Source organism: Gastrolobium bilobum, unplaced genomic scaffold, assembly GCF_033153095.1.
Source record: "Gastrolobium bilobum isolate Gb01-03AN ecotype WA unplaced genomic scaffold, APGP_CSIRO_Gbil_v1 utg10825, whole genome shotgun sequence".
NCBI classification, from domain to species: domain Eukaryota; kingdom Viridiplantae; phylum Streptophyta; class Magnoliopsida; order Fabales; family Fabaceae; genus Gastrolobium; species Gastrolobium bilobum.
The window spans coordinates 20187-92275 of NW_026898293.1; the positions used below are offsets into that span (position 1 = coordinate 20187).

Here is a 72089-nt window from a genome sequence, read left to right on the forward strand (position 1 = left end):
TGGTCTAATGTAAGAAGTTAATGCAAACATCCCACCAGTCCTCGTTTTGTATCAGCAATGGTTTAGAGATCAATGTAAATTATGGGAAAAACGAATGCGGTTATTCATCATTTTTCCATATTATTCCAGCTGAGATTCAATTTATATCACTTCAAGAACAACAATCACTGCTAGTGCACTTAAGATCACCTATTCAACTGATCAATTAGTTAAATACCAAACTGATTTATCTTTTGCCGCCAGGGGCTGGTATTTCAAAGAATATAAATCTACTACAGTCAGCAACAAACACATACACCGTCTATGGCGAGTAAATATCAATGAATTGAATTACCTTTATAGAAGAAAGTGTTTTAGATGAAAACGGAGGAATAAGCATGCTACAAATGTAATCATCACGAAGTCAATGGAGAGACTTCAGGTGGAATATCTGGCATTTTGGAACGTATGAACTCTTTGTCGAAGCCTGCTCAAACTTCTTGGAAGCAGCATCATTCTCCTCTAAGTTAATCTGAAGGAAATACCGTACCCACCACGATGGACTCCTCATCTTAGCCTGAAGCAAGACAAATCTGTTGATTATTTTTTCTTTCTCAATTTTGTTTATGAACCAAATATATAGACAGATAGATATATAAGATACCCTTTGCTTCATAAAAGTTGAGGGTCAAGGATCATGGGCCTTCTAAACATTCTTCCAAGATCAATAGTTGACCATGAAGCAACAACAAAAATAAAAATATTATTACCGCATAAAATGTACTTACTGCTCTTCCAAATTTAGAAACATCTGCAACCTTAGCTGCCTTTTGATTGCCTGGTAAACCTACATTTATAGATAATATTATCAGATGCCAATTTGCTAGAGAAAGGTCCAAAAGATTACTGATTGCTGCTAAGATAATCTTTTAGGCTACCAGCACAATAAAAAGCTCAAAATCTTAGTAACAAATAAAAATTTCAACAAAAGAAAGCATTGGATCCTTTCAAGTACAATAAGAGAGAATTGCAGTATACGGTTCACATAAGCTAAAAAAAACACACCATTTCTGCTTTGTAAACAAATATTATACTGGATGCCAGTCCCAATTCAACATTTGAAAAAGTTGAATAACATAGCTTGTGAAGCAAAGTAATCCTGGAAATATATATACTACTTTCACTTCCCCATTATAGGTTCGTAATTCTAGTAGAGATAAGTGAATTAATGCTAGCTTTAGATTACAGGAATCTCCTTTGACAGAAAAGAAATTCTATTTATAGACGGGAAAAGGCACTACTTTAAGTGCATTACCAGTAAATATCACTATTCCATCAGATGATACCCTTGCTAAATCCGGAAGAGTTTTGTTGAGGTATCTGGGAGACAAGAAATCAAGGGTATCTGAAACAATTACAAGAGAGAAAGATTTTGCCCTGTATGGAAGAGGAAACTTGATATCAGCCATACGCACAATGCCTTTGCGGATAAGTGCTTTGCAGTTACTATCAGCATCCTCTACATCATATGGTTCTACTCCCCAGGCTTCAGTTTCCTCTTCCTTTAGCAATTTAGAGACCACATAACAAGTATCAGGACCAACATGCAAAACTTTATGTAAGCTATCTCCATATGCTTTCTGCAAAATGGGAATTGCTCTTTGGACCTCTCCAGTACACAAATAATCACCTGCATTTTGAAGTCCTGCATGTTATTACAATATATCTGGAAGGTGAAAAATGCCAAGCTAAATATGTGTCTGTTCAAATAAACAAAAATATTTATAATGGAGAATGCTACTGAGTTATAGCTTTTAGGTGAGAGCAAGATCACAACTTCTTAAACAACTCAGAAAACTGAACCCTATTTCCAACATTTATCATGATTTCTGGATATTGCAAACAAACCCGAGAAATCAGAGTAGCAAGCAAATATTACTCAAACAATCTGCACAGGAGAAGTATCATGAAAATTATTCAGTTTAGCACTGGGTCCTTCCTTACAGAACAACATCATTAGCATAAAACTAGGCTGCTAAAAAGACAAGATGCAAATCACTGAAGCAACCCAGTGGATAGCACAGTAGGATAAATATATAGAGCACTCATTTTACATGAGATCCAGACAAGGTTAGCATCAGCAAAAGTCAGAAGATGGTAATTATAAGTCATAATGCACAGCCAGCATAAAACCAACTAGAATTGTCTCAGTTGCAAGTTAAAGGATGATAATAAAGGCACAAAACATGGTAGGATATTGCCATCCTGAAACAAGAAAAGATAAAACAACTAACTAAATTCAGAAAACACTAATAGCCAGAAGAACGGGCCAGGATTGTTCTTTTGCTATTCATTTCAGCCATACCCTTCAAGCACAATACATTTGTCATAAGGATGACCTTATGAAAATGACAACAGAAAATGTATTTTGGAGAAAGGAATGTGATTTTTTTATAAGAAGACAGACACTTGCACTGTTATTTAACTTAACAAAAGTTCTTCAAGTGCGTCACAAAACATCTCCAGGAACAGGAAGTAACCTTATGTGGTCCTTATTTAGTAAAATAAAAATGTGCAGTTTTTCATAAAAGGTAATGATCAATTAAAAAAATATACACATATGTCGTATGCGGCATAATTAATGCAATACAAAACAAAATGACACCATCATTCGCTGAAAAAAGAAAAAAAAAAGTAGGTGTTGTAGCATATGACAATCTAGAACTAGGAAGAAAGAAAGTTAAAATTACCTTCAACCCTGCTGACAGACTCTAAACGGCTGCCAAATCCTCCTATAAAATAAATCAGAGAGGAAAAGAAATGTAGGTTACTCACTGTACTAAGCATGTAAAATAAAAAATAAAAATCAATCCAAAAACTATAGAAACCATTTTAGACAAACCTGAGCCCTTGTACATAAAGGCAACGAGAAACAGCCCTCCCTATAAAAGTTGGGAACCTAAAGTGATTAGAATCTCCTCCACAGAAAACACAGTATTCGATAATCAGCAAAAGTAAGCTTCGTGTGTTAAACTAAATCTATCCTTTACCACGATAATGAGCCCAACCGACAAAATTGGCGACGACCTTGATTTCGAAGAAGAAAACAATCCACCTCCGCTGTCCCCGAATCGCCGAGACGGATTCACAGGTCTCCGCGACATCTCTTTTCGATTCAATTGTTTATCACCACAAAGATTTTATATATGTTCTGTAACATTAGTCAGCATAAATATCAATAAATGGATCAAGAAGACACATGCAATAGCTTGATGATAAGTAACTACACTATCGCACAGACATAATTCACCTAGATCATTCAGACCCACAAGGCCATTGGAGCTGCTTATTAGAATTAATCTATTGAAAGCGTGGCAGCTATATCAAAATAATTAAAAAAGAGAGTAAATTATACAAAAACATTGAAGGTTGCGCCACAGCTATAGGAAACAAATCATTCCACATGATACGTACAATGTTCTCTGCTTAGTGCTTACCAATAAACAGTGTTATAGAACCTGCATTATGCAAATCCTGTCAGAGGCTAGATCTGAATTTTGCGCGTTTTGTCTGTCCTCCACAACACACATGGGAAAAAAAAACAAGATAGAGAATAAAGACCGGGTTCGTGGGAATGTAACTAATGTTCCTGTTGCTATGCTTTACCAACTAAAAAATGGAGCGCACATATCATGGTTTGTAAAGACTTGATTTGATTCAAGTGTCGGTTGGTGGGGACAACAATATCCAACGGTGCCCAACCGATGGGTACGAAATGGGCTTCCTACGGGCCTTCTTGCTTTTATTCGTTAATGTATTCATTTCGGCCCAATATAAGAATGTTCATAGTTTGTTGTGCCCAAAGAGAGCAAAAGATCAAGCCTTCTATCTATATATTTAATTCTGAGATATTTTTTTTAGGGAGGATACATTCAAATTTATTATGTACTTTCCTAGGTTATACTATGTACTTTTAGGAGTATATAGTGTAATTTGTAAAAATTTGTAAACGAATCTTTTACCTATTTTTTAAAGATAACTTAATTTTTTAATATTTTTAAGTGAGGAAGGTTATATTTATAACCTATTTTCGTTTACCATCTCTTACAATTATATCTTAATCGTTGATTTCCTTCAATGGTTGTTATTTTCGCAAATCAAATTCATTAATTAATTATTAATTCATAATAAATGATAACTATTGATTGAAAGAAATCAAGTTGGAAACAAAAATAAATTATAAGTATACCTTATTATTTATTGATTGAAAGCAATAAATATGAATATTTTCCTTACAAAAATTTAAATATGACATCAATTTAAAAAATAAGATTATATGTATAATCTATTTTCATTTAAAAAAATTAATAATTACATTTTAATTGTTAATTTTCGTCAATTATTATTTTTATAAATTAGATTTATTAATTAATTATTAATTTATAATAAATAAATGGAGTTTGCATCTATTATGTCACGTGACACAAAAATTTTGTCTACACACACAATATTTTGTGGAGTCCTTATTTTTTAAAGCAAAAATAAAAAATAAAAAACTAAGACACGCAAAACGAATCTCTATAACATTACACAATCAATTTTCTTAGAAGATAACTCTTATAAAACCCTAAATAATAACTACGAAACGGTTAAGATATTTTAAACTGTTGATTTTTTATTTTCACTAATAAACAAAAGAAAAAGTGTTTGTCATATTAAGAGAGATAGACACAAAATAAATTTTTTATTTAAAATTTAAATTAAAAAACCACTCATTTTCTATCTTTCGTAATTTTTATTATTTGTGTTTAGGTGGATAATCTATACATAATTTATATTATTTAAGATCACAAACACCGAACTCATAAACGAGATTGTATATACAATCAAGGAGAATCGAGAAACTCAGAAGGTTGGTAAATTGAAACTTTGAATTGTCGATACTCGATAAATAAACGCGAAGATAGGATAAGTGGAGCAAAAGCATCTAAATGCGTTTGGGTTGTGGAATTGGTGATCGAAATTGGTAACTTTGTTTAAGAACGAGGAGAAATGAAGGAGGAAGAAGAGAAAGATAAAAGCGAAGACCCGAAGCTTTGGGGAGTTTTCCTCTTCGGCCTGATTGGCGCCACCGCCACTACATTTGCGGTGAGCCTCTCCGCATTCTTTTTTGTTCAATTGTTCTGTAACTGTGTGCCTAGGTTTTCTCTTTTCTCAATCGATCTTAGCCTTAGGGTTTTTATTTATTGCTGAGCGTTTGGATTACATTTGCATACGAATTTGCAGGTCGGTCAGCTGCGGAGGACTTTTGATTGGTTCTATGTTCAGGTACTTACCTGTTTGTATTCCGTTACTGGAGTGAATTCAAATATGTTACGAACTAAAGGCATTGAAATCTTACCAGAGCGATTAACGAATCTATTTGTGTTTTCTGCATCATAAAAACGTTTTTTATCTTATATTATATGAAAATATGCTTTTCTGTCTTGTGCTTTTTATATGATTTGCTAGTATATAGACTCACTTGAAGAGTCTAGGTTTTTCGTTTCTCAATTATCTTTGAACTACAACAAAGTGATCCAAAGTGAAACTGATGGTGCGTGCTTTTGAACACTTTTGTTGTAGCTGACCAGGTCGCAGTCATCATGGAAAGGAGGGAGTGGTGGTTCTTTCCGATCATCTTTTCAGGAAGAGGCATGGAGGAGGCACAATAAGCGACTGCAAGAGGAGTACGAGGAGGAGATGGAGAGAGTGGTGAGTTTTTTCTCTTCTACTTGTGTACTCCTTTTATTATTATTATTATCCCTATGAACTTTACCTTGCATTTGAAGAATTTGAGATTGGTAGATGTGCTCTGCTGTATTTTTTTCAGAAGGCTGAATCGCGATATTTTGGGAAGAAATCATATATATTTCCTGCTTCGCTGTAAGGCAAAAAGAAATGCACTTTTTAGCTTGCTTGAATGCTTGATTGGCTGGATATCGTAGGCTGATACAATAAAACCTAGAGTACTCAAAGTGGTGAGCTGTGAGCCTAGAACAGTGGTAAAATTACTCCTTGGTGATTGATGGAACCCAAATTAATAATACTAAATTTATTGAATCAATGAAGGCATAGCTTCTTTTTACAAAGACTAATACAAGAACAAGACACCAAAAGACCCCAACTCACCCTTAGAACCAACTACCCTAGGCTCTAAGAGATCCCCAAATTCCCATTTTCACTCAATACATGCATACCTCACTCCACACATTCCCCCCTTTTATCCTATCCTCTAAGAATTTTCTAGAAGAATTCTCTAACTTACTAACTCACTCACCACTTTCAGACCCATCACTGACCAAGAGGATCACGAGTTTTAATCCTGGAAATAGCCTCTTTGTAACGATACAAGAATAAAGCTTTGTACAAGAATTTCCCTCACCCTTATCCTCACTAGTCAAGATTTTCATGGGTAGTGGTTTTTTACTCATTTAGGGCAGAGTAATCCTCTGGTTCATATACTCTACGAGGAAAAAAGGAAATCTCAATATTATAATTATGCAGAAAGGTCCGAAGAACATAAGGCAGCTAAAGGATATTTATAACTAAGATAATAAAAATTCTAGAGAAATCCTAATCAAATATTAATTTCAAAAATATGAAATACTAATTCAATCAAAATAAACAGGAAACCTTGACATGATAATATTTTCTGAGAACATATAATTTATTAAGATAAAACATCTAAAAATTATGAAAGATCTCTTAAGAGAGCAAACCTAGAGCAGTGGTAAATATGCTCCTTTGAGACTGAAAGGTCACGAGTTCGAATCTGGGAAATTGCCTCTTAGCAAATATGAAAGTAAGTTATGTATAAGCATTGTCCTCACTCTTACCCTTACTGGTCGGGATTTAATGAGGAGTAATTTTTTATGAAAGATCTCTTAAATAAGAGGAAATTCTAAAATTTCTAATAATAACATGATAGTTCCTAAATATCACAATAATCCTCAAATATGCTTCTCCATTCTGCATCACTAAATGAGTTTCCATCTGCTCTTTGCAGGAACGAATAAGGCGAATGCAAAGTGTGTTTAACAGAGAAAGGAATAAGTTCAAAAGAAGCTACGAAAGCTGGAGGGAAAATAGTTCTGGCGCATATCATCAGCATTTCCAGAGAGAAGATTGGTATTGGAAGGCTGATACCTCCTTCAGAGACAGGAGGACTAATTACCGTGAAACTCCAAGAGAGAGTGGAAGCTATGCATTATCACATCACTACTCAGTTTTGGGTCTTGACAGGTATTCACAGGAATCTAAAATAATGGTCCATCTAATATGTGGTTTTGTAGGAAATGTAAGGTGTTTACTTATATTACTTGATGAAATACAATATAGCTGTGCATATTATAGAAAAGAAAACAAATGAGAATAGTGTCGAGAGGAAGAAAATGCCTGATATTGTGAATATTATATGGATAGGGTACATCCTTATATGATAGATTCAGAGCAGCAATGACTGATCTCATTTTAAGCAGTATGTGATTAGAGTTACACAAGTATGTGATTTTGATATATACTGATAGTTGTAACATGCAACTTGCAAGATCAGTATATGTGAATGGAGTTTACATATTTTTGCTTGAATGTAATTGTAACTTTGTAAATACTTGGAGACCTGTACATGAATGTGTCCTATCTGCATAGAAGGTAGCATGCTTGCTTTGCATTCATGGTCAGCTGTTAAATTTAATTTTCTTTTGTTGGACCTCAGGTTTAGAAAAACGCCATATTCAGATACTGAGATTAAGGTAACTTCTCTTTTTGTCATAATGCCTTGCAATTGCATATTACTGTCAGTGTTTTGCTAGATTTTATGTACCAATTACAATATGCATCACACTCTTGATAAAAAAAAGTGTTGCATCTTATTTTCCTTTCAGCTTTTATGATATGTAACATATGACTAGAAGCTTCTTTTATACTAGAAATAGATGGTGGGTTTGAGAACCATTCTTGAACTACTAGTTTCATAATTATTCTGTTGGAAATTAGTGAAACCATGTGAAATGATGTGGGATTTGAGCTCAACGAAAATTACGAGTCTGCTATAATTTATGAACATTTTACCAACTATTGGCCTTTGAAGAAAAGATGCTGTTCTATCTTATTCACATATGGCATTCTCGTGACATCAGTCCTGATTTGATTTCCTGTTGTGTGTTTTCCCTTCATATTTTTGTTAAATATTGATGTTGCTGATACTATTGCTTACTGCTCTCAGTGTTATGTACATTACCTTGTTATGTCTTAATTTCATTTATAAATTATTCTCTCATCTTTGCAGACAGCATTTAGGACAAAGGCAAAGGAGTATCATCCTGATCAGAACCAGAATAATACAGGTAGGTCTTGACTTATTATTAGTGTATAAGGTCTTGTAAACTCAAAACCATGGCATTATTAATCACAGATACGTGTATGTGGAAATGTTACAGAGGCTGCTGAGGCTAAATTCAAAGAAGTAATGACTTCATACGAGGCCATAAAACAGGAAAGGAACCAGAATCTGTAACTGCCTAACTGTAACAATCCTGGGACCTGAAAGGATGCGAGGTATTCCAAATATATTAATAAAGTTCCTCAGTTCTCCTTGGAATTATCATCCAGCTAAAATATGGTTCTGCTGCGAGTAAATTTTATACTGTTATTAGTGAATTAGATCATGATATTTTTGTTTTTGTTATTTTTGAAATTCATCAGATTTAAGGTATGTATTTAATTAATTAGAATTCCAACCACATGTTCAATGTCCCTGTAATGTGGTTTCTGAGGATTCCATGAGGTTGTGTTCGCACAATAATTCACTTCCTGTACACAGTTGGAGCCTGTCAAAATGGGCAAACTATTTTCTCTCACGATATATGTGCATATTATTACTACTACATATAATGTTAGAAACACTTTGCTCGCTTTCTTTCTGTCAACCACTATATGTATCACGCCTCACACACTTGGTTTGACCCAATCATTATCCGATTTTTACAAGGTCAGGTTTTACCATAAGCGCAATGTAGGCATTTTCACTTTGGAGTTTGGACTTTAATTGCCAACTCTGTGTGGTTTGTTTTTTAAATTAATTATTAATTAGACAAACTTACTGAATACAGATTAGGTGGAGTAAGGATGGAAAAATAATATCTTTGGCGGTAATAAAGTTAAAGGGATACAAGTCTCATTTGTTTATTATTTTCTTTCATGCCTTTTTTTGGATGGAAGCTGGATTATATCTGTGTGGCTTAAAAAGAGTTGGAATTTTAGTTTTATGCATATTATTATACTGATGATAGCAGTTCAATTCTGTTTTGCCTTCATTAATTAGAATTTGTGACCCTTGTATAACAAACAGACTTGCGTAACTCGTTTGAGTTGTATAAAGAAAATCTGGTAATTAAATATTTAATTGTAGACCGCATGACTTCATTGAGCGGCGATCTCTTTGCCATGCGTGGAACACTGGCCGGACTATAAGAGGTTGAATATGGAAGCCTTAGAAAGACAGGCACTTGCACCCAAATTATTTCCAAAGGTTGACATTGTACCGCAGCTTATAAATTTGCATTTAAGAAATGGTTATATTCTTAATTTTTCTTCCATTATTTCTTAATATGTTTATTTAGTGTTTATTTTATTTGAATTTATATTAGTTTTTAAATTTTTTTGCAGCGCTATCTTACATTGTCCCGTAGGTTATTATTGTGCATTGCAGAAATGTTTATGTTCTTAGTTTCTCTTCCACTATTTGTTTAGATGTTTATCTAGTGTTTCTGTATATTCTTTTAACTTTAATTATTTTTTAAATTTTTTAATGCTTTCTTATAATTACTAAGATTTTATTTTGGTCTTTCCCTAATATGTTGGTTTTCAACGTAGTTTCTTAATTAGCGTTTGGTTCGTGAATAGAATGAAATATAATAGTTCTGGTGTTCTGTTCTCCTTGGTTTCGCTCTTTTTAGTGGAATTAAAATTCATTATTTTTTAACCTTATGTCATATTCTGTTATATTATAAAAATGTCTTGGATTTTATTAAAACTCCGCATTTAAGCTTGTTTGGGCGAGAGTAGAGTACTAGAAGGGGTGACCTCATGGGAAGTTTTTGTGTTGCACCTCTTTTACATTCATGCACTCATTCACTAAAAAAAAAATGCACCAATTGAGAATATAATCTATTTGTTATGTTTTTTCTCATTCTATCGCATCTGTTAAACGCTACCTTAGCGATTAAAGTTTGTGTCAACAGGCAGTGTATGAGGTGAATTTTGGTTTAAAAAAAGAACTAAAATATGATCGAATTTGATGAATAATGAGATTCAACATCAACAACACCTTTATACCAAATTAATTGGGGTCGGTGGTAGATGAACCCACATAAAAGATACAAAACGATTGAAAAAAAATACAAAAAGCAAAAAATAAATAAATAAATAAATAAAAATAAACAAATAGAATAAAAAAATAAAATAAAATAAAATAAAAATAAAAATATATGTATATATAAATAAATAAAAGTAAAAAAGAAAGGGACAAGAAGAAGTGGGGGAAATGAAGGGGAAAAGGACTAAAAAGGGACCATCTGGAACATAGGAATAACAGCGGGTCTAACCCTCCACCATACTTATAGCTTTTCTCCATTCTGTTCTAAGGCATACTGTCCGCCAATCTATATCTCACTCCATTAAATCTTGTTTTACTACCTTCCCCCAAGTAAGCTTCGGCCTACCTCTGCCTCTTTTTGTGTTTAGCTCTTGGTAACAAACTTCTGTTCTTACAGGAGCATCCATGGGTCTTCTCATCACGTGCCCAAACCACTTCAATCTATGTTCTCTAATCTTCTCGGCTACCGGTACTACTCCGACCTTTCGCCGAATATCTTCATTTCTTATCTTATCCATCCTTGTGTAACCACACATCCACCTTAACATCCCCATCTCTGCTACTATCATCTTATGCTCATGTTGCCTATGTGCTGGCCAGCATTCCGCTCCATATAGCATTGCCGGTCTTACTGTCGTTTTATAGAATTTTCCTTTTAACTTCAGGGGGATTTTGCGGTCACACAAAAATGCAGATGCACTACGCCATTTCATCCACCTGCTTTGATGAATAATGAGATTAGGTTGTAAAAATTAATCTGGGAGCTAAATTGTGAAAGAAGAATTTAATGAGGGACCAAAATAAGGTATCTTTAGTTTTTTATTCTTACATATTTTTTTTTTACGGTTATGCTTTGATGCAAGTTGTGTCAGACATAAGGCATAATTCTTCTTTCATAGCTATGCCAAATAAAGTTTTTCTATTAAGAACTGTCGGATTAAAGAAGATTGTTACGCTGCTTAAGATTTCGACTTTCGCATCTTGCAAGAAATTATTGGTATTAAGTTTTCAATTAAATTTGGAGACAAGTTACCAGCCGATAAAATATATTCCCTCTTGTAAATTCCGGAGGATCCATGAGCCATTTTATGACTCGCCCAAGCACTTCAAAGCAAAACATTAAAAACTAAGGCGTACCTCAAATTACAAAATAAAAAAATAAATCAAACATGCAATTAAATATTGACACTGAAGAATCCGCACTAAAGCCAGAATGTTTACAGACATCTGAACTGAATCCTTCCAATTTCCGAAGAATGGAAAGCAGTGTTAGCTCATCTTTAAAACACCTTGACTATTCAGGGTACTAACAGATAGACTTCTACGCAGCCGGGGGAGTTCTGTAATAAGCAGGAACAGTTGCAGGGAAGAACATTTGACGGATTCCTTCTGCCTTAATTATGGGCAAGATGATTCCTGATGCACTCTGACAAAAGATAAATTTGGTTTTCGCAATTAGAGAAAAAGAGGGTTTCCCAGCTATTTATTTATCCAGATGAAAAAATAATGAATCCAGAAAGTTTCCTACTTACAGAGATTAATCGGACTCCAGTCCATATCCGTTTGGGGGAAGGAAATGGTAGCAGTAAACGGCCAACGCCATATATTGCAACAGCAAAGAAATGGAGAACCAAGCTCAAGGGCCGAGGGTTTAATCCTGAAAGCAAAGAGACTGGCCCTTCGGAGAATAGACCTCCGAGACTCAGATAATCGAAGCAAGCTTGGCGCATTTCCTTCCTTGCCGGATCGGGTGATGCGCAAAAAACCTTGTGAAGGGCTCCTGCCAACGTATTTATGGTGGATGCTACAGGCTGCAAATTTAAAGATTTAAGATAGCTTATGTAACAAGCAGAGCTAATAGCTTCATGAAAGCTTATTCATATTTTATTTTAGTTCAAACGAAAAAATTGGGGTGAAGAAGTGGTTGTCTCAGTTCAATGTCATCAGAGAGCATATTACCTTACGCAACGTATAAAAGGATTCAAGGTATTTGCAAAGTTTGGGTGCATCATTAAGGTCGCACAAAGGCCTGAGAAGATTTCGCAGCACTACTATATCAGATAATGCCACAGTCATCCCGCCCCCTGTTAGAGGATGACGCATGTTAAATGCATCGCCCATCAGAAGGGCTCCAGGAGTAGGATAAGGAGCTGCTGGCATGCTTCTGTTTGGCATTGTCCTTATGTTGCCTTTGTCCACTGCAGCTATGAAAGCATCATAAAGCTCGGGTGGAATCTGCAATAATTTTACCCTCGTCATCATCTAACACTATCAATTGAGAATGTGATATAAAATCCTACTCTCAATGAAAGAGAGGTAATCACGTGCATAAATGGGTACCTGTGGAGCTATCACTGTCTTCAAATACTTTTCCATTTCACCATTGGAAATAGATGGAACCTTCTGACCAGGAACATCAACCAGACAGCGAACTTCTGTACTACTTATAGGATAGAATAGAACTGGCGAAGGATCTCCCAGTATAACGTGGCCATGATTTGCACATGGAAGTTCACAATTCTCCAAAACTAAGCCAACAAAACAAGATGGAACATCTACCTGCAAATAAAGCATTATAAAATACCAGTGACCTAGAATTCTACAGACTACTCGTTTTTACAAGCATGACTAACAAAAACATTTAGCCAGGACAAAAAGCACTCCAAATCAAAATGTTAATTCATTGTATGGATGCCTGTTACTCCATAGAAAGAAACTGAACAATTTTACTTGACTGTGGAAACTAACTCACATATTTAAGCTGAAAAGTTTCTCACCTGAGGATTACAAAGAGAACGGCGCAAGTTTGAGAAACAGCCGTCACAAACAATGGTAAGAGGTGCACATGCTGATAATTCCTGACCATCTTTAGTTTTGTACTGCACGCCTTTAATTGTCCCCTTCTCTTCAAGCAGGGAAGTAACTGTTCCTTGCTCCAATCGTACACTGTAGAATATTAAAAAAGCAAAAACACATAAATATTTGTGTGAACAAGAAAATATCTCTAGTTCAAGGGAAGAATGATAGGTCTATTTAAACTTCTCAAATATCAATTCTGAATTGTATTGACTTATGAGCTTTTATGGCTCATGACTGTGTACGATCAGATACAAGGACACAGAACCTAATTGCATAAATAACTTCCAACCAAATGAAATTGGTTTTAAACAACATGATTAAAATATGGAGAAAGTAATTCTTATGTGACTGCAGAAGAGAAAAAGTGTAGCAACACAAAATACGCGTCCGAATCTTGGTTTTTTTTTTATAGAATCCGCACGTGTATCCTAGGATCCGCACGTGTATCCTAGTGTTAAAAATTTGCTACAACTTTTCTCATCAGCAGTCACATGAGAAGCTACGGACCCTTAAAATATCTATCCGAATCAGCTCAAAAGACATCCATATGAAAAATTGAATATGAGGTAAAATGATACGTTTCTTAAAAATGAAATCCTGCGCGTAGAATCGTAGGCAGGTGCAACACCGTAGCAAGTCAATCTTTACATAAAACAAACAAGGACTAAATACAGAAAGAGATCAGTACTCAGGAAGGGAGGCAGCCTTCTCTCTCATCCTCTGAATAAAACGCCCATTGTGAAAGCTTCTGCCAGCAATATCTGAGTGAAACTTATCCAAGGGATAAGAAAGTCGTGTGTGTTTCCCATCCTTGAAAAGAGCATAACCAAACACTTGCTGAGCATCAATTTTCTGCACACAATCTGCAGTAAAAGACAAGCTACGATCATTCTCCATTTTGAGCTAACCGAAGTTTAAAAGACAAATATTTATACGTATTTCGAGCATTCACGATCAGCCTCAATCTATAAGTACAAAAAATGATATGCTGTCGTAAATAGTTAAGTTTGTACTACCTTCAAGTCCCAGCTCAATTAATTTGAGATAACCCCCAGGTTGTAGCAACTCTCCCACAATTCGGTCAGGTTCATTCAGATCTCTTTCAATGACAAGTACACGACGTCCATCCTGCATTAAGATATTAGTTACGCGGTCACGTCAATACTTAATTAATAGTGAATCTGTATTACAAAACATAATTAAAAACTCACAAAATATGTCTCAAATTAAATTTATCAACAGCACAACACAACAAAACCAGCTGGACCGCATAACCTAAACTCCCAAAGTAAAACACAAAGCCATAGTTTCCCCTTTTCTACGCACAACCAAAAGAGAAAAAATACCAGCGGTCATTTTTCAAAATTAATGCATCACCTAATAGCATATACAGACAACTAACAATCAAGCCATATAAATTTTTTTTGCAAATTTACAAACTACACTATGTCTTACAGGTAAGACTTCACTTAAGACTATCTTACCGACAAGACATAATATAGTTTGTAAAAATTTATAAATAAAAAATTTGTAAATATGAATTTTCCTATGTTAAAATAGATGTTAAGAATGCTAACATAATCCTCGAGTGTATATAAAGAATCTTCATCAGTATAACTGAAATTTGTTGGGATTACTTTTATATTGGACCCGGGACGTATTAAGTAATATTAAAAATCAAACTGATTATTTCTCGCTATCTGTAAATCCCTGTAATGACATTCAAGAAAATAACCAACTGGTTTAGATTAGAAGCAAAGATTTTATGCAGCACCAATGGTGTCACATGATCTTAAAAGTAAAAACAACAAAATTTTCCACCACATATATGTGTCTATTCTATCCTTTTATAACTGAAAGGTCATGTGTTAGAGTGCAGTAAACAGCCTCTTTGCAATTATGCAAGGATAAGACTGTGTATAAGAATTGTCTCCACCCTACACTCGCTAGTCGGGTTTAACGGGGAGTGATTTTTTTTTTTCTATTTTATATATGTGCCTGTCCTTGAATATTTTCTTAAAGACGGTACCTAACATAAACAGACATATTACATCTTCAGCTGCTTAGAAGAAAAAACAAAAATTCAAACTCCATATTGTTTCACTGTCATAGTCTTCAATTAAATAACTACATATTGTACATCAACACTGTAAGTGCAGGATCCCTTCCCTGCCAACGGTGTATTGTAATTAACTTTTCTTCAACACATATGGTTAACAATAAAATCAGAGACAAGAGTAATGTTCTTAATTGCTGAAGCAATGAAGAAAAGCTATATTCGTAAGATTTTTCTCCCGAATCTCAACAGAATAAGAAAAGTAATAAGCTCTCCCAGAGCAACTTTCTATAAACACTAACAGTGTGCTTGCCTGGTTGACCTTGCTCTAATAATCTCTGTTTCTATAATGCTACAAGCAAGCGAAGCTTAATCTCGCTCGCAAATAAACGATAAATCAAAAAGAACATCCATTATTATGAACCAATCGCAATTCCATTAACGACGAAACGAAACCACGTTTTTCGTAAGGATTCGGAAAAAATGCAAGAGGAAGGAAGGCATTAACATTCAACAACGGCGAAATAGGAATCGAGATCAAAATACCTTGCCGAGCGTGTGAGCGAGAGCGGAGCCGGCGACACCAGCTCCGACAATGATGATGTCAACGTCGCCGTTGCGGTTCAAGGATCTGCATTCTCCGGTGGCGGTGGTTATATTCTCCGAGCACTGAGCCGCGGCCTCCGATGAAGCGCAACGGTTCTTCGGTGCGAAAACTAACTTGTATAGCGCAACGAGGCTCAGCGCAGTGCATATGATCCATCCAGGCACGTACGGGTCCACCATTTCGATGAACCTCTCGGCCACGGAGACGATGGTGCTCTCTCTCTCTCTCTCACTCACTCTCGCTCTAGTTTCTCTCTCTGCTTCGCTGGCCGCAATGTGAAATTTGAGAGGTTGTGTTTTATGTGGTGATGCGTGGCTTAACAGAACTCGAGAAATCTCAGGAGGGGCCTCCATTTTATATGCAGACGAGGCTGGCCGGTTAACAAGGCCATCGAACAGCTCATTTAGCTGTGGCTAAATATAATAATAAATAAAAAGAAAGAAAGAAAAACTCCGGAAAAGCCTTTCACTCTAAATTTGCGCACATGGCGATTGGCATTGGACAATGATGCAAATCTCAATCACGCGTGTCACTTTCGTATGAATGGTCACATGTAATTTTTTAAATTACTTTTTTTTTTCGGTAAATAAAAAATAATTACTTTACCATTTAGGGAGAAGTAAGATTTTTTTTTTGGAGCGGGGCAAAATAACAATTGTATTTGTTATTTTAAATGATATAATTTTATATTATTTATAATGAAATTATATTATTTTTGTATGTATTTGCATTCTCTCTCTTTCATTTTCTTTTCTTTTTTAATTTTATAAAAAAGAAAAAATGTAAAAAAAATTTAAAAACACATCAAAATGATATAATTTTATTAAAAATGACACAAAGTTATATATTTAAAATGTAATATTCCCTTACAGAATATAATTTTTGCTAGAGATAAAAGGATAAAGAGAGAAACCATAAAAGAATGAGAGAGAAAAAATGATGAAGGCTACTTTTTTTATGTCTTAGTGGTAGATAAATTTATCTGCTTCAAAAGCAAAAATCATACTTCATTAATATAAAATAAATTAATTTAAATACTTATGTGTAGGTTAAAAATCTAAAATAGAACCTATTATATAAAATTATTATTAAATATTTAATTTTTTAAATATATAAGTATTTATATATGAGATATTGAGAAAAATAAAATCATAAAACAATATTAAATAAAAAAAAATAGGTTTTTTATTCTTCCAATATATAATTTAATAAATCTAATATTTTGTCTACCAAAAAAAAAATCTAATATTTTTTATGGATAATTTAAGATATTTTTAACATATATTAAAAAGGCATACATTTCTTAATTAATTCTGTTTAATTATTTTATATCAGTTTTTTAGTTGGAGCCTGTCTATCAATTGGATTAGGTAAAATGATCAATACAGTATAATTTTTTTAAAAAAAATAGCAATATGTTATGGCATAATAACTATTTATTAAAGTAGTATAATTTGATCACTATTAATTATGTGGGACTCGTAAAGGTGGCACGTGTTCCTACTTCGAATGTGAGGTTTGTGGGATCCATGTGATAAAAATAATTCAGTTATGTTATTTTGATAAATAATTTAATTATATAAATCATTAAAAATTTTAACAAATTATATTATTTTTATAAATATGTCATTGAATTACTTGAAAAAGTATATTTTTTGTATACATTGAAAAAGTATATCTTATTAATAGTTTAAACATGACTTTTATGGGGGGAAATGTGTATCGAGTTATTTTAATATTAACCAAAAGTGGGTTAAGCTAGCTAGCCTAATTTTATAATAACTGAAATCGATATTATATTTTGACCCAGAACTTTAAGGTATGAAGTGTATAAATCTTTCACTTATATAACTTTCAATAGTATAGAAAGTCATTGTTGACAACCTTTATTCCTTGTTTGGTGTTTGATTTTTCGTTTATTTTTATTAAAAAAAAAGCTATATATGAAACAAATAAATTAAGTATATTATATTAGCGATTATTAATATTTATTTAACTTTTTAGGTATGTTATTACGGTAAAAGATATAGTGTTTCAAACTTAAATAATTCGCTTTTGATTGGTGTGGTTGAATTTGGATTGATTTGAAAATTTTACAAAACGGGGACTGAAATTTAATTAATTAGTTTGGAAATGAATTCTTTTATGTCTCACTTTAATATAAATGTATTATGTAGAAAAAAAATAGCAACTCATTGGTTAATGAATCAATAGTTAAATTATTATTTTTTTTGTTTTATAAACTTTGTTATTAAAATTGTGGTTATTAATCTTTTCATGAATGACTAGAATTTCTCTTATGATATAATTGTATTAGGGGTGTTCATCAACCGATCCAAACCGATTCAAACCGCGGTGACCGAACCGAAAAACCGATAACCGAATAAACTGAAAACCGAAAAATCGAAAACCGATTAAAAACCGAAAATTTTAATTGGATTGGATCGGTTTTTGGATGGGTTGATGAAAATCAATCCAATCCAAACCGATCCAATATATTAATTTTTCTCTACCTACTTGAGTCTTTCCCTAATTATAGCGTAAAAATTTCTAAACTCAAGACCTATTAACCCATCAACTAGCTAAACCCAAAAAAAAATCTAGTCACATCTCATCAACAAAATTTTATCTTTGTAGAGCTTCATATCTCATTGCTAAAAAAAAAACTATATTATAGTTTACTAATGCTTTTGTATTTCAAAAAAAATAAAATTACAAAGCCAATATATACAAAAGATGTTATTTGCACAATAATCATGAAATAAATTTTAGGATTTTCAAAAAACCGAAAACCAATCCAATCCCAACCGAAAAAAATTGGATCGGATCGGATCGAATTTGAAAAAAAAATCAAAACCGAATGGATGATTATATGATCAAACCAAAAAAATTGGATCGGATGATTTTTGCTTCCAAAACCGATCCGATCCAGACCGCGAACACCTTTAAATTGTATTAAAGTGGGATACGATAGAATCAGTCTCATGCAATTATATCCTTTGGTGTAAAAAAAATAGATAAATAAACATACCATGTGAATTATAGACAAATTAAATAAAAATTAGCTATGTACTAAAATAAGAAATAAAAACTAACTACATGTTTAGCTGACTACATGATAAACGTAAATAGACTGAGTAGCATGTCAGGGCCAAGGCTTGCCTTGCTTTAAGGTTGGCTTGTTCTAAATTGTTTAATAAATAGAATGGGCTCAAGCTTTAAAAGAAACTTGTTTAGCAAACAAGTCCAAGCACAATTTAATGAGGCTTGACTTGAAAGTCCGGGAGCTAGCCTAATATATTATTGTAATAAATAATATATTTTTATGTCACAGAATCATTAATCCTATTTTTTTAGGGTTGTCTACTGACATTCTCTCACGGTCACAAACAAGCTCTCTGACTATCAGTTTCTTCTTTCCTCCCTCGATCACTCGCCTTTTTACGACTTTACCCCAACCTTTTGCTTAGCACAACTCTCGTAACTCATAACCATCTTTAACTCCATAAGCAAGCAACTAACCAAACACATATACTCTTTTCCAATTCCTCTTTCTTTGATATCAGATTATCAGTAGATGTCTAACAAACTAATTGCATTTCTTTAAAATCCCTTTTAAATTTTAATTATATTCCTTCTTCTTTACTTTTCTCGATTTATTATATAGTATTTATAAATTCTGATGTATTCTCACAAAAAACCAAAAAGAACTGCAAGAGGATTTACTTTGTGCTTTTGCTTTTTGTCTTCCTAAATCACCCATCTTGTAAAATTCGGGATAAAATTATCTAGGCAGTCTAACCGATCAGTAATTGATTTTTCTTCTCTCTTTTTTTTTTGTCTTCTAATTTGATTCTTTCTTTCTTTTTCAGGGATAGACCGCATTGTGTATCCTTTTCTTCCTATACTGAAGTTTGCGTTTATTTCATAATGTGGGTTTTAGGTTTGATGCATTTATAGTCTCAACATTTGAATATATATGAGTTTGTAAAAAAAAAAAAAAATTATTATTATAAATGAGTCAAGCCAAGTCTTTAATTTTTCATAATACAAATCAAATCAAGTCTAGAATTTAGCTCATATCAAACTAATTGACCAAGACAACTTCAAAATATTTTTCATAATTTTGACTCATTGAAGTTGAAGCTTGGGTCGGCCAAGCTAATTTACATCGCTAATAACACCCTTTGCTGCATGAATAGAATGAAATTCAATATTCTACGAGTATATTTGTTATTTCTTAATCCCAACACCTTGAGTATATGCGGCACATGATAGAGACTATCATATCATGGCCATGGCCTATGGTATTAGAAACCTATGATGCACGGACACGGGACACGACACGACACGCTGACACGTTAATTATAAAAAATGTCATATTTCGATACGTTGGGACACGTTTTGATATTAAATAAAATTTTTAATATATATAATATAATTTATATTTAATACATATAAGAGTCCATAATAAGTCACATAAACAATTAAATATTTAAATTTCATAACATAAATATAAATAGTTTTTCGTACTTTGTTAATTTTTCATGTCAAATTTCATAACAGAAAAAAATTAATTTATAAATTATTTCTTTTATATTTAGTTAACAAAATAAAATTGAGGTTAAAAAAAACGTATCCGAGCGTTGACCGCATGTCGAAAAAAGTTGACTGTGTGTCAGAAAAATATATCAAAAAGTTGACTACGTGTCCCTAAATATTAACCGCGTGTCCGAACGTGTCAGAGCGTGTCCATATCAAATACGTGTCTGACACGCAAATTTTTCTTCAACAAGCGTGTCCGTGCTTTGAAGTTAGAAACTGCTTTGAAAAATTTTTGGCGGCATATTTCTGCATCACGAGGAGGCTTTCAACATGCCCCACAGAGGCTGTAAAGTATAGATATTGAATAAATACTCTTTTCGGTCATCATTTTACGATACCCGCTTTAATCCATAGTAAATAAAATGACTATTTGTGGTTTTTAAGAAATTCAAAATGGACCTATTTTAGTCCTTTTGAGGGACTAATGTGGGTATTTTTTGAATTTGTGAAGAACTACGATTTCAACTAAATGAGTCTATTTTGAATTTCTTAGGGACCACGAATAGTCTTTTTTTTGCTAGCGACTAAAGCGGATATCGTAAAATTTGCTGAGGACCAGAAAGAACATTTACTCGTATATATTTTACGCGGTAAAAATAGGTAATAACAGGTTCTGTTACCGAACTTCAATTTTGTTAATTTTTGTTTGAGTAATATTGTATTATTATTTTTCTTAAAGCGTCTCTTATTATTGCGGTTGGGTTCATGTAGCTCAAGTTTTCTATTTGACAAAAAATAATTATAGTTTATTTTTTTTTATTTCAAATTTTCCAAGTTGACATACAAAAGGTTGACGATTTTGGGTTTATTTTGATTTTGAAAACATTTAGTTAATTTTTGATTTGTTTTTTAGTGTATTTGAAATTTAATATGCAGGTACGAGGATATAACCTAAATTAAAAAAAAAAATTAAGAGCCATTTTACAAATTTTCTAATCGATACTAATTGTTATAAATACCAATTGTTATTAGTAATCTGTACTCAAAAGTTTTTTTTGTTTTTATATAAATACTAATCGATATCCGGAAATCTAACATAACTAATTCGATTTTGAATTTGAGTTTTTTTGGGACATTGATCATTGTGCCACCCCTTTAATAAAATTTTACTTGATTGTCACGTCTGAAAAAAAATTTGCGAAAATACCACGTCACAATCTCGCTGGTCTGACAAGCGAGAATGGACTTGACACGTGCCAGCGTCTGAATGATCAACCATTCTCGCTGGACTGCTCAGCTAGAATGACAGAATGCTGACACGTGGCAAAAGTACAGACATCCAGCGAGAATGCCTGTACTTTTGCCATGTATCAGTATTCTGTCATTCTAGCTGGGCAGCTCAGCGAGAATGGTTGACCATTCAGACGCTGACACGTGTCCAATCCATTCCCGCTTGTCAGACCAATGAAATTGTGACGTGACATTTTGGCAAAAAAAATTTTCAGACGTAACAATCATGTAAATTTTTGCCAAAAAAATGACAATACGGTCATTGTCCCAGTTTTTTTATCCTCTTATAGATTTGCGGCTTAAGAAATCGCATTATTATTCTTCCTACCGATCAAATCTCGAGACAGGGTCAAAGATTTAATTTAAGTACAAAATAACAGACATGGATCAATATTTTACCAAATATACAACATAGAAGGCATTGATAATAGATAGATACTCCAACTTTCTTTTTGTGGTTTTTCCAACAGTTATTTCTCAACTAGTACGATCAGAAGTTTGTGGTATAGATATTGCGCGGCTCTCCGATACTTAAATTAGCTCTTCGTTTGCAGCTTTACCAGTCACGGGGGATGTATGCGATGTTTTGTTACAAATAGCTTGGGGTCGGGACCGTATTTCGCTAGAAATGAAAGGTCGATATCCGAACAATTAATTCCACGGACAAGACTTCAGACACAACCAGCAGAATTGTTATCTTTTTTCTTTTTCTTTTTTGAAAGTATTCTCCTGACTGTGACTACATTTTTTGAGACAGGAGATCACACGAAGTGAATAAATTTTTTTTCAATAAAATCTTTTCTATATACATGATTAGGAATCGAATTTTTGTCAATATATTTAAAGAATTCAGTTATCTACCAACTATGACGGATTTTGTTGATGAATTGTTATCCTTTTGTTTAAATATAGGGTAAAGTGTGTGTCATTTTAAAGGATGTAAAGTTGTGTCATTTTAAGAGAGAGAAAGAGATAGATAAAGGAGGAGAGAGAATTGACAAAAAAAATAAAGGTGTGGGTCCCACTTCTTTGTGAGAGTGAAAGGATATAAGTTGTGTCATTTAAAAGGATAAATACTTTTTCCTTAAATATATGTTAGGTACTTGTCTATGATTGCATTGATTTTTTAACCAAAATTGTACTAAATCACAGTTTTTCTTTATAGGTTAAGAAAGAGAGAAATTTTTACTCCATTATAAAATTAGGACATGCCATAAATTTAAATCATTCTTATGTATTTTTTATAAAAATGATTAAAGCAACAGTAAAATTAAAATTTTCAAGTTATTTCAATTCTTACTATCTTCGACAAGTCCATTAAAAATGTAAAACTACTTTCAAATAGCTATCATGCGGTGAGTTTTCAAGTAATTAAATAAAGGGATTTGATTTTCTCATGTTGAATGAGAATTCAATTCTCATGTTGTAGAGATAAAAAGCTTGTGGGACCCATGTGTTAGAAAAAATTATATGTAGGACTCATGTTAACACGGAAATCGAAGGGTGTGTAGGAAAATTTGAATTCTCATGTTGAATGAGAATTATAAACCTTTAAATAAATGCTATTTATTGTAAATTTAATTTTTATAAATGTCCTTGCATATATGGATCTTGATTACTTATAGTTGAACTTGTAAAGAACCTTGGGATACGTCACCCCAAAAGCTAGCTTGGAACTTGTAAAGAACCAATGTTGAGATATATAGTCACACATTGATTGTATGATCAACTAATGTGGAGTTTATAAGGCTTTGGGCACTCTCACCGCTTGAGCTAGCTTTTGAGGTGATGTATCCCAAAGTTTTTTACAAAACTAATATATGAATTGTGAGTCTGGCAATACACGAGTTAAGAACATTTTTAAATGCGAGTTTATACAATGTAATCTGTGTGAATTAAGCATATTGGATCAAAGAGCAGCGTCGTCCGTGCGCATATCTCCAACAATGCGATGCAGCCGATGCAGCCGATGCTTTGTGTTTGTAATGGTGACCGTTCGGCAGTGACAAAGTCAAAAGCGGATTCCTTCTGTCTTAACCGTAAACAAAAGGAGAAGTCTAGAGCCGAAGGGAATATGGAACCTACACAGCCGCACTTTCTCTTTTTTAACTTTAGGAAAATGACACATAACATAGCTTGTTGGCTTGGGCCTCTACCTGTGAAGCATATTTTTCCTCAAATGAAATATATATATATATATATATATATATGTGTGTTATATATATGGGTTTAATAAGAGTTATGTTGTAGGAAAAGTGATTGTGTTATGTTATAGAGATTCGTTTTGCGTGCCAGAGTTTTTTTTTTTTTTTTTTTTTGGTTTCAAAAATTGTGGGTCCCACAAAATGTTGTGTGTGTAGGAAAGTTGTTGTGGTCATGTTAAATTATAGATACAAAACCCTATATATATATATATGTGTGTGTGGAAAGAAGTAACCATAAAAGCTATAAATGTGTTATTTTTTTTCATATTTGGTATAAGATGTACCGAAAATATTTTCCTACATGTGCTTCAACCATTCCTATTTATTCTTTCAATATAATAAGATTGCTAGAAAATTGAAAATTTTAATTTTAATATATTGCCATATTGTTCGTACTTCATCGGTATGCGTTCAGAGATATCTATGAGATAGATATTCGATTGACTTATAGCCAATACTCCAATCACTACACACTATCAATGGGCATGTAGCCAAGATGTGAGTGTGTGCACAGTGTTGGCAGTAATAGTAAATAGGTCAAAAGTTTGTACTTGAGGTCTTCAGCCTCTTATTTATTAGAATTACCTTCATAGGCTTGGGCCTTTGAGATCTCCCAGTTTATATGAAATCTACTTTGATTGATGGGGATAGAGATCTTATCCCTTAATCCTCTCTAGATTATATGAATATGATATCCCTATCCAATCTTGCTAGTAATAGGGTTGTTAGGATATGGATCCAGTCCATAACAGTTGCCCCCAAGTCTGGTAGTTTGAGCGTTCAGGCTGTTGGGCTGTAATATTTTTCTTGCACCTTAGACACGTCTAGGTTCGTCCTTAATTGGCATCTGCTTGGCGTTCTTGAGTCGCTTCGCATGCATTTCTTTTGTGGGGGCTTCTGTCCTTTTTTGTGTTGTAAATTACATTGTTGAGTTTTTCCCAGCCTTTGTCTTCTTTGACGTGGCCGTTTCAATTTCAACTTCTATCATGTTTACGGAGTTGGGTTCTTTCGCGCCAAAATTAGCCCAACTTTATTGTGGTGACTTTGATTTTGGAATAGCTTCCTTCGCCTGAAGACTTGAGTTTGGCGAGGTGGTGTTTGCTTCTTTAATTTTGAGCTCGGCTTCTCTTGCCGAGACTGTTTATCTTGACTTGGCTTCTTTACAGAAGCAGTATTGTTTGCAGTTGCTCTTGTATTTGACTTATTTTGTCATAATCTTAAGCTTGCGAAGGCGATGTTCGCCTCCTTGGCTTTGAGCTCGGCGACGTTTGTCATGGGCTTTTTTATCTAAGCCTCACTTATTTGGTGATGACTTTTTCATCTGAGCCCGACTTAGTTCGTCGTGGCTTTTTACTTTGAGCCCCGCTTCATTCGCAGTTTATTTTTTATTTGAGCTCGGCCTATTAGGTCGCGAGCCTTGTCACTTGACTTCGTTGCCAAAATCTTGAATAGGAGCCCGACATTGTATGTCGAGTCTTTCTTTTATCGACCTGGCTTTGTTGCCACAGTCTTAAGTCACTAGGATGGTTTTATGCCTTCTTCATTTTGATCCCAGCTTCACATACCGTGACTTTCTTTAAATTGACTTGGCTTTTGCCTTGTCTACGCTTTTGAAGGCAATATCTTTGCCTTTCTGATTTTAGCCCGGCTTAACGTACAATGGCTTTACTATTGGACTGGACTTTTTTCCAGTCTTGTTTGCGAAGGTTGTATTCACCTTCTTGAGCTATGCTTATCATACTGTGGGTTTTCTATTTGTGACTTGGCCATAGTCGCTTTATATTTCTGGCATTAACTTTCATCATATTTTGTTTGAGCCCGGCTTCGCATATTGTGGCTTTCCATTGAGACTTGGCTTCTTTTGCCGAAGTCTTATATTTATGGAGGCAGACTTCGCCTCTTTGAATTGAAGCTTGGCTTCTTCTGCCGTGGCTTTTTACTTTGAGCAACGCTTCATTAGCGGTGGCATTTTTATATGAACTCGTCTTCTTATGTTGTGGTTTTCTTATTTTGAACCCCGCTTCATTTCCGGTGGGTTTTAATTTTGAGGCTGGCCTATTGGGCCGCAAACTTTGTCATTTGGCTTTGTTGCCAAAATCTTGAATAGGAGCCCAACATCATATGCTGCCTCGATTTTTCTTTTATCTCAAATTGGATTATTTTTTTATTTTTTATTTTTTTTACTAATTTGATTTCTCTTATTTTATGCGAGGTAAAGTAGATCGTGAATCTCTACAGTTTGATCCAGAAATAGAGAAAACTCACCAAGCAAAGGAAGTAAGAGGAATCCTCGAGTTCATAGCCAAGAGCAGAACCCGAGATGACTGAAAATAATCAGCCGCATCATGAAAAGGAGTTGATGGAGTCGATCCTCACTCCTAGTTTTACAAGACCAAACTCGAGTATCGTAAGACCAACGATTGCGGCCAATGTTGTCAAACTCGAGTTTCTACGTATAAACAGAAATGGGTGGTAGAAACGTAAAACGTTGAAACGACACGAAACGTAAAGTTTTTACTTTCTACTACTTAAAGACAAGATACAAAATTTTATATATGCATGTGAAAAAATATCACATAATAAGCATGTATGTTGAGCCACTTATCTATCTAAAAAGGAAAATTATTTTTGATAACCAAGTATCAAAATTATAAATAGTGATAACTATCAAGTAATGGATAACCAATCTGCTCTAACTGCTTCATACACTCTGTAGATTTTGGATCATCGCTCATCAGGATATAAATCCACTTCTTTCAATGCACACAATGATCCAAAAACACAAAACGATTCTCATAGCATAACTTATATTAAAATTGCAGCTTTATAAGACATAATTATAAACGACACATATCCAAACAAAAAGATATCAAGATATTGTGCATATGATTTGGGGAAAACAAAAATTGGGTTTTTTTTAATTTCTTTTTTTGTAAATTTTTTTTTTTAAATTTTGTTTTAAGTAAAAACGGTCAAAGCGTAAGTTTTTATGTTTTTATGCGGCGCTTTTACCAAAGACCAATTTTACTTGTGTTTTAACACACACCACTCTAGTAAAAACGTAAAAACGTACGTTTTTTACACTAGTTTTTGACAACAATGATCGCGGCTAACAACTTTGAAATCAAGTCGGCGTTAGTCACATTGATTGAGCGATCTCAATTCGCAGGAGAGGACACAAAAGATCCTCATGAGTTTCTTGACAGATTTCTTATGACTTGTGACACTGTCAAGAACAACAGAGTATCAGAGGATGCATTGCAACTACGGTTGTTTCCCTTTACTGTAACAAATGAAGCACTCAGATGGTTAGAGCAGCAACCAGCAAATAGCATCAACACTTGGGAAGATCTGGCTGCAAAATTCTTAGCTCAGTTCTAACCAATGACAAAATACAACTGGCTGGTGAATGAAATCACTAATTTCATTCAATCTGATGGAGAAACTCTGTGTGCATCCTGGAAACAATTCAAAGAGCTTATGAGAAAGTGTCCTCAGTACGAGTTGCGACCCAAAGAAAAATTTCAAATTTTCTTCAACGGGATGACTCCATCTTCAAGAATGGTTGTCAATGGTGTAGCTGGAGGTTCTATCAGGCAAAAGACACTTACTCATACTCTGGAATTGATAGAGTCTATGGCAAGAATGGAGAATGAGAGTATAACAGCTCAATCGAAGAGATGAGTCCTTCAATTAGATGGTAATGATGCCATGCTAGCTGAACAGAAGCTCCTCTTACCAAAGATTGTTTTTTTGAACAACAAATTTTATAAGCTTCAGCCATCTACAACTCAAGTTAAATCAATCTCATGTGAATATTGTCAAGGAGAACATGAAACTAATGATTGCAATATACTCATAGGAGCAGATCCAATTCAAGTTAATGGAATCTGGTATGATCAGAGTTGGAGCTCAAGGCCGAAGGTGAGCTTTAATCTCTAAGTTCTTGGCTGGGCGGAGCTCAAGGCTAAGGCCGAGCTAATAAACTTGAAGCCCTTTGATGGGCTGAGGTCGAGCTAATAAATTTGAAGCTCTTAGCTAGGCTGAATTAAAGCTCTAGGCTGAGGCCGAGTTGTTAAACTTGAAGCACTTGGCTAGGCTGGGCTCAAGGTTGAGGCCGAGCTAATAAACTTGAAGCCCTTAGATGGGCTGAGTTGAAGCTCAAGGCTGAGGCCGAGCTGTTAAACTTGAAGCTCTTGGCTGAGCTGAGCTCAAGTCTGAGGCTTTTTATATAAGATTTATTATTCTTACACTGATGTGAGTTGATCCTACCCCATAATAATAATATTGGAAAATTATTTTTGTCTAGGCTTAATGTAATTTGTATTCATATTAGACATTCTAGATTAAAACTTTTTAAGAATAAAGACTATTGCTCCAAACTAGGAGTGTAAATGGACTAGACCGGCCTACAGGGACCTATGACCTAGCCTATATTATGTCAGACTTGGTCTATTACAAATAGTAGAATAGAACACGCCTAGGCTTTTAAAAAAACCTATGTAGAAAACAGGTCATAGGTTTTTTTTTGTATATGTCTGACCTATATCATATTATTTATTTAAATAAAATTATTATTTTAATAATTTTGAGTAATAAAGTAATATTATTTTAGTTATTTTTTTAATTATTGAATGTTTAATAAGCTTAAACAGGCTAACAGGCTTAGGTCAAGACTTTTACTTTTTAAATATAAGTCAGACTATACTTTTAATTTGGGCCTACAGAGGCTAATAAGTCAGGCTTAAGGTTTTTCACATAGATCTGGCATATTTAAAGCAAAGTCTAACCTAATCTAGTTTATTTACACCCCCTACTCCAAACAATTGATTGCGCTGTGAAGAAGTATTAAATCTTGAACTAATGAGTGGCCCATTCAGCCCACAAAGCAGGTTGGCCGAATTTGCTTTGAGAAAACTCATATAAATACGAGTTATCTCGTTAATGCATAAATCTAACCTGATAGGGTTGCCAATTTTAAAATAAAATAAGATAGAATATATTATATAATATATGTTATAAATTTAATTACAAATATTTAATAGAAGAACAGGATCATTCATGATTTAACCGATTAATGGTATGTTTGGTTTTCATTTGAAATCCTAAAAACATAACCTTCGTAAAAGTTAAAAAAAAAAGAGAAAAAAAGAAAAAGTTTCTGTCCAATCCAAATTATGCTTTGGGACTTTTTTAAATGGGTATATGGTTGTTTTTTTATTTTATTTTCTCCTTTTTTTTTTGGTAAAGCCGGCCGTTCTATCTTTAATATCATTGATCTAATGATCCTTGTGAATCGGGACGCACTTGCCCACGGGCTACAAATCCAAAAGTTTGCTTCTGGCTTGTGAGAACCGGGTGTAAGCTTTGGCAAAAATTGAAGTTTCAATGCGCCCAGGTAGGAATAGAGGAATAAAATTGACGCGACAAGTACTAAAAGGACCAAGATTTAATGTTGAATTCTGCTGAACGCAAAAAGCCAATCCAGAAAATCCTTCGTAATCTAAAGACTACTGCATTATTCCACTAAAATTGGAATGCGTAAAAAGAGTAATTATACATGGCGCTTGTTTAAAATTCAAATTATTAAAATATAAAATCCATACTAGATCTGGCTGGATCATTGAGAAAATACTTATTCATTCTCATAGTAATAATTTAACAACTGTTTAAATATAATTTTTTAATTTTTTAATTCAATGAAATGTATAACTGTGTTGTGCTACATGTTATGCTTTTAATGGATTGGTGTAATACTCCTAAGTCCTAAATTACATGAAAATCTCTCCAAATACTCCCATGTGATGTGAGTATATAAGATTTTCTCAATAGGATGAGGGCATTCTTCTAGCACTGATGCCACTCGTCTCATCCTCATACATTTTGCACCAATTTCACTCCTCTATGCATCAAGAAGCGTTTCTTTCATTACATGGAAAAAGAACAAGAAGAGGAGGAGAACCAGATACCCTTAGAAAAGTTCCCACATTTCTCTAACATGAAACACAAGTTGAAAACAATCAACCTCGCCAATCAGAGCCTGATTTCGTTCCCTCAACTTAATATACATAGAACATATATTTAACGAGTCATCTTCTTCGAAGAGCGAACAGTTAAGTATTAATATCCTATACCACTAACTAAATCCTTTTTATTCTCCCTCCTTCCAAGTTCCAACTTCAATTAATTTGTGCAGTCAACTGGATAGTATTTCCAAAGTCTCCGTTCAAAGAAACAAGGCCATATATCCCACACACTATAATTCTGTTTTCAACCATCCTGTTCAACATGACAATGAATTAGAAGAAAGCACAAAAATCACAAAGAAGTTTCTGCCTACTAGTATTACCATTAGGTCCATATTGTCAAGACCTGTACTTGAATCATAGCTCATTCCATAGAGGCTTGGGAAGTCGTGGTCCAAAACAGGCTGCTGGATAGACAGGTATAATTATTTTCAAAGTCTCACATACAAGAGAGATATGAGTAAGCATAGCGTGTTGAAAGATGTTCACTCTTTACCAGTGGCAAAGGAGGGAATTGTGTTGATGTGCTGGGCATGCCTGCTAGTGTTCCCAGGAAATTTCTAGAGGGGAATGAGTGAGAGCAGCTGATACCAATAGGTCCATGTCCAATGCGTGGCTGGAGAATCTAATTACAGAAACAAATGAAGTTAAATATTAACTTTGTTCTATAAGTACTCAGCGAACTTCAAAAAGATTAAACTGCCTAGACCTTCCCTTACATCTTTGACGAGAATCCGCTCTACGTCAAAATTCAGTTCTGGGTTCACGGTGGCAAGTTTCATGGACAGAAACTGCAAAAATAGATCTACGTAAGTTTGAGTAGTCAAAATAACCATGATACTGGAGTTGCCTTTTAAAACTGTGTTATCCACATCATAAAATCATAAAAATGAGGATAAAGTACGGTTTATCCTCATTAACTTCATTTCCCCACCATGTGGTATATTAATATTATGTTATGCCCCCCGAACATGAAGCCTATATACAGCAAGATAACTCTCTGTATTTATCAGTTTCAAGCATGCTATACATGGACAGAAAAATACACAGGAGTTTATATGCTAATGAGCAAACCATAGGGATATATATATTGTGCCGCCTTTTAAACAAAATTGTGTAACAAAAATGAAATTGGGTCAGATCACAGGTGAAATTTATAATTTGCCCCTTCATTAGTAGCATCCCTCATCATATGCATTATGCAGTGAGATGGTTAAATGATCCTTTTATATTATTTTGCAGAGATGTGCACAGGGAAAATCAGATCGACGTTCAAGTTAGAATGATAGACAGAATATTCAATGTAGTTCACAACAATATAGAAAAGGTACAACCCTATTGGTTTGAATGTCAAGGGGTTCGATTATCCTTAAGTAAAGTCTTGGGTTTGAGCCTTATGAATAGAAAAAATGAGTGCTAGGAGAGCTTAGCTCCTTAAGTGGTCCACCCGGCTCTGCTATAGATAATTTGGGGCTCAAAGTAGTTTCCAGATGTGACGGTTTCATACCAAAAAGTTACTATTTGTAAGACTACATGCATAATAGCATACCTCAACCTGCTGTTGCAGTGACTGCACATAATTTATAATCTCATCAAGCATTACTGCTTTGCCCATTATCTAGCAGAAGACAATGAACCAGAAAAAAATCAGTATGGTTTGATGAGAAATCATAAGACAAACACAATCATCTCAGATAACCTTGTCACATCCTGGAACAAGTTCTTGAAGCAACCTCATTCGCTCACTAATCTTTTCTCTCCTTACCTTCAAAACAAAAAGTGTTATAGCTTCTAAATTAACAATGAGAAATGGGTTTCTTGTAACAAACATTTGAATTAAGATGAAGTTACCCTTTCTGCAAGGCTGTGACTGTTTGTAGCTTGACCTCTTCGGGCTCTAACATGAATGAAATTTTCTTTGGGAGCTTCTCCGCTCTGAGAGCTATCTTTCTTTTGCTTCAGCAATTGCTCACCACGTAAATCTGCACTAGCATTTTGTTCAATTTTTGATTTCTTTTCATATTGCTCTTTCACACCACAAGAGCTCTTCCCAGAAGAATCTTTAATTCCATCCTCCTCAGCATTCTAATCAAAGGTTATCAAAAGCATTTCATTCATTAGCTTCCCCAATCAAATAAACTAGTCAATGAAATACTGTACGTCATAACTAAGATTGATAAAATACACTGGACTTACCTTATTTGGGCTGAAAGTAGAATTATAGTGAAGTCCACGCTTTCTTCTATTTTCACTAGGTGTGGGTCCTGTTTCTCCCTCTTCAGGTGTTGAACCTTCACCCTGTGATTGCTCATTATTTTTTGGACCCCTTTCGATTCCCATTTCATTGTTCGGATTATAATTTGGCTGATACCCTTTGTTAGCTATATCACCAGACCCAGGTTGGCCAATGGAGTCAACCATTTCTGAGAAGCTCCCACTTCCATAGGAGGAAACCTTGGGGACCATGTCCGCAATATTTGAGTCAGACATATATTGAACAAGGTGAGAGTTGCTACTCATTCCTTGATTTTCCAAAGCAAGAGGGTAAGATGAATGGGCAAACTTGCCATGAGAAACCATTGGAGAGCCTTCAAAAGTTTGAATCTGACTCAACGAAACAAGTGGATCCCAAGCAGAAGAAGCAAGAAAAGGATTAGCTACGCCTGAAGGCATAGCCATAGACACAGAACTAATTGTCATTTCAGTAACATTTGTCCTCAAACCCGATGATGGACAATTCAGAATGCCCTCGTTTTCATGTTGAAGCCCCATGGCATTTTCAAGACCACCCATCTCCTGAATTCAATAGTGCCTAAACACCTAGAGCTAAGAAAGTATATATATATATATATATATATATATATATATATATATATATATATATATCAATTAGGGTAATCCTGGCTTAACAGTTTAAGCAGAGTGGTGCTATATCTAGATATACTACAGTTGAAATAAACAACTACATGATTAAAGGGAAAGTGAACTTTGACTAAGTTGGCTCGAGAGATATCTTGCAGGACTCAACAAGGAACAAATAGCCTTGGCAGCTTTATAGGACTGAGAGAAGGTTAAAGTAAAAGAAAACCCTCAATGTAGCATTGACACAAAGCAAAAGGAATATAATCTACTCGTGAGTCACCAGCTAGTTACTTCTTCCTTCAAAAATAGTAGGATCTAGTCCATTTACTAAAATGCTAAGGAAAAAGGCAAAATGCTACCCCTCAGACAGGAAAGTGAACCTTTCAGAGCATAAAGTGGACTTAGACAAGCAATGTGATTAGTTAATAGCTTACGGAACTGGGAAAAAAAGCAGATTCCCTTTTCTTCTTTGTATACAAATTAACTAGAACTTTATTCCTTCATTCGATCAAACAACAATGGGATTGATATAAGCAAGATTGTTACCTCCGGTCTTTTTGGCCAAGACCCGAATGAGTGAGTTGCTTGGAAGCTTTGAAGTAACAAAGCCAGTGAATAAACAATTAAGTGTTCTAGTTAGTTTTGATTTAAAATACAAGACAGAAGAAGTTGCAGGGACTCTAGCTGTAAATTCTGGGATAGGAATCCAAGAACAAAAAACGACCAAAAGCATCAAATTCTACACAAATCCTTCAATGAGTTGTGAAAAGGGGCAGGATTGAGCACAGTACCCTTTTCTAGATGTCTGACTATATCACCAGGAGCATCAAATGCTAGATTAAATTCGGCATGAAAAACCAATTTCACCAACTTGGTAGTGACATAAACATCGAAGGCTGCACAAAAATCTAACTTTGATAGATTACAGACAACAGAAGGAGCTACTGAGCTAGAAAGAGAAAAGCACAGAGAGACTGAGAAGTGACATGTATAATTTTTTATTTATATTTTAGTACGAATGGAGGGGCTAGGCCCCAGTGACATGTATAATTTTAAAAGACAGACTAACTACTGCCAACTGTTCTTGAAGGAAAATTATTCCAAAACCAGTATCTAATTTCTAATCTCTTTTTTTGGTAAAATTTCTAATCTCTTTTTTCTTCTACGGACTCTGCTGCTTGTAATTTTGAGTTTGAGTTCAATTTAATCCCCCTTCTTCTATTACCAAAATTTTAATTACGCCTTTTTTTGTTTAATAACCAATTTTATTTTATACATGTTTAATAACCAATTCATTATGAGAGTAATTATGTTTTTTAAAATTCTGTAAAAATTTTTTAAAGAAACGTATGTTTTTATAGAAAAATTGTTTGTAATTTTAAAGGGTTTGCTTTTTTCTAAAGTTACTTTAGATAACTTTATCTAATGTTCGCCAAAACGACGTTGTTTTGGAGCAAAAATCATGGTGTTTTTGTAATTTTAATTTCTTTCAGAGTTATAATAGTCTTTATCATTCTAATTTTTTTACTTTTCAACCTCAAAATGACGTCGTTTCAATGAACATTAGACAAAGTTATCTAAAGTAATATTAGATACTTTTTCTCAATTTTAAATGATATAAAGTTATATCATTTTTAATGAAACTACATTGTTTTGGTGTATTTTTATATTCTCTCTCCTCCACTTTTTTCTACTTCCTAATTTTATAAAAAAGAAAAAAATGACAAAACATACTAAAACGATGTAATTTTATTAAAAATAACACAAAATTTATCATCTAAAATTATAAACACTTTTATGGGCTATTTCTAAAACATTTTTTTCAGTTTTAAAATATATTTTTGTAGAATATTGAGGTTTAACTTAGAACATCTTTTTTCTTTACCATCTTTTACAATTATTTTTATGGTTGTTGGATTAAAATTGAATCAATGATTATAAGATAATATTAAATTAAAGCCATAAATTTTATTTTGATCGAATAATTATAAAAAAATGATGGTAAGAAGTTATAAGAAAAAAATAGTTCGTAAATATAATCTCTTTCTTATTTATTTATTTTAAGATTACTATTTTTATGTTGTGTAAAAAAATATTAAAATGTTTTTTTGCATTTTTACTTTTTCAAAAACAACTTATATAATTATAATTAAGGCTTTTAGAGGTATTTTTAATATTAAAAAAATACTTTCTTCTTAAATACACAAACACACAGTCCTTAACCCTAATCCTTAAAATTATTCTTCATTCAAAACTAAGTTGCTTATTTACTTTTTCTTTCTTTTTTAAAGTGCAGATTGGATTTCGAGATTTTCTTTTTAGGAAGGTTCTTCTTCTGTATTGTCATTAATAAACACACTCCTTTCATATTTTATTTCTTTGTTTTTCCTTTTACTGACACATTTGCCAACTGTTCTAAGTAACAAAAGTCCCCCTCTATGCTGTTGCACGCTCATTTTACTCACTGCCAGCGAACTTATTTTATTTATTTATTTTTTATATACAGAAGCTAATTAATTTTTTGAGACAAATCGACTCCTAATATCTCTAGACTCTCTATCAGTTTTAATTTTTTTAAGTTAGTTATAGAACTAATCTCCAGTTAGAATTTGATCATAGTTAAAACTCTTTATCATTTTTTAAAAATATATTTGATAAAAATTGAATTAATTTTTTTTTTTTTTGAATGCGCACTTATCACTCAATTATACGCATTTTTTTTATAAACCCTCAATTATACGCACTTATCACTCACTGTTAATACGGTTCTTAAGTATCTACCTCATTAAATCTGCCTTCAAAACTATTCAACTTGCGAGCCAAGCCAATGATAATCTGATTCGGGTTGGTGACTGCAGGGACAAATGTAAGGACCTTATTCAGATGACAGTGAAAATAGGGTGCAGTGAAAAATTTTAATCTATTGGGATTATCCAACTCGTTGTTTTTTTATTAAAAATTTATGTTTTTTATATTTCTTTTTAATTTTTAAAAAATTCGTTTTTTAATAATACAAAAAAAGCACCAAATTCAATAATTCCGGAGCATTAAAAATTTTCTTCTCCTGTCCATATATGTTGTACTTTAACAAAGAGTATTCATTAAATAATAATGTAATATCATTATTGTTATTGTAGCAGAGAAAAAACAGGTGGCAACAAACCTTTGTTTAATTTTTAACTTGGGGAGCTTTTGGGTGTGAGGGAAACATGAGGAATAATGGAATCTAATCATCAAATTTACCTTGTTGACAAAGTACGGATTCCAGCTGTTTATGCTACCTATTCAAGTTCCTGTAACACGTATGGTCAAACCCAAATTTTCCGGTCAACAGGTTGCCTCGTTGTGATCTTGCTGGAAACCCCAAGAAATTTTTCCCGAAATTGACGGTTTGGTCATCACAATCAGCTCAATAATAAGACAGTGCATTGGGTCACATAAATCATAACACGTTCATAAATATAACAATCCGTGGGACTGATGGTGGTTTTCCCTCTTTTCTGGTCGTGATTTGATATAGGTGATGAAAGAATCTTACCTGTATGGAATTGGACATGTTACATATGTTCAATAAAAATATGGCATGTGATGATTAAAATTGTACCAGCTACCTAACTAAACGCTTTAGGGACTAGGGTAATATTCACATTCCACAGTACGTTATAATATAAAATAAAAAATTAAAAAATTAAGATACCATTGTTGATTGTTGTAGAAAAATACTACATGCATATTCTTAAAAAAAAAAAAATACAAAACCTTATATTTAGGGCATGCGATAAAATTAGCGTCTAACTGCGTAGAATAGAGTGATATCAGTTTTATTAAATGATATATATATATATATATATATATCCTTGTGTGTATAAAAATATATGAATGGATATCTTCACTTTGGTATTACTTAATAAATAATATTATTATTTACACATACTTGCACATTATGTTAAATTATATCTAGTCTAATTAATTATTTTACACATTCATGTTCAAATTCTATCACCTATATAAATGTAATAGATAAGAGGGGATAAGTGAAGTGTACTAGACATTTTCTTACTTAATTTAGATAAATTCTTATCTAATTTTAGAGTATTGTATTAATTAAACTCACTAAAATATGGTATGCAGAATATAAATGAAAATTATGCCACCAAAATATTATTAAGCTAAAATTTAAGGTTAAGCATAGATAAGATCCAATTACAATGTCCTTCCTACACAAAAATCACAATTTTAACGTTCAAACAAAATCATGAATCACAACAATAATTTATTACAATCTGTATTTAAATCACTTTCAGAAGCAAGATGCCTAAACTAAATAACATATATTTCATCAAATCCAACAAATCAATCCATAATATGTAAATTAAAATAACTGTATGAATCCAACAAATGCATCATGATGCTTATAGTAACCAAAAGCTTCTTGTCATCTTCTCTCCCCTACAAATACAATTCCAAAGTTACATAAGTTGGCAAACAATTTGTAAATGTAGAAAACAAAAAATAAGATTAAAGAATAGAAATAAAAAAATAAAACTAAAAACTAAAAACCTTTTTATACCTTTTATTTTTTCTTTAAACCATACTTATTACGTAATCAATCTCCACCATATATTAAAGCTTGGATAATATCTTCAGCCAAGATAGAATAATAGGCATCAATAAATCTTCTCCAGCAGTAAATGTTAATTCTGCTGGTACTGTAAAAATTGGTACAGATCTTATGTCATTCCCAAATGTAGTATTGGTGGGGATTGAACCTAGGTCATTCCACCACCTACTCAGCTCACATGCATCAACTAAACTATCACTATTTGGTACTACTGCGATATTATTTAATTTAATTTAAAATAAATAATATGATGCAGGCCACCTTGAAGGCTTATGAGCTCGGCATGTAAAAAAAGCCTATGACATGCTTTCTAAATTGGCTTTTTTAAAAGTTCGAGCCTACTCTATTTAACTATATGTAACAGGGCGAGTTTAGGACCTAGTACATTGGTATGCTTACCGAATCATCCTTGTTTCACAATTACCTCTCGGTGCGCAGGTCTTGTGTAGAATCTTCCCTTGTAGGATTCATCTTCACGAACAGCTCACCTCAGCGCCACAGCACGAACAACCTCCTTGAAGATGGACTGTGGCAGATCTTCCAGACTATCTCTCGAGGAGGATGAGATGGTTGTGTGGGCAACCGTTCAGATGATGAACGTCTGTCTCTTGGGGTTTGTTTCTGATGATCTGTTCACCTTGGAGGCACAAGAGGAGAAAACTATGAATATATACGCTTAGGTCTTAGACATAACTCAACCCTAAGCCTCATGGGCTCAAGTGTCACTGAAGCCCAGTAGGACTTTAGTGACCAAAAGAGCATATATCCAACAATCTCCCACTTGCTCTTTAAGATACAAACTTGAGTTCGTAAACCCAAGGCCATGTAGCCCATAAGCTATCATCATCTGATAATATACCCCATCCCTTGTCTCGAGCTAGCCTGGGGACCTACCATTTGTCATTGATCAAGGCTCCTGATAATCTTTGAAAGATTATCTAATTCGGCGCTACTCCACTAAAAGCCCGAACGTGAACTCCAAGATTAATGACCTTTATAACATGAATATGCATCGCCCCTTTGTAGAATGTCTATAATTGATTGACAAGTTTTCTGTAACTCAATCAATTATTTATTCCCTTGACTATGATAGTTTCTCTAATGGATTACATGCACTGGCCAATGTCTTTAATATCCAAGTACCGAAACCTATCAAGGGGACATATCCTACAAATTCCATGTTGTTTATCTCATAAATACCGATAATCAAATAATCTCACTCCCAAAATACCGAGTTATTGGCCGTCAATAGATCGAACCTCACTCGTTGGTAAATCAAAGAATGAAAACTATTTGATTACCTATTTATAATAAACTCAGGATTAAGAGCAATCACATAACTATAGTTAACTGGAGATTTGATACCTTATGACAGAAAAGCAACCTTAATCAAATCTCTCATTGATCCTTTCAATGTGAATGTTAATTCACACCAATATTTTACAATGATTCGGACAAAATCATTTCATGAAATATTGCAGCCTGAATAAAGTGCCCAACTTTATTTAACGGCTGTGACTCCATTCATCAATTGTGAGATCTTATGATCATGTCCTCCATGAACGTATCCATATGATCATATACTCCACAATTTGATCCGGACCTTTATGTTTGTAAATAGTGCGCAAAATAAATAAATAAAATCTTATTTATGAAATTCAGAAAATTATTTTATTGTTTCATCGTTTTACTCCAAGAGCACAATGAAACCAATAACTCTCACTTGCTTAATGCAAGTCTGGGATCCTCCTAAGACCCAAAGAAGTAATATGCCTCTCGAACACAAGTTCAGGCAAACTCTTAGTAACTGGGTCTGCAAGATCCACCTCTAATGCTATCTGAGTTTAGTGAAAAACTCATAGCTCGAGGTTGATTTTCTTGAGTCAATATCCACTTGAAATAACTGAATTTTTGAAAACTCAGCTTTTCAAGACTCCCACTAGAATATACCAGCATATAATCTCTCGTTCTCCAAAGATACTTGAGTACATGCTTAACAATAATCTAGAATTCCTCTAGGTTCAAAATGGTACTATCTCACTACTCCCACTACGTGACAGATGTCTGGTTTAACGTCCAACACGATATGCGTGAGTCTACCTTTGCCAAAGCATAAGATATCTTGCTCATGCATTCTTCCTTCTTAGAAGTCTTTGGTCACTCCTTAGGAAGATGAATTCCACATATGAGAATTATAATTCTTCTCTTAGAATTCTCATGTTGAATTTTGGCAAGAGTTTTGTCAATGTAAGTAGCCTGAGGTGATGCCAACAACTTATTCTTCCGGCCTCATAAGTGTTTTATACCAAGAATATAATTGGCTTCCCCAGTACTTCCATACCAAAACACTAACTTAGCCAACTCTTTATGCTTGATATTACCTCTACATTGTTTCTAATAAGGAGCATATCATCTACATAAAGTACCAGAAAAGCTACTGTATTCCCTTGTATCCTTTACATACAAATACACATCATTCATCAAGGTTCTCTCAAAATCAAAATTTTGATAACCTGATCAAAACTGATGTTTCAAGACCTGGATGCTTGCTTAAGTCTATGAAATAGACTTTCACAACTTGAATATCGTGTGTTCCTACTCATTTGCTATAAACCCTTTTGGTTGTTGTATGTAGATATCCTGACATCCAACTCCCAAAACGAAATCTCAAACTTATAGCAACTAAGAGAATCTTGATAGACTCACGCATGGCGTCTGGCAAAAAATGCCTCCAAGCTAGCTTTAAAGGCTTTCACCTTTCTGTCCATCCTCTCTTTGCCTTTTATGTCCACATGCACCTTGTGGGTTTTACCCCTCTTGGTGTCTTTACTAGGACCGAACAGAGTTGAAATACAAGTATTTCATCTCATTGTTCATAGCCTGAGCAACACTTGATCAACAACATCTTCTAGTGCATTATCGTAACTAGTAGGATCAATATCACTCAACAAGAGACAACTTGAGAGTTAACAAGGTTCTCTTCCACTACGAATGTACTGCACTAGACCTTGTGTATTTATAAGTAAAACAAAAAGTGGGTCAAATGATGGATCTTCAATTTCTTGAGGATCCGCTTATACTTGATATTGTTCCTTTACATGTGATACTAATATTTCTACTAGTTTCACTTATATATTATCATGTTGAATTTCCAATCATGGTTCTCTTGTTTGTTCACTTAGAGATATATTTATCCCCTCTTGAACAATCAAGGGAACAGTGGATGAAGCTTCTAGAGATTTTGGAAATTCTTGAGCTGAGATAAATCTCATCAAGAATAACCTAACTTAAGAGCTTATAATTTCTCATCTAGTCCTCCTTTAAGAAAATCATGTGAGTGCTCACTTAGATTATCTTGTCCTTAAGACTAAATAAAAATCATCCCTAGTTCTCTTAGGGTAGCCAAAAGATATGCACTCTTCCATACAAGATTTCATCTTATTTGTCTGTTGTTGTAAGACGTGTGCCGTAGCACCCTAAATCCGAATATGGTTTGATCTGGGCTTGCACCCTTTCCATAATTCTTTAGGTGTCTTTACAACAGACTTTGACGGAACCAAGTGAAGAAGGTACATTTCCTTCTCTTAGGCATCTCCCTTGAACAACATTGGCAAAGATGAATAACTGAACATGATCTTCACCAAGTCTAGAAATGTTTGATTTTTGCATACTGCAACTTCATTCAACTAACGCGTTCTTAGAGTTGACAGTTACGAAAACTATCCCCTCTTAAATCAGGTAAGACCTGAAATTACCAGACAGGTAGCCAAACACTTTAGTAGACCAAAGTGGTTTTTGATTTGAACACCTACATGCTTTTCTGCCTCAGACTAAACCTCTTAGAATTTCCAAAAGCTTTAGACTTATGGCGCACTTGGTTCATCTGTCCAAATCCAGAGTAAACATTCATATAATGAAGTACTCATCACCTCTTCTGGTCTGAACACTAATTGGTCCATATACATTAGTATGTACCAGTTCCAGTTGAATAGTTGCGCAAACCTTTTTGGCCCTTGTAGGATTGTTTGGCCACTTTACCTTCCAAATAGGACTAACATATAGCTGTTAGTTAAAATATTATTGAACTTTCAGTCCCTCTTTTAACTAAAATATGTTTCCTACTTGAGATAATATGACTCAATCACAAAGGCCAAAGTTATATTCATTTGAAACTTTTATTTCTTTGGTGAAAGTTCTTGTTCATCATCCTTTCCATTCAACATAACAAATTTAAAAAGGGTATAGGACATAGGTAATAAAGACTATTTAAACAATGTACCAAAACAAAACAAGACGAAGATGAACTTCGAAATGTAACTGAGGAATCAATTGCATTGTCAAACCATGTTTTAGCCAAAACAACTAACAAAAATTGAATTCCTCTTGAAATCTGGAACAAATAAACAGTCACCCAAAACCATAGTCTTATAAATAACTTGTTCTACTGCAAATGCAGACACAAGTTCCCAATTTTAAGCTTAAAATATCTATGTCCATTGCTGACAGGTATGCCATGTTTGAACTACTACAAAGAGTAACAAACATAATCAGTGATTCCTGAATCAATAATTCATTCACTGATCAGGCCTTGATATGCCCATGTCAGGTTCTTTTCATTACCTCTGGGCAATTTTTCTTTCAGTATCCCTTCAGTCTGCACTTGAAGAACTTGCCTTGCGGCTTCTTCATAGCAACTGGTTTGACAACTGATAACCAAGTCATTTTGTTCTTGTTACCACCCTTGGGTTTCCCTTTGGATTTAACAAGACTCTTAGCAAAACCTGCACCGACTGCATTCTGTCTAGCAGAGCTGCTAGACGCAGCAAACATGTCATTAAGAGTCTGAAGCATTTTACTCCACTCTTAATCATGTACACTTCCTTCTGTAAGTATTTGGAAAGACTGACAATAATATAGCAGCGAACTACCATATCTGCCCTTTCCCAATCTGAGAAATGCATCTTAGTTTCCTTAGACACATTCTCTGCAGGTTGCTATGGCCCTCGCATTGTCAGGACAAATTTTAGCTTCCATGTTTTAGAACAATATCAAAGATTTTCTTTTCACTTATTCATAGTTGGTACCATCTAGAGGTTTTCGATTCAAAATCATTTCTAAGATATTTTCTGAAAAACATATAAAGCACACAATTACAAACAAATAATGCAATAAACAAACGAAGTGCAAGTAGATTCTCATAACTACTCTTGTTTATTGTTAACAATCCTTCAGTTTATCTTTACAAGGCTTACGATGGGCAAGTCACTTATAAAAACCAAAATTGTTATTTGGGCCTTCAGTGCCATTGCCAGAGCCTCGATGTGAGGGTTAACAATTTTACCAAAGTTGAATGTAATTAACCATTGTTTAATTTCAAAATTATCCTTAGTGTCTAAGCATTGCCGACGATGGGTCGTACAATACTTTACTAAAATTTTGAAATTATTAAGATTTAATCTAGTGAAATCTGATTATCCTTATCCGATGGGGCTTCAGCGATAAACTTTTCACTAATAAACCCACAAATGGAGCCCACAGGTTTTAAAATTAATTAATTTTTAAAACCTTCACCCATTCAACATTTTTGTTTGAGAATTTTCGTAAGCCCAGTCGAATTCATTGTTTAATTTCAAAATTATCTTTAATAACTTAGTATTATCGACGATGGGTCGTACAATACTTTATTAAAATTTTGAAATTATTAAGGCCCAATAAAATCCAATCATGCTTATCCGTTGGGGCCTCACATGATTATTTTATTGATAGGCCCACAATGCGCCTGGAGGTTAAATTAATTTCTTAATTTAAATCTCCTCCCATAGATATTTAAGTCCAATCTAATAAAATCCAATCATGCTTATTCGATGGGACTTCACATGATTATTTTATTAATGGTCCTATAATGCGCTTGAAGGTTAAATTAATCTCTTAATTTAAATCTCCTTCCATTCAACATAAGCAACATTTTCTAATTTCCAAGAATTATTTAATTGAGAGTATCCTTTGTTCGATTTCAAAAACTATATAAGTAAGAGCGCCGATAAACGTGCACTAAGCTTAACATAATTTTGAAAGCATTAAGGTCCTGAAATCCGGTCACTTTACGTCAGCGTGTGCTCCAAACAATCATGATACATGAATGTTGTATGCAGCGTGTGTTATTCCATGACCATTTCAGAAAACCCCACAAATTACTCGCAAAATAAAAGAATTCTCTTAGGAAATTTTCTCTAATTATTTTTCTAGATTTAAATCATCCAAATAGCTGACTTAATTATTAATCTAGATTGCAACAATCATAATAATTATCATTTATGAGGATAATTTGAAATCAAAATAATTTCCATAACGATTATTTGTCTTGATGTTAATTATCCAAAATTAATTAATTCAATTATTAATCTAGATTTTTAATAAAAATCATAATAATTATTAATTAATTTCTTAGGATAATTTAAAATCAACTTACTAAATGATAAATGGGAATGACATTAACATATTTAAATTAATTATTAAATAATAATTAACAACAAATAACGAATATAAATATATATAACGATATAATAAATGGTGGAATCGTTGATGAGAGGAGGATCCATTTGGAATTGTGTACTGATTTTCTTGTATTGTGTTGTGTACACAATTGTACTTTGGGTGATAGTGAGTGAGTCAGAGAGTGAGAATAAGGGTTGGGGTTTATTTAATTGTAATTAGGAGAGAAGAAGAAGAAAATGGGGGTTTGAAGGATTGAGACAGTTAGAGGATGGTGATGACAGCATTGGAAGAGAGAGAGAATATGAGTATCACAATTTACATACAGAATGTGATTGTGATGTACAATACATGACAAAAACTGATTTGTTAATTTAGAAAATGTCTCCGGTACAGTACAACATATATATATATATATGGTTGAGTTGTACGGTACAACAAATATATATATACAATTTGTCACGTTGTTATTAACAAAACATAAGAACAGATAAATTTATTTGTACAGTAAAACATAACAACTTGTACTAATGTAAACAATCGACGACAAATTAAACCTATATAAAAAAATAACAAAAAAGTCTCCAGTAACAAGGATAGTATCAAAGAACAAGGATAATAATAAATGGTTGAACTAATAAAAAAATCAACAATAATATTTTCTATCAAATAATAAAGCGTATGGATGGCATTGGCGTATATTAAGACAAACGAATCAAACCTTGTGGATGGAGTCTAATTCCACGAGATCGATTTCATAGACTCAGATAGCAACCTGTGCGGCTGTGCCCTAGTCCCTAGAGAATAGTGAAGATACTCTTTATATGCAATAAAGTATAGCGTGAGTCTATGACCTTGGGCTATCGCAATTGGTATGGAACCGGTGATAAAAAAACGAGGATGAATAATTGGGCTAGCCTGGAGGCTCACGAGCCAGACTCATTATATTAAGATTCCGGCCCAATTAGTAAACAAACTTTTAAAACAGCCTAAGCTCAATCTGTTAACTAACAAGGCTGGGCCAAGCCAGGCCAGTGATGGGCCAGGCTGTAGGCCCCTGTAGGCCGGCCCGGCCCAGTTTCACCCCTAATTCTCACCATTTAAGCTAGTTTAACCATAATTTTTTTAATACTTGTTCAAGATTTTAGTTTAATTTCTTATCTCCAATTTTATGTGCGATGTTGTCAAAAACACAACTAAAAACTTACATTTTTTACTGAAGTCATATGTGTCAAAATAAAAGTAAAAATGTTTCTTAGTAAAAAGCGTTGCACAAAAATGTTAAAAAAGTAAGTTTTTATATTTTTACTTAGACGCAAAAACTGAATCGAGTCAACTTTTAACCTATGACTTGGTTTTATTTTATAAAAAAAAGTAGTTTAATCAATTGGACTTACGAAAGACGATGAGTTTGATTTGAATCAATCGATATAATTTAGGAATTGTCAAACTTTATTCTTTTGATGTTTTAGAATTTGGTTGTAGAAGTTGCTAAACTTTATTATTTTGATGTTTTGGAATTTGATTGTACAAGTTGTTAAACTCTTTTTTTGTATTTTTGGACTTATATTTTATATAGTTATGTAACTTATATCTTTTAAGGGATTAATATTTCTCATGTCACAGAAGATAATTTTATCTCTTTCACACTTTTACGAGTATGAAATAAATAAAATTATCTCTTATAATATAAGAAATATTAATCTAATTATCTTTTAAATATGAAGCTCTTCATTGAATTTGAATTTTGAGTGATTTTTTTACAAGTATATATATATATATATGGCAGGATATTCTTACACCGGTGTAAGAGTTAAAAGTTTTACATTTAATCTTGACCATTGATCAACTTGTATCTAATGAGTTATATTACTAAAAAATTTGAGCCCTTAGATATAAGTGGAATTAACGGACAAGATTAAGAGTGTAACTTACACTGGTGTAAAATGATCCTAACCCATATATATATATATATATATATATATATAGGGAGGATATTCTTACACTGGTGTAAGAGTTAGATGTCTTACACTCAATCTCGACCATTGATCCACTTGTATCCAATGGCTCACATTACTAAAAAATTAGATCCCTTAGATATAACTGATATCAACAGAAGAGATTGAGAGTGTAACTTACACCGGTGTAAAATAATTCTGACCATATATATATATGGGGCAGGATACTTTGACACCGGTGTCAATATTTAAAATTTGACACCAAATCCTAACCGTTGATATTTGCTAATAAACTGTTATTATTTATTGAGAATTAATAGTTTATTAATAAGTTTGATTCCCAATAAGTGATAACCGTTGATTGACAGAAATCAACGTTTAGGATTTGATATTAAATTATAAAATTTGACATCGGTGTTAAAAGATCTTATCCATATATATATGTGTGTGGGGGGGGGGGGGGAATCACTTTTGCTGTCACTGTAGAAGTGATTTACTTCTGCCACATACTCACCAATATTTTTTATTTTTTAAAGTAGTGGGTCCTACCATATTTTTGTGTGAGCTGCAAACTCTCAAATTTTATAGAGATGGGAGAGTTGCAAAACCCATATATATATGGGTCAGGATCATTTTACACCAGTGTAAGTTACACTTCTAATATTGTCCGTTAATCTCACTTATATCTAAAGGCTCAAATTTTTTAATAATGTGAGTCATTGGATACAAGTGGATCAATAGTCAAGAGTGAGTGTAAGACTTTTAACTCTTACACTGGTGTAAGAATATCTTGCCCTATATATATATATATATATATATAATTTTGCATGTTAACTTTATTTAGTAGAAATTTTAATAGTGTCTAGAATTTACGTTTCTATTAACTTCTTCCGTTTCTATTATCCGCTTCAGTTTCTATATAAAATTTCGATTTTAATAGCTTATGCCTTTGTACTACTTAATTGGTATTCAGATTTCAATTACTTCTAAAGTTCGCATATGTGGAATAAAATAAAAAATAAAATAAAAAGAGAGAGTGAAGATAGGCAACTCGCAAGCACGTGAAAAAGGACCCGAAGAGATGCAATCATCATGAGATTTTCTTTAGTTAAACTGAAAAGGCTGCTATATATTAAGGAATCTGGAAACTTTGATGCTTCTTCTGTGATGCACGCACCAAACTATTTTTTTTTTAATATTTAAATCACTTTGCGATAAATTTGATTTTTTAAATGGATTTTGGGATTGAAAATTTAAATTTATCCTAAAAATAATATTGAAGATGATTTCACCTCACCTGCTCAATTCTTTTACTCCAACTAAGTTTTCATCGTTTAATTAGCTAACGAAACTTATGAAGTCTTAGAAAAGCAACCATTTCTTGTTTCCAATCCAAGTAAAGAAAATTATATATTCCGTCCTCGGCCAGAAATTAAGAAATGTTTTTTTCATTAATGTTTTTATAAGAACGTTAATATTATTCTTGATTATATGAGAGATTAATAGGTAATTTTTAGTGTTTTAACTTATTTAATAACTATTCTAATATCTTGACAAATTCGAATTAAATGTTTTCATTTTTTGTCTAATTAGCATAATTCCAAGAAAAAAAAACTATATAACTGTAGCTGAATACAAATTGCTGAATTCAGTCATTGAGCGAGGATTCCCAAAATCCTGCTCATTTACAATTTTTTTTTTCTGTCATCGGAAGCGCTCAGTGATGCAAAAAAAAAATGAACCAAGCCCATTGTTTGGGTCATGAAACGGCCTGTTATTCGGCCCCTTTACTATCAATATGGGCTTTCTTTGGGTTATGTTTCGGCATGTTTATGTCACTTGAAGTGTGTTCAATTTTTAGATATCAAGTATAAGCGAATGGTCATAGGCGTAGACAATCTCACTGGATTAACAGACCAAAGTTACATACTTCCGGGCTTAACTAAGTAGGAATGGATTAACAAACATAGAAAATTTAAGCCCAACAAGAGTTTGCTAAAATGAATTATTCGTTGTCCGTTACGTCACGTGTGAGGCCCTTGAAAAGGGTTGCAAATATGCTGCGATGAAACAATTTGTAAAGGAAAGCAATGGTCTCTTCGACGAATTTTCGTAAAAGTTTTTTTATTTTGTATCCGTTATAACTAAATTATATAGTTAATTAGAATTTTAATTATAATCGTAACGGCTTAAAATAACCAATGTTATGACTTGTGAGTTGTGACTAAAGATGTGGCGTGCGATGTTGTCTGGGCCCTGGGGTATGTTCTCCTATTTTATGTTTGATCCATGGTTTCTTTTTTGTGTGGATAAAACATGAAAGAATTGATCCATGGTTATCACCGTTCTTATTAGAAATGAGTTAAGATTTAAAATTGAGAATAAGAAATTTGTCTAGTGTGACTGATTGACCAGATCTTTATTATTCTATCAAACATATAAATACTTAGGCTAATGCAAGTTATTTATATATTTATTCAAGTTCGAAAAGTACGTACGTAGTGTTAGCATCATTTGTCAGAAGACACAGGTTATATAGCTTTTGGTAGCAAAATATTTATTAATATCAAAATTTGTATTAGTATCAAATAGTGAGTTATTACATCGTATATCATTTAATAAATTTTTTAATATGCCATTTTTTTAATTAATAAATATAACTTTGCAGTTTTTTTTCTCTCTAAAATATATCCTGTTTAATGGAGTTAAATTTTAAAAAATTAATCAGGGATCCGGCAGACAGATAGATAGAAGAAGGAGGCGGGCACGGCGGGGACAGTATGATGGACGACGTTAAGTGCCACGTGGGACAACCAAGCTGAAACAAGAACCGGATCACGAGGAATTTCTGTCAGTAGCACAAGATTCTCTGTTAGATACGTGACGTTGACATCTCTCTCCTTTCCCGCGCTCTTTCTTTCTTTTTTCTTTTTTTCTCTTTCTACTTTAATTATTATTTAATAATTAATACTGTTTTTCATTTGTAGTTAAAAATAATTAATTTGTCCTGAGCGTTGCAGCTAAGGTAGACTCCAGAGGTGTGTTCCGGGCAGCATCACCAGAAGGCGACCGCAGTAAATCAAACAACCCCACCTCCTATTTTTAATTAGAGTACTACTAACTTTATATATAGAGGTTTTAATTTGTGATTTAATAAGACACAACAAAATTTCTTACTCACACAATATTTTATGGGACTCACACTTTTTAAAACAAAAAAAAAATTAAGGCACGCAAAACGAATCTCTATAACATTACACCATTACTTTTTTTACGACGTAACTCTTATAAAATCCATACAATTAAGTAACAATTTCTATTTTTAATTTTATATTTACATTTTATTGTTGTGTTAAAAAAATCATTTTACGTTTCTCTCCAAAAGCTTTTTTAATTTTTTTAATTTGAAACTCTTGATATTACGTAAACTCTTGAACTGCTATCTGTGGAGTTAAACTTACCGCTTCTTGTGAGTAAAATTTTCCAATCTTGCACGATCTTAAAATGAACCGCAATAGAAAAGTAGTACTCAAGAGTGGTCACACCTTTCCGCATATTGTATGGTTACGGTAAAAGAAATGAGAGATACAATACAATCAAAATAAACGAACAAGAGGTAGGGAATGGTACGAGATTGGAGCACACGTATGACATAATTAATGGGGAACGGTCCACTCCGCTCTGTCTAAGGTCCCCCCCCCCCCCCCCCCATTTGTTTTTACATGCTATGTGCGCATTACATTATACGAATGATAAAAATAACCAACAATTGAAAAGTTTATTTTATTTTAGGGCTTTATTATTGTTGTATAAGAAAGAAACCATTTCCTACATACACAAGTTTAATGTGTGCCTCATTTTATTTTTCTTTCTCTCACCTTGACAATGGATCGGCGTGTATAAATGAGTCTATTGGAGATAATAGTTTTTTCCTACTGTATGGTAAAACTATTACCCTTTATTTTAAATAAAAATATTGAGTTTTGAGTGTTGAAAATTGAGAAACTACTATTGAAATAATTGCGTTCAATAGGGGTTTAAAGACGAAAGAATTTGTTTTAAGTTTGTTTATGAAATATTTTATTTGGATCAGTTTGACAAAATTGTTTTTAACTCTCATATTATTTTTTTGGGTGATGTGTGTTAAATTTTTTAATTGTCATTGTACATATTACACAATGTACAGTTCTCACGTAATTGGATAAGAATTTTTATTTACACATATTCGCATGCATACTATTTTATTATTTCATTAGAATTAACTTTTTATTATTTTTTGCACAGACATATTCTAATTTCATAACATAAGCTAAATGTGAAGTGATATATTTCATGAAAATGTACTAGCATCATTTTTCGCGCTGCCAACAATAACACTATTGAAATTAATAAAGGGGTTTGCATTTGTCATTTAACATGACACAACAAATTTTCCTACACACATAATATTTGGTGAAGCTCACACTTTTTGAAAAAAAGAAAAAAGAAAATTACAGCACGCAAAACGAATCTCTATAACATTACACAATCATTTTTCCTACGACATGACTCTTATAAAACTCATTAATAAAAACATGTATCGTAAATTTCTGACTTTATAGAGGGTGTTCACATTGCATAGAGAAAACGCTAGACTCCATTATTTTCTACTGCCATTCCCAGAGATCCACCTGAGAAACATGAGAAGGACGGGTCCAAATTGAAATGAGGAGATTTCGAAGAAAGAGCCAGTAATAGTGTTAGAGGCCTCCCTGGATGAAACATGGCTCATCCATAGGGGACACACATTATTCTCTCCCACTCAATATCAACACAAAACATTCACAAGGTTATCTCGGTCCCCCTAGCTATACGGTCCTATTATTGAAGAATACGACATCTTTTTTTTTGGAAAATGTTGAAGAATACGACATCTAATTTGGGGTTTCAATCAATTTGTAATATAAGTCTTCGGCATGTTTCGGGGACCATCTCTCTTACAATGCATGTAGCTATTTTGTATCTGTATCTATGTAAATATTTTTGTGGGGGACCTTACGGCATTTGAACTATTAAATATCAATAAAGTATGATTTATTATTTCTCAAGTTGTATGAGATAATTTTTATATCCTACACACTTATAAAAATTTGTGAAGTACATATTTTTTCTTTCCCCCTCTTCTCTCATATGGATCCTACATATTTTTATATGTGTGTAAAAGATAAATTTATTTTCTACAACACGAGAGACATTAAATTACTATAGTATATAAAGACACGTACAAGTAGCCAAGCCTTAGGGAAAAAAAAAAGAAGGGAAAAAAGAGCGAGGTTATATCAACTCGGGCAATGTTATTGTTCTTTGTGTATTTTTTTTCATGCAATTGTAGCCTTGTAGGGGAGAACAAGTGGATGATTATATTGTTCTTGCTGCACCATATGAAATATAAGAATGAACATGGTGCACCTCCATTCAAATGATGTCACAGAGCAACTACTACCCCTCAATCATGCACATTTTTTTTGACAATTGGGGCACACTACAAAAGACCATGGGATTTCACTGGCTCACAGAGGAGCTCATGGGCCGCTGGTTTTGACCTATATATGCCTCCACTCCTTGTCTCAAATGAAACATGCTAATTAACTAGCTTCGTCTTTATTTTCTGGGAGCCTTATTATTCAACTATATACACTTTGAATTCACCTACCACATTCACCTTCTTTAATTTCATATCTACGTCAAGTCCTTTCAATGTCTTCAATGCAAAAATATTGTAGTACGTATCCTGAAATTTTCTTCACTAAGTTTTCAGCTTCTGAGAAACTAGCACTATAATCCAGCTCATGCGCAAGTGCTTTACAAAGCTGTCCTTTGTGAAAACTTTTTTATTTGTGTTTGTTTGCTTAGGCTGTCCACAATAATAAGATTTGTAATCATATTTGTTGACTAATCTCCATGGATAGAAAGAAACAATAAAATTGAAGTGGATCTTACTTTTTTTCCCCATGTTAAGAGTGGTACATCTTTTACTTTCCTATCTTTTCCACGTGACTTGCTAGCTTTTTGACCATCAATCTTATTTTAGTTTAACCATTTGTTTTTCATGCAATCTGCTTCTTGTTGTGTTTCACTTTTAGACATGCCCGCTTTTACTTTGTCAAAACAAAGGTTTCCTTCCTATTATTCCACATAGTTTAATTTGGAACAAAAAAGAAGACGACGAAATCATGTCCCTTCCCATTTGCACCGTTTTTATGAACGAGTAAGCATAAAGAATATACCCTCCCAAATGAACAAATTTGTTGACCTAGAAGCTATTGGTGTTGAGATATGTAGTCTCACATTGACATTGGTTGTATGAGCAACTAGTGTGGAGTTTATAAGAGGCACTCTCACCCTTTGAGCTAGCTTTTAGGGCGGTGTATTCTAAGGTTCTTTACATGGTATAGCTTGAGCCCTCACCGAGGTAAACCAAAATTGAGCCTGTGCAATTCCACGCTTCTAGCCCAAAGGGCTCTTGCGTAAAGGAGCGTATTGAGATATATAGTCTCACATTGGTTGTATGTGCAACTAATGTGGCCTTTATAAAGCCTTGGACGCTCTTACCTTTTGAGCTAGCTTTTGAGGTGGTGTATCCCAAGATTCTTTATCAGAGCTCTACAACTAATAACCTTTTTTTCCCCTTTTTGGTAAGCCAATAACCTTTATTTTATCCAAAACGACGAAGAGTATATTTGTTCTATATTCCATTAATGAACTATATTTAGTTATTTAGTATATTCCTACCCAAAAATAATAATAATAATAACTCATCGATTGTTGAGATATGTAGTTCCACATTGGTTGTATGGGCAATTAATGTGAGGTTTATAAGGCCTTGGGCACTCCCACCCTTTGAGCTAGCTTTTGTCAGAAAATTGCTCTGTAAATCATCTGCACCGCGAATTAAAAGACTGGCTTTTTTTTTTTCTTTTTTGAGTTTGGCTATATCTTCTTAAAATGTTTTTAACACTTGATTAAAATCTATATTAACAAAGAAAATACATTAATTTCTGAAAAAAAATATAAAAGTTCAGTATTTTTATTTCAGATTTAAGAGATATTAAAAAAAAAAAACTAGTTAAGAGAATTCGTAAACATATAATAATTATTATTTTTGACTTTCACAGCGAACACATGCCTGCACCGTTTGCATCTCATTAGAAACACTTGCATGTGAGTGCAAATTCTATAGGGTGAAAAGTCTACTGCTGTTAACAACATTGATGGAGAGCGGGCTACCATTGCATTAATGACGATCCTCGTACATTTGCCCAGATGCAATTACCAGTCTGATAGAAGTATAACTGCACACCAAACATTTTTGGCTCGCAACGAGTCTGGATCACTTAACCAGAAATCTCAAATTTAAACAATAAAAAAATTTGGAAGAGCTATTCAGGTCCGAAAAAATATTCGAATCGAATATAATTCAAACGATGAACTGATTGAGAAATAAAAAAAAAAAAAAAAGTATAACTGCATAAGTACGATTAATTGGAAAAGCTGTTATATTATTAAAATTCTGCAGTAACAGTAAGCCATTTTTTTTTGGGGATTAAATGAACAAATTTTTTGTGAGTGGTATGAGTACACAGTAATTGTACCTAATCCCTTCGTTGTGGGTGCATTATCTTCTTTTGCGATTGGTTAATTAGGAGAACAACTTTTTAAAGAAACTGTAGCAGAGATTGTAGCTGGATTCCTTAAGCCAATTAATCCTCCACCCCCACATCATAGATCAATCGCTAGAACCTGTCCTTTTCTCCTCCTGTTAAAGAAAGTGTTATAAAATAATTTGGATTATTAACACATTATTAGAGGTCATGCATAGAAACAGCTATTCCCAACTTCAGGTTTGAACTACTTCCAGCTTTACCGGCACTGATTACTCGTTGTCGTCCCATATTATGGTCAAGAATCAAGAATATTGCAATCAAGCACAAATACATGCACAACACACACACACACGTGGGAAAGCACTTGATAACAAGATAAACTCAAGTTGTGTTAAGGCTCTAAAGCATCCACACCAAGACATGGAATCACTTTTAAGACCACATCTCTCTGTACTTCGACAATTGGAATGAGAAAAGTTAAAGAAATTTTTAATGTAAATTCCCTTTCTTTTTAAAATGAACAAGAAATTAGAGGTGTCCCTAGGTAATTATGACAATTTATCCAACCAGAAACTTTGAAGCAAGAATCAATTCAAACACCTTTTCTTTTTGAATAATGAATGGAGTATTTGTAGCCTCCGAACAAAGCTCAAATAAGAAAGGTTTGTGCAATGATAGCGTTATGCAGATTGAGGAACACATTTGCAACAAAACGAGATGATGTGGTCAAAGAAGAGGTCACTTTGCATTATTGGGAAACATTGAGCTGGTTTTATAACTAGCTGGACCTAGAAAAGGTGCAACTCCGAAAAGAAAATGCAATAATGTAAGGGCCACTTCCATATTGCCAAACATCATTTCACAGAATTTAATCATTAGTCCCCTTTAATTAATACTTTCCTTAGAATATGCAAATTTCCATTCCAACATATAGCCAAAAGGCTATTGTTTGTAAAGGCCCTTGTTACATAAAGCTTAAAGATAGGTGGCCCCAACCGGCCCTATAATTAATCCCCCAAATTCCTCCACTAAAGTCATGGCAAAATAGGTAAAGAAAAATGTTACTTCAAAACCCACTTTTTCTCCTCCCTCTTTTCTTTTACATGCAGAACTTAACATGAAAAATGAAGGAGATATCTAACTCTAGGTATCGTTCCAAGCAGCAAAAACTGGCAAGTGAGACAAACTAATAGCTGCAGCAGCAGGCCTTATTTGAGCTGGTGCTGGTGAGGGAAACCAAGAACTAACACCAGAAGCAATGTGGTTGACACTCTTTGTTTCCATTGGGCGCTTTGGAAATAGTGAGGGGCCTGTTTTATCAGGACTGGCTTCTCTTGAACTGCTTAAACTGGTCACCAGCGAGGACGGGTTTGAAAAATGAGTCCTCATCTTGCTAGAGTCGTCCAACATGAGCTGGCCAGAACCTACTGAATCAGTCCCTATTAGATCCTGTAGGGCCACAGAGAAAGCAGAATTTCTATAACCTCCACAGTTCATAATTTTTTGATCACAGCTATTTGACTCTTGCTGTGGATGATGATGATGCAAAACCATCTTCCAGTCTGAATCTTTTTCATTGTTGTTTCCAGCTTGAACTGCTTCCCCTTTGCTCTGACTTGATACACCATTATAGTCAATGGCCTCGGTTCTTTTATCACTATCTTTGTTTCGCCTAGCCAATTCCCCAGCTAGCAGAGTATTACTGGCCATGATCCTTTCAACATCGTATCTAGATATGTCAAAGTTGGTGACTGCATTTACCCCACGGAATTTGATTGCAGCTATATCATATGCTTCTGCTGCTTCCTCTTGAGTGCCTAAATTTATTTCCAGAAAAAAAAAAAAAAAACATTAGTTTCTTTTCTTTTAAAACAAAATGGCAATTTGAAAAAATTTGAACTTTCATGTCGAGATACCCTTTACCTATGTCTAACGTATTTTATGTGAGAGAACAGCCTTAAAAAAAGTGGTATGTTCAAAAGTAAGCTATATGGTCAGCCTTATAAAAGCACTACCAGTCACTAGTGTTTGGGAAAAGAAAGATTGAAGCACAAAATAACATAATAAAAATATATCATATGAAGTTACATTAAACGAGCTAGCGCCTTAAATGTACATGCATGAGCGTTCCTGTTTCATAATTCAAAAGCTAAAAATTCCCTAATAACAGATTTAGTAACGATGTTCGAGAAATTGACAATAGTCTAGTAAGACTTACTGAATGTTCCAAGGTAAAGGTCCTTGTTTCCCGCAACTCTGCCTATCCTTGCTTGCCATCTTCCATGTTGGTGGTGCCTGCATAATACCAAAAAGTGAACTTAGCCCAAATCTCAAAATTAACTAAGTGTCCCTAATTCGAAAGAAAAAGGAGCAGGAGAACCGCATGAACCTTGTCACCCCTCTGTATATTGAAGCACCCCTTGAAAATCCACTGCTTTTTCTGCAAAGCAAATAAATACTTAATCATCATGATTATCATTTTATTACTGGTAGCTTTTGCAACCATAATTGCCAATTAATCGATATATGTACCTTCTCAAGTGGGCAACGTATTCCTGCCTGCTCATGTTCTTCATTTCTTCAAGTTGGGTTTGGTAATTTTCTAACTGCCAAAGATAAGAGAAAGAATGAAATTCCAAGGCTTATAAGATTCGAAGTGAGCGAAAAATGCAACAAAATTGAAATATACCGGGAAATTTATATGCGTTGAAGGTCCCCAGTACTTAAGGGCTGCAAGATCATAGGCTCTTGCAGCTTTCTCTTCCATATCATAACCACCTTAAATTCAAAAAACAAATTGACCACATAGCAATCAGAACTTGTACCAAGAGGGGGTTGAAAATGCAGATCTTTGTGGTAAAAAGACTTACCCAAATATACTGAAACATGCAAAGTTTGATTGAATCGTCATCCACAACACAAGCGATATCATGACAGATGAGTTAGTGAGCACAGTTCAGATTACAAATACGAAGGGACAAAAAATTTAAGTTGGAAACAATACTTCAAGTAAAACCAAGTCAATGACTATTGTTCTAACCTTGTCTTCCTTTCCTGGTCTGCCCTTCTTTTTTGCAACTGTTATCCCACAAATGCGCTTCGTATCTACCAGTCCATCTGTGCCTAATGTATAAAAACCATGGGAAGTTAATAAGCAATTTAACACGGAACACTAATTTATTTATTTTTCAAAGAATAAGTTACACAACAAAGGAAAGTTTCAAAACTAACATGAACATGATTGAACTAACCTTGTCACGCCTCTATACTGAGACGTTCTCTGCCCGAATGTGTCAATAGATTTCCTATGCACTGGTTGCTTCTGGCCAAGCTTAGCAGCTCCTCTCTTTTTGCCATCCATGGCCACCGAGTCTGTTCCAGAAGGTGAGATCTGCCTAGGAACCGTTACACAGCTAGATTGAGAACCAGGACTCATGGATAGGCTTAGAGATTGTAACTCCCCACAGCCTACAGGACCAAGAGACGAAGCAGGTCCACGATCATTGCTCATGTTACAGTTCATTTGCTGCTCCATAGCATGCTGAGCAGAATACTCCCTTGGGGGCACCCAGTTTTTCAAGCAAGCAATGCTTTCTTCAGCCATTTGAGACATTTGGGAGCTGCAAACTGTAACGTGGGTTTCCTTGGTTTCTTCCTCTAATGGTGTTTGATATATCCCATTGCAAGCAAGTCCTGAATAATATGGATGTGATTGAACAGTGACATGCCCTTGTTGCCTGAAGGGTTCTGAAAGAAGGTCCAGCGAATGGTCTCTGTTGGGTTGTGACTCTGCATTTTGGCTATTATAATAGATGCTGTCTAGGCTTAGAGCCATTGCCTCTCTTTCATGACTTCCATATTCGTGAGTTCCCATAGTTGCACCACCTAGAAAGTCTTCAAGTTTTGGAGACGAAGTAGGCACCATCACTTCAATAATAGAACCAACGTCACAAGATAATCATTAAAAGGGCCATATATAAATAACAATAAAAAAAAGAATAACTTTTGAAATCACACAGCATATTCTAAAGGGTTAATACAAAAAAATGAAAACTGAGCAAACCAACCTTGCGTTTGTGATCTACTGAGAGCCTCCATGATACAAAGTGACCCGTCAGACTTGAGAGGCATAACGGTTAAAGGAGAATGGAAGTTACCGGTTTCTCCAACACCATAACAGATTCCGGAGTTGGTTATGTGAGAAGGGGACAAGTAGAAGGTTGTCGGAACAGTGTTATTAGAAACAGTAGCAGAAGCTGCAGAAGCCTGGGGTTGTTGATGATTGTAGTGATGATGATGCTGAGGGCCAGAAGTAACCTCCATTTTCATGTGGGGTGAGAGAGAGAACCCCAACCAGTTATGATTGTTTCCATCATCGGTGTTGCTATCATTCAAGGACTTCATCTTCCTGCTTTTTGGGTTTTTTTTTTTTCTTACTTGAAAAAGGTTTGAACTTGCTACCAGTATCTCTCGCAGGAAGGCAAGTCAATCATTGCTTGGCAAATAAACTAATCATATTGGAAAATAAAATCCATTGCCACCTGCATATGAAGACTTGGTTTTTGTTGTGTAGCTACAGCAAAAATTCTCCACCAACCAAACTCATCGTTCTATGCGCTCATCACAAAATCTGTCTCTCTCCGAACACAACAAAACTGGTCTCTTTAAACTAAACAAAAAGAATGAATTCTCGGCAAGCGATGCTGGGGAGCACCCACTTCATTCCATAGGGATCTGTGTATTTGAGAAAGACCACGTCTTTTGCACCCGCCCCTCTCTCTATCTCTCTCTCTCTCTCTCTTTTCTTTTCTTTTACTTTTTTTTTTTTTTTGCCCCCCCTAACCTCCTTTAACACCCCCACCTAGCTTTTTCTTAAACCCTACCTTAAACCCAGAAAATTTACACCGTAATACTAAAAGCGAAATCTCGAAAATGATGGCAAGATAGACCCAGGAAAGGAATGTAAAGGGTAGGATTAACTATTTTGGTCAGTTTCTGAGTCTCTCTCTCTTTTTGTCTGTCTGTGTACCTTGGAAAATTGAACGCGTGTGGTGTAATGAGCTAGCTAGCTGAATCTAGTGAGCATGACATGAAATGGGCACTACACTAGAGTGGGCTCGTGAGTGTAAAATGGAAATTGGGAAAGGGTTCATTTTTCAGAACTCAGATAACCAAAAACTCAGCAACCCTTTTTTATTTATTTGTTTAATTTTGTTACAGTGACAACGTAGCAGGGCCCTTACATAGATTTGACGGGAAGGACATATCTGTCCATGCAATCACTTCATACAGTACTACCATTCTGCGCCACTCTGCAATCTGCAAACTCTAATTTCAAATCTAATTTAATCCATTGCTTCCAATCTATACCAGACTTAAATACTGAGCCAATTTGTGTCACAGCCTTTTTTTTAAAATTAAAAAAATAATAATGAAACCAAAAGGACACATTAGTGTTACAGTACTTGACTGGCACCATGAATGGGTAACAACCCATCGTCCACTGTCGATGTGGACAAAGAGAGGTTTATTTAGTGGGTCATCTGATCTGACCTATGCTGACTATTCAGCCAATCTAAATTATCCTTCGGTGCTTTGACAGCAAAGTATTATTGAGTTGTGAATGTCAAAATTCCAACAACAATTAAGGAAAGAAAGACAATTACCATACCATGCGTATGCTGTAAAGGACACATATCTACCTCCAAAAATAAAATATTAATTATCTAAATATAAAATTTAACATAGAGTTGTCTTTATCGTATAAAACAAATAAGATATTTGTTAATGCCCACCCCTAACGCCGTAACTGAGTAGTTTTGAAAACAAAAACAAAATACTTAATGTATTAAAACTTAAAATAATATTTCATTTTTTAACGAATTACAAATATTTTATACAAGATCTTAATATCTTTATTATCCTAATTCGCATGATCTAAAAAATAGACTTCAAATAAATGAAGGATAATTTTATAATTGTGTGCAGGTTTAGATTTGATTTTTTTTTAGAAAAAATTATATTTTTTCATAAATTTCTCGATATGTTTTTAACTATTGGTTATTTTGAAATACAAATAAGTTAATATAAAAAATTTAAAAAAAAAATATTTTTAATACACTATTACTATAAAATAAATTATAGTTAAATTTAATAATGTATTGTTACATTATTTAATTTAATATTTCATGTAATTATCAATACAGACAAATTCATTAAATGAGGTGTGAATACAAAATTAAATGATGGTGTATTAAAAAAGTTTTAAACATGCAATGCATCTAAATTAAACTCTTTAATCTTATTAAAAAATTAATATCTTAAAAAATGTTATATGAAGAATAAAATTAACAATAAAAAGTCTAAATTACTCTGTACTCAATTCAGGGTTTACATGACAATTGTTTTATTTTTGTTCTTCAGCTACCAGCTCATTATTTGGAACAGATAAACCAATATATTTTATCAAATATATTTTTTAATCATTTATGCTCCACAAATGAAAAATGAAAAAAAAAATATTTTTAACAATATTAGGGTGTACATGATAATTATTTTGTTCACTGATCTCTTTTTATTCAGAGAAATAATTTTCTTACTTCTTGTTTAGAAAAGTTTTTCTGTAAAAAAAAAAATGTGTTTAATAATACATGTATCATATAATGTGTTTTTAATAAATTCGAAATCCGATAACACATTCTATGTTATGTGTATTAAATAAAAAATATTTCCGAAAAGAAAAAAAATTATTCCTAAGCTACCGATCAATTTTTTTAACAAAATAAACTTATTTTATTGAATATAATTTTTTATTATTTCTATTTTTATTGAGTATAATTTCTTATTATTTCTATTTCCCGTACTAAAAAAGAAAAAATCATGTAACAAAAAATAATCATAAACCTTTTGTATTTTGCCTTGGAATTTTTTTAAGACAAATATGAATAATGTTAAGCTTTTTTTCATAAACAGAAATATTAATTATGTATCATTATATAACGTGGCAAACATGCAGGTAATTAAAAAAATAAATAATATTTATCGTTAAGGTAAGTATTCCAGCTCAAAATCAGGACAAGTGCCTGGATTATAAGAATATTACGTAAATACTTACATTATATGTAGTTGTTTATTTAAAATCTTTTGTTGAAAATTCAAACGTAAATATCGGAGTTTTTTTATTTTCATTGTTTAAAAGTGTAAAATGGTCTGCCAAATAAATATGGTTCTTATATTTTCAATTTTTGTCATAAAAATTTCATCAGTTTTATTTAAAAATAAAAGTTGGTTCTCAGCAAGTACTACCGCATTTATGCTCTTTAAAGACAGCCCTAATTCTGTGGCAAAATGCTAAAATAACATGAAAACCCTTTGTTTTTTCCGTTGTCTCCGAGTGTTTAGTCAACACCTACTTTCAGACAAAAAGTTGAAAGTGGGTCTCTCTCTATCTCTCTCAAGCTTTGAAGTATTCCAAGAATGATGAGTAAAAGGGACCCGAAAACAAACTTTATGTGGAAAATGTATTTTACTTCTTTTCTTATTATAATCATCTCCTAATCTTTATTAAACATTTTCCACTTCGCAAAAAATCGTATGTATGTGGAATGTGCACTTTGATTTTTAACACATTTTAACTTTTATGAGGATAATGTTTGTAGGCTAAACTAATATCATATTATATGAGAGAGTATGTCTTATGTTATAATATAAATTTGATATAGGTCCCACTAAAAATAAAAAACAAAAAAATAAGATGGGATCTATCTTAATTTTACGTTATCCACATAAGAAAATTATATCCTTTAACATGAGATTAATTTAGTCTAATATTTTTATTGTGAAATGTTTTACTCATTAGCAATTCAGCATAGGACATAGCACACGAGTAACTAGAAACGAGACAAAGCTTTTTTTAAACAATTTATTATTTCTTTTTTTTCCAATGTGATTTGTCGGTATGGTTGAAGCTAATAATATCCTTATTGTTCCTGTTAGTCTGAATCCTCATTGTGTTTTGGGCTCCCCTCAAGTGCTATGTTAATCGATTAAGTAAGGCATCATGATGAAATAAGGTTGTATCCACTGCCTCAACTCTAACCAATCCCCTCAAATAAGGTAGAATACTGGTTGGTGGCTCCATAAAGAGCTTGAAATGGGTTCATGCCAATCAAGGAGTGAATAACAATATTATAATGGAGCTCTGCCCACCCAGAAGCAAGGACCACCTGTGGTTTTCGTCATAGCGGAAAACTCCGATGTACTGCTCAAGATACTTGTTAGTTACTTCCATCTGACCATCATATTGTGGGTGGTATGTTGTGCTCATACGTAATATAGTGCCATTGTGTTTAAATAGTTGCTATCAAAATTGACTTAAGAAGACACTATCACAATCTAAAACTATAGATCCAGGAAATCTATGTAGCTTAACAAACATATCACAAAACAAAGAAGCTATTTTTGTCGCAATGTAAGGAAATCTATGTAGCTTAAAAACCCTAAATAGCTATCGCACCAAAATGTGCAAATTTGGCAAGACGATCAAAAACTACTAGAATGACTCTAAGTCCTTTTGATGTTGGAATGCCATTGATGATATCCATACTGTGATCTTCAAACACTCCTTCAGGAATGGACAAAGGTTGAAGCAACCCTAATGGAGGAGATGTAACAGTTTTCACTAGTTGACAAGTTGGGCACTTTTTGACAAACTTAGACACGCCATTCCTCACAGTCACCTAATAAAAAGAAGTTGACAACATTAACAATGTTATAGTAAAACTAGCATGTCCACCCAAGGGTGTAGAATAAGCGTCTTTAATCACTTTATTGCGCATGGAAGAATATGACCTAAGAAAGAACATATGCTTATCATAGAGGATGCCCTCTTATTCTATTATATTGGGATCACTTAAAATATTCTGATGCAGCTTTTGACAAATTTCTTCCGAATTTCGTATCAGTAGAAATTTCCTCCCTAATTTGAACGATTAAATGGAAAGTTGCTTTGGAGAATAGGGAAAGCAACATACCTCGTGTATTCTACACAAAGCTTATGGACAAAGAATCTACAACTATGTTTGATGATCTTAGCTTGTATTCGACGGTGGAGTCATAACCCATGAGCTAGCATAATACCGAAACAGTACCAAATTAACTAAACAGAAAGAAAGATTGAACACAAGGATTGCGAGAAAAAATTAGTTCTCTTTTTTGAATTTTATTTAACCAAAAATAACCAAATAACAATATGGTTTTCTAGGCCTTACATAGGCAATACAAAACAAAATGAAAATCAAATCAAAAGGAATCATGCGTAATCAAAGGAGATAAAGTTCAATCAGCGCACACTCAAACATACTCTAAAATTAATAAAAAGAGAAATAAATAACAATTATTGAAAGCCTTAAACTGTGGAATAAATTATGGAAAAGCCCAAAATTGTTTAAGTCCATGGCAAAGAGACGAGTCTTGCACAAAAGCTCATTTTGAGTTGCCTATCCAAATTTGAGCCCAATCCAAGTCGGTCAGCTTGGGTACATTACCCTACCCCGCTAGGAAAAGATTTGCCCTCAAATCTACTTCATCTTCATTGATATCAACTTCTTCAGATGATAATCTATGTGGCAACTTTTCTGGTAAAATATCAACAAATTCCCTAATTAAAGATATAACTTATTAATGCAAATCTTTGATATGCTTGGTATGTTCATATACATTTGAACTAAACTGCTTGGGAATTAGAAATTATGCGAGTTCTATGGGAGTAAGTGAACAAGACTCAAACTATCTTAAAAGAACTATTGCATGTAGTTTGGTTCAATGATCACATAACAATAAGGTTTAACACTTACAAGTTTACTTCCCTCCATTAACTGAATAGCATGATCATAACTTCTTGATGGATGTAGTCCTTGGGAAGCTTAAAAATCGATTGGAATTGCACCAAGATCTCCTAAACTGCATAAGGTATTTTAGATTTCCATTCTAGAAACTCAGGTAAAATCATTGTTTCCAATTTGAACGTGTCATTTATAGCCAATTAGACATAACAGGTTCTGTTACCCCAATAAAACATCGCGCTTGTAACTTCACTCTAGTATCATTCTAAACAAACTCCATAAACATTTCTTCATAATCATAAATCACCCTTCACAAACTATTCAGCCAAAATATTTCCAATACTGCTCCTAAATTATTCAACTTTATCACCCATAGGTCTACTTCAAAAGCATGCCCTTGTATGTTCAACACCACACATTGGCACTTTATATCACACATAAAAAATTCCTCATTCCCCAAAAAAGCTCTCATTTGAGGATTTTAATCATAGACAACCCCACATTATCAGCTAACTTCCTTTGAAATTTTTTTGGGGAACTTCCATATTCAATGAGAACCGAGACTAACCTTTAATGGAATGCAACCTGAAAGTACAAGGCTCGAGGATTGACTTCTCCTTCAAGCAAATGTATGCAGCTTCAAGTAGTTCTTTTTGCACTAGTTCTGGTTGTCAAACTATCTATTCATCCTATTCTGCCAACGCTTTTTTCAAGTCACCAATCATCAACAATAATCTGGCCTTACACTTATTGCAAGAATTCCATTTTCTTTGCTATTGTAACAAAGGTCGTGTTCGCTCTTCTTTTGTAACTCCTCACGAGTCAATTTTTTAATAGGGACATTCGATGATAATGCTAGAACATTCCATTGTGCCTCCGCTATAGTGGTGAGTGATGGTTACTGTTCTATTGTGTCCGACGACTTAGGGAAATTTTTCCTAGTACCCGAAGTGAACGCAATACATAATTTAGCATAGTGAGCCTTATAGGTAATAGCTAACTTCATTGCCTGATGGAGAGTTGTGGGATTACGAAGCTGAATCGCTCTTCTCAACTCCGCTTCCATTCCTGACACAAAAAACTCATTAAGCCGTCATCAGAAAATTCAGTTACTTGATGTAGTCATTAATAGCTGCATCTTGAGTCAACTTTGATAGCACGCCCCTCAAATCAGCGTAAGCAATTCCCCCAAGTCTCTGTCGACCAACTATTTTAAGATATTTCCAAGAACACATTGTTCCTTCACTGAATAAGCACTGAAACCATAGACCCGTTATTCCCTCTATTTTCAAACTTGAAAATTTTTGGCATTTGTTGAAGTCACGAAAAATCCACCAATTGGGATATTTACTATCGAACACCAGAAGCTCCATGCGAACTGATTTATGCAATCAAGACTATTGAACTCCATTGGTCTCGTTGAGAAATGAAAATTGCGTTGCTCTCGACTGCGCATTATCTTCGGCATAAAAATCTCCTCCGACGATGGCTGCATTAATTTGTTGCAAGTGAATATTAATCTCATTGAATTGAGGTTGATGCTCATTGAAGTGTTGCTCCACGCGTGTTTGCATTTCTTCAAAACTCTTATCAGTGCCCAACTAAATGTGCTAAACTTCTCCACTAATTCTTGCACACTCATCTTAATGAAATTGCTAAGTTCATTTGAGATGAAATCACCAATGATAGGAAGGGAGATCCTATCTAGTTCTTCTTTATAGAAGAAGAATCAAGAATGAGAGAAAATAAGCATAACAGAAAAGAAAGATTTTATGTTCATTTACTTGGATAAGGTCCCACGTCATATATTCCTCATTTTTATACAACATATTATTCCTACCTAACAAGTAATCCACATCAGCAACTAGCACAACCAACCTAACCATACAACAGTCTTGACTTTTCAACGCTGTTATCTCAGCTATTTACATATTAACACTATGTATACACTACTTATATCACAACTACAATTTGATTACACTTTATGTATCTATGCCAAAGTCCTTGACCCGCGAAGGCTCTCCAGCTCTACGTTCAACTCTTTACTTCTTTAATCCACTCGTAATACTGTGATATCATGTAAAGAACCATTTCAACCCAAAATCTTGTGCTTTATTAGAGAGAGATAATATAAAACCATTGAAGACCCATCACTTACTAGCTTAAGCTTTTGGGTGATGCTACATTAATGATTTTATATTTCTCTACCACGCTCTCTCGCTCGAGAGCTTATTGGGCTTGCAAGATGAATGATGCATCCAGGCCAACTTACCTGTGCTAAGAAATTTCACAATATTTAATTATTTTTATTAATAGAATGAGAGCGGTGAGGATCGAACTCATGACCATTTAGTCACATCGGCTTCGATACCATATAAAGAACTATTTCAATCCAAATGCTGAAGCTAGTAAGTGACGAGTCTTCAATTATTTTATATTATATCTCTAACATTTTTCGAAAGTAGTCACGGTAAATTTATCACATTTTATTGAGAACTTGTTGAGGATTTTATCAAAATGATAATAATATTTATATCCTTTTTTATTATACCAAATGTATAAGGAAGCACATATGTCACATAAAACAAGTTTGTCATTTGCTAGCATGGACTCTTCTAATCTTCTGTTTTTTTACCTTTCCCGCTCTTCCAAGACATGCCTTTTTAAGTCTTTGTGCTTTATTATTGATTCTAGGCAGTTTCCTACAAGCACCCAGTGCTTTAGCCATATAATTATCGTCACTTAAGTTCATGCAGTTTTAGTAATTTTTGAATTTTTATTGTTCTCTATATATTCTTATTGTGGCTGGTCAAAGTATCTTATTTCGGCTTTTTATTTTGTTTTAACTATTTTTAATTATATGAATGGGCAAACAATGATGTGTATGCAATGCATATTTTTCCATGTTATTGCTTGGTAGTGGAAGTTCTTTCTTGAGTGGAAAAATGTTTCACGCAAATTTTGCATGTAAATGTTCATGGTCATGGAGACAAAATTTCAAATGGGAATGATTTCGTTTTGAACCTTAATGAAAGGTAATACCAAATTGGGAGGGAAAAGAAACCCTGAGTATGTGAGAAAAAGTTTGGATATCTGCGTGAGCACAAAGGTGGGAGTGATTCGTTGGGCTATTATAACGAAATCATCACCAAAGCACTAAAACTAACTGACCCCTCCTCCATCCATACACACTCTCTCTCTTTCAAGTTACAATGCTGGCCTTTTAGTAAAGCACTTTACCGTGGTGCCTGCCCATCACAATTTATTTCTGTTCTTTCACTTTCACCAACCTTTTCAATTAGATGCAAATATGGTAGACTTGGTAGGTTTGTGGCGCAGTGGTGCACTCCTGCAATTTCAATGACACTCTTTAAAAGAAAAACGAAAATTAACAAAAAAAATTAAATAGTAAAAAAAAAAATATTAACAAATCACACTGACATAGATGCGGTTGCATTTCTAAAATGTACTGCTAATTTTTCTTTTCCACAGACTTAGGGAAAAAGGTATTTTTTTCATGGAATTATTTTTAAAGAAAGTTATTTTGTATTTAGATATTAATATTGCATATTACTAATTTTTTATTTATCATAACAACTGAGAATTATTAGCTTTTGAAATAAATAACCCTTCTACCTTTTTTTTTTAAATTTTTCATCTAAGCATACTTTAAAACATATTTAAGCATTTAATTTTAACAAATAAGTACTTATTTCAAAAAAGAAGTCAGTTCAAACGGAATTCAGAAGAGCGACAAATAATGAGATTATTTTCACTTAAATTTTGATACATGACGAAGAAAACCATGAAACAACACGTTTTTAGGTGGTTCAAGAGTTTCATCTAGTTTCCTAGCTAAGTAAAGATCGTTATCTCAGTTTCCCATGTTTGATTGACGGATATGATAAATTAAACTCATCAAAGTTACTTGCCTATCAATCCACACTTGCACGTAAAAATCAACATCAGAAATCTAAATGGAAAGTGGTATTTGGTAGAAAACCGGCTAAGTTATTGAAGTGGTAAAAAGGGTGACAACATTACCCTTGATGCATTATTTATTGTCGTTGGAAGGTTGTAATAAAACCAAGCTGTTTTTATAAGGATATTTTGTAATTTCATTAAGTTTTTCCATCAATATTTTATCTTCAACCAAACACACATTCAGAAATTTCATTCAATTTTTCTGATAAAATTTTGTCCAATCAAACAACTTTTTTAAAACTTTTCTATCTAACTCACTTTTCCTGCAGATTCTTAGTATTTACATTTTCCTAGTAAAAAATATTTCACCTCAATCAAACACCCCCTTAAAGTCTACCAAGTAAGAGCATTTTGAATGAACAGGATAAATAATTGTCTTAAATAGCCAAAATATTGATTCATGCCTTTGGGATTTTTCGCCCCTCTTAAAATGCCCCTTGTTGTTACTATTATCGTTACAATTATGAAGCGGTCCTCTTAGGATGCTATCAAATAATATCTATAAGCCCACACATGCACCTATGAGGTGACCATTAAAATCATTCTCTAATTAGATCAAATCAATCGAAACTCAAGCAGAAGCTTCACAAGATTGATTCATAATTTGAGTTTTGCAATAATAAGCAGAGAGTCAACGATCCCACGTGTATTACAATATGTAAACATGAGTATCTGTTCGCCTGATTTACGTGACATAACCCTGTTAAATATTAATTTTTTTTGAGTTATGAGCTTGTTTTCGCCAAACTGTAATCGAAATTAAATGGAAATTAAATGTTGTCTTAAGTCCAAAGCTGCAAAGCCTTGGGTGGTGTTATATATTATATTTCTTTTATGCTAATAATGGTGTCAAAGGTTCTAAATTGAATATTTAGAATAACCAAAAAAAGCCTCAAGCTTTTACGAAATAATTTGAAGTTTGAGCTATTAAATTTTCAAGTTTTCTCCATCACACGATATGTTAAACACCAAATTATAAGGCTACAGACATTATAGAAGCAGCAAGGATTTTTTGATCACATTGATTCAAAATCTGAAAGTATTAATCGGATTGATGCAAAATTTATTAAAATAAAATAATGAGACACATAAAGGATCATGCGCATCCAATTTGTACATTAAAAAGGTGCATAACTTGTGTACGTGCGAAAGCCTCGCTATCACTTGATATGAGAATTATAATTCGTCACTACACAAATTATATATTTTATCTAGGATCCATTGGATGTCTTATTGTAGGACATTCTATTAAGTGAAATATATAGTTATAATATTAAAATTATTTTTTTTTATTTCACATTAGTAATTTTAATATTTTAACTATATATAATCTTAATACATAGTTAAAAAATAATTACAAAATAAAAAATTCATTCCTATAACAATACTTATATTTTTTTTTATCTATGCGCGATTTGAATGTCTACAAGACCCTATGTGTCTTATTATATTTTATTTATTTAAATTTTGAATCAGTACCATAAAACTTTCTCATTTTATATCAAATTGGTAGAAAAGCCAAGAAGTAAAAGTCTCTAAGAACTGACTAGTAATACACCCAGTAAAAAAAAATTAGTAAGACAAAATTGAAAACACTGTTTAGATGCGCAGAGCTGTTGAAAGCAGCCATGCATACGGAAAACCTGCGGCCATTAATAAACAACTGGAGGGACAGATATTCCCATAGATCTAGAATTTGATGCCATAACTTTAGGTTGAATATTCAAATTCGAAGTTAGATATAAAATTTACACCTAACTTTACTTAATTAGCTTTTGCAGATGTTTTGTTAAGCTAGCAGACTGACAGCAGCACTTCCTTGTACCTTCCAACATCACGCCTTTGATTAAGATAAATTGTTTGGGGACTGGGGAGGGAGAATTATATTAAAGCCTATTCTTTTCTGATGAGACAAAGCTGTTAAATTATATATGGAATTTAATTTTGATCCATAGATATTAACTCTAGCTAGTAGTACAGTTATAAAATTTGCTGAGGCCCAGCCCAATAGAGTGCACAGAGAAATATTAAATGAAGGAATTGAAGTATAGTAATTTATGAGAATCACGTGAGATCAGAAAAATCCTAAGAAAATCTAAAGCATCACGGCAGAAGAGAACGGAGGACGTCCAACAGAAAAGAAAGTTGGTCACTGCCCCCTGGCCCCTGCAGTGATGGCTACCCTACTAGCTGTAAGCTGTTGTGGTTGTGGCCCTATGCATTGTGCTCCCACTCTGCCACCATGTTTGGCTATTGCAATTGAAATGCCTCTCATGTCATGCAAATTGGTCTATAACACTATGAGCTTAAGCTACTCTGCTAGTGCCTTCTTATATTTCACTCTCTCTCTCTCTCTCTCTCTCCTCATTAAGGCTCTCTTGCATGCAAAAACTGGGCCTTTTGTCACCACCAATCTCTCTTTTTCTCACAGCCCTGTGCTGAAATATCAAAATCTAAGCTTCTATGTCCTGTCGCGATCACCTTAGATTCTCTCTCTCTCACGACTTATCAAGAGAAAAGGTTTTTTTGTTTTTCTCCTCTTCTTTTCTTTAATGAGGAGAGAGACGAAAAGCTCAGAGACATGGCTAACAGCTAGATGACCGCATTTGATCTTGTTGGATACCCCCACTAACTTCCAATCCTTGTCACAAATGTCGCAATAAACTAAGATAAATACAATGATTTGTGGGGACAAATCTTTGCCGCATCATATATATTCAACTCGTTATAATTTATTTTTTTTCATATTTGAATTTTTTTATCATTTCTGAATTTTTTTTTTCAATCACATTACAAAAGTTTCTTTTTTTGAAAAAAAATAAATTATTCAGTTGAATACATTTGATACATCAAAAAAAAAATCAATGTGTGGAATCCCAAAAAACTATTGAAACTCTAGGTAAATCAACAAAACCAACTGTATCCTCAGGCACCTCTCTGTAGTCTACAATTTTCTGAAAGATGGAAAAAGATATCAAACTTCATTCTTAGAAGTTGAAAAATGTAGGATTTCGAAATTCATATAGGTATACGTATATCTTGTGTTCCTTAAAGTGGGATTGGGCTCCTTTCTCAAAAAATAATCCATGCCCTTCTCCTTGTCATCACTATAGATACAACAAAGTATTTGACACTTTGATGCTTCCATGGTAACGTGTCGGGTTTTATCTATTGACTTCCGTTCTCGTCAGCTTGTTAATGGAACAAGACTATGAAAAGATGTTTCTTTTTATGGTATTATAGGTTTTTTTAGAGCAAGCATTTACAGACCTGCCAGGAATGTGATGAAAAAAAGGCTAACCTCCCAAACGATTCTATTAGACTTCCTTGGCATGATAGCATAGGCATGCAGTGGGGAATCCCTCCATAACACAAAGGATATGACATGTTTCCTAGGCCATTACCCGCAATACAAAGAAAATTATAATTAGGAATTTAAATTGATTTTGAGAAAATTATTCAACCTCTCTCAAATGGGGACCAGTGCACAATCGATTTTACAGTTCAATTCTCAATTTTTAAATTTATCATTTTACAGTGTTAATTGTTCTGAATGCTTTCTTTTGTTGGGACGAACTCGGTTCATTCAATCTCGGCTAAGAAGCATTTGTAAAAGTCAAACAGTGAGCTCAAAATTCGGCTATCAGAAAAGTCGATCTAAACTCACCAGGACGACCTATATGCAGCAGAAACAGAGATATAAAAACGAGAAAAAGAAAGAAAGATGAACACAACAGATTTTAACTTAAAAAAATATTATCTAATGTGAAAAAAGTAAAAAAATCACGGGAAACTAATTCAGAATCAAATTTCACTATGAAAATAATGGATATAAAATATCAAACTTCACCAATAATGGTAGTACACTTAAACCTCACCTACAATGGTGGTATTCTCTCAAACTTCCCTAAAAATGTCTAATACTCAAACTTCTCCCAAGAAATGCTCTCAAAATTATCTCAAAGTGTCCAATCCTAGCCCCTCATAAAACACAAGCTTATATAAGAGAAGAGGAAAGATACTAGAATATCAAAAGTGAGGATTAGGGTTTATTGAGCCTCACTCGCCAACATTGGGCCTTGTGCAACATTAAGAAGGAAAAACCCAACAAATCTTTCTTTCTGACTTCAATGTGTCGGCATCAGCAATAACCGGCACCTTCACAGCAGTCTTCAAATTTTACTCCTGGTATCGCCTTTGTCATCATGTCTGACCAATTTAGGCCGGTGTGCACTTTGACGAGTTCTAGCTCTCCATCTTGCACCACATTCTGAATCCAGTGATACCTCACATCTATATGTTTAGTGCAAGAGTGATAGGTCAAATTCTTCGCAAGATGAATATCCCTTTGGTTGTCACATCTCAGCTCGTACTTGTCTTGTTGATGGCTAAGTTCAGATAGAAACTTCTTCATCCACACCATTTCCTTATAAGCCTCAATCGCGACTATAAACTTAGCATCAGTCATAAAAAGTGCCATATACTTCCCCAATTCGGATTGCCAGGAGATAGCTACTCCTACAAATGTCATCAAATATCTTGTCGTCGACTTCCTTGAGTTGGCATCTCCCCCTGAATCAACATCTGTAAAGTCTTGAAACTCAGATTTACCTTCTTTGCCAGGGTTTGACAAATATCAGCTTACCATTCCAACAGCATACGCCAAGACTGGTCTCGTACAAACCATTGCATACATCAAGATTC

The 72089-nt window shown here is 33.7% G+C and overlaps 4 protein-coding genes and 1 pseudogene across 8 annotated transcripts; 1 reads left to right on the top strand and 4 right to left on the bottom strand.

Annotated features, from left to right (window-relative positions):
• Window positions 1-226: 226 nt before the first annotated feature.
• Window positions 227-3589, bottom strand: LOC133314554 (probable pectin methylesterase CGR2; annotated as a pseudogene).
• A 1271-nt stretch (window positions 3590-4860) lies between these two features.
• On the top strand, window positions 4861-9580 carry LOC133314552 (dnaJ homolog subfamily C member 7 homolog). 3 transcript variants are annotated; one of them, XM_061516039.1, is made up of 8 exons: window positions 4861-5127; window positions 5266-5307; window positions 5605-5733; window positions 7028-7263; window positions 7736-7772; window positions 8309-8366; window positions 8460-8577; window positions 9431-9580. In XM_061516039.1, exons 1-7 carry the CDS (start codon window positions 5032-5034, stop codon window positions 8534-8536), a joined length of 675 nt encoding a protein of 224 aa, XP_061372023.1. In that variant the 5' UTR covers window positions 4861-5031; the 3' UTR covers window positions 8537-8577; window positions 9431-9580. The 3 variants fall into 3 exon arrangements, with proteins under 3 accessions (XP_061372023.1, XP_061372022.1, XP_061372024.1); XM_061516038.1 differs by lacking the exon at window positions 9431-9580 and having other exon boundaries at window positions 8460-8920; XM_061516040.1 differs by lacking the exons at window positions 5266-5307; window positions 9431-9580 and having other exon boundaries at window positions 8460-8924.
• A 2118-nt stretch (window positions 9581-11698) lies between these two features.
• Window positions 11699-16146, bottom strand: LOC133314545 (squalene monooxygenase SE1-like). The gene is made up of 8 exons (XM_061516029.1): window positions 15858-16146; window positions 14272-14383; window positions 13944-14118; window positions 13174-13342; window positions 12737-12955; window positions 12356-12631; window positions 11929-12207; window positions 11699-11822 (listed from the first exon to the last, which is right to left on the bottom strand). The coding sequence occupies exons 1-8, from the start codon at window positions 16095-16097 to the stop codon at window positions 11718-11720; spliced, it is 1575 nt and encodes a 524-aa protein (XP_061372013.1). The 5' UTR covers window positions 16098-16146; the 3' UTR covers window positions 11699-11717.
• A 13667-nt stretch (window positions 16147-29813) lies between these two features.
• LOC133314560 (transcription factor bHLH74-like) lies at window positions 29814-32776 on the bottom strand. Of its 3 annotated transcripts, none has more exons than XM_061516052.1 (8): window positions 32180-32776; window positions 31835-32068; window positions 31683-31748; window positions 31533-31601; window positions 30703-30774; window positions 30480-30608; window positions 30307-30387; window positions 29814-30236 (listed from the first exon to the last, which is right to left on the bottom strand). In XM_061516052.1, exons 1-8 carry the CDS (start codon window positions 32774-32776, stop codon window positions 30228-30230), a joined length of 1257 nt encoding a protein of 418 aa, XP_061372036.1. In that variant the 3' UTR covers window positions 29814-30227. The 3 variants fall into 3 exon arrangements, with proteins under 3 accessions (XP_061372036.1, XP_061372038.1, XP_061372035.1); XM_061516054.1 differs by having other exon boundaries at window positions 30330-30390; XM_061516051.1 differs by having other exon boundaries at window positions 30307-30390.
• A 21926-nt stretch (window positions 32777-54702) lies between these two features.
• LOC133314549 (AP2-like ethylene-responsive transcription factor ANT) lies at window positions 54703-57963 on the bottom strand. Its single transcript, XM_061516033.1, has 9 exons — window positions 57627-57963; window positions 56811-57486; window positions 56600-56682; window positions 56430-56438; window positions 56249-56337; window positions 56092-56165; window positions 55949-55999; window positions 55778-55854; window positions 54703-55376 (listed from the first exon to the last, which is right to left on the bottom strand). Exons 1-9 carry the CDS (start codon window positions 57961-57963, stop codon window positions 54703-54705), a joined length of 2070 nt encoding a protein of 689 aa, XP_061372017.1.
• Window positions 57964-72089: the final 14126 nt, after the last annotated feature.

Excerpts from the sequence above, each read along its gene's own strand:
- LOC133314545 (XM_061516029.1), bottom strand. The coding sequence starts at position 16,097 with ATGGTGGACCCGTACGTGCCTGGATGGATCATATGCACTGCGCTGAGC. Across the intron at positions 13,343-13,943 it reads AAGGCTGCCTCCCTTCCTGA|TGTACGATTGGAGCAAGGAA; the intron begins GTACTGATCTCT and ends AATATTCTACAG. Across the intron at positions 12,956-13,173 it reads GTTCTCTTTGTAATCCTCAG|GTAGATGTTCCATCTTGTTT; the intron begins GTGAGAAACTTT and ends CTTTATTTGCAG.
- LOC133314560 (XM_061516051.1), bottom strand. The coding sequence starts at position 32,776 with ATGGGTGGTCTTGAAAATGCCATGGGGCTTCAACATGAAAACGAGGGC. Across the intron at positions 31,602-31,682 it reads TTGTTCCAGGATGTGACAAG|ATAATGGGCAAAGCAGTAAT; the intron begins GTTATCTGAGAT and ends GTCTTCTGCTAG. Across the intron at positions 30,775-31,532 it reads CACTGCAACAGCAGGTTGAG|TTTCTGTCCATGAAACTTGC; the intron begins GTATGCTATTAT and ends CTATTTTTGCAG.
- LOC133314549 (XM_061516033.1), bottom strand. The coding sequence starts at position 57,963 with ATGAAGTCCTTGAATGATAGCAACACCGATGATGGAAACAATCATAAC. Across the intron at positions 57,487-57,626 it reads CAGTAGATCACAAACGCAAG|TGATGGTGCCTACTTCGTCT; the intron begins GTTGGTTTGCTC and ends CTATTATTGAAG. Across the intron at positions 56,683-56,810 it reads CAGTATAGAGGCGTGACAAG|GCACAGATGGACTGGTAGAT; the intron begins GTTAGTTCAATC and ends TTTATACATTAG.
- LOC133314552 (XM_061516039.1), top strand. The coding sequence starts at position 5,032 with ATGAAGGAGGAAGAAGAGAAAGATAAAAGCGAAGACCCGAAGCTTTGG. Across the intron at positions 5,128-5,265 it reads CCACCGCCACTACATTTGCG|GTCGGTCAGCTGCGGAGGAC; the intron begins GTGAGCCTCTCC and ends ACGAATTTGCAG. Across the intron at positions 7,264-7,735 it reads TCAGTTTTGGGTCTTGACAG|GTTTAGAAAAACGCCATATT; the intron begins GTATTCACAGGA and ends GTTGGACCTCAG.